Here is a 72,089-nt window from a genome sequence, read left to right on the forward strand (position 1 = left end):
AGTGGGTACATCACTTTAAGCACTAGTGTTCCTATTAATTTCAGTGGAACTATTCACATGTTTAAAGTAACACACCTATCTTGGTACCTTGCTGAGTAGGGGTCTTGGTGCCCACCAGATTGGTATACAACACAAGAGACAATTAAACAAGCCTAGCATACTGATGGATATTACGGCTGCTTTACCAAACAGTTGGCTTTGCAGAATTCGTTTGGGTTTATGGGAAGACAGTAGTCCTCCTTCCATATGTGCATGTAAGCAAGAACGGAATACAATACTCAGGTCAAGATCTACCCTGAAAAACTGAACCAGAATTTTGCTTGAGGGAAAGTTGTACTGCAATTTTATTACAAAGCCCATTTTTACTAGTTTATAATGGAGATATTCATACAGTGATAAATTAGTGGAATTTTATCTTTTAATGTACATTGCAGCTGTACTACTATGTTTAACAGAATGAATTAAGTCTTAGACTTTATCGTATGTGGTTACTTATTTAAATTAAGGCATTTGCAAATTAGACATGCATCCTCTCCACTTATTTCCACCTACAAAAAAGCACACCATCCACAAAACCAGTGTTTCCCCTAGACAAAGATTTGAACCCACTCCACCACCCTAAGGGCAGGTCTTCATTACCCACTGGATCGATCTATCGGGGATCAATTTATCGCGTCTCGTCTAGATCCCCAAATGCACTCCACATCAACTCTGGAACTCCAGTTCACGAGAGGCGGAAGCGGAGTCGACGGGGGAGCGGCAGTGGTCAACTCACCACCATCCTCACGGCCAGGTAAGTCGACCTAAGATACGCCAACTTCAGCTATGCTATTCACGTAGCTAAAGTTGTGTATCATAGGTCAACCCCCCACACACATGGTGCACAGTGAAGTAGCAAAACTCCAGATGCTCACAAATCTTTTTTCTTGTCAAGTGCCCCTTGTTAATGTGACTGGTTTTGGCATTACAGTAACATCAGAAAATCCTCACTGCTAGCATCAAGGAGTTAAGTGCGCCAGACTTCAAAAAGCCGATAGTCTGTGACTTTTTGAACCCCTTTCCCATGCCCCACAAAAGCATGTCAGGCTGTTCCATGGTAGTCAGTTCTTATTGCCCTTACCTAAAAAGATTCTCTGCTGTAAAGGAGTCCTAGGTTGCAATGGGAATGGTAGGGAACTGGAACAGACTCTTTTATAACAGGAACTTCATTTATAGTGCATGCATGCTGGAGGAACAGTCCTGGGTTTCCTATCAGCATGCCTGAAGCATAATTACACCTTCTGTAGTCTTGAATCACCAACTAAGGGCCTGCAGTAGTACGTCTTTGCCTTACTGTATTCAAAGAAATGCTGAGATGGAACCTGTGGACAACTAATGTGCTGCAAGGACAATGTGACATTAGTTCCATGGGGACTACTGAGGGATTTCTAAGGAGCTGCCACAGAGACTACATACTGTAGCAGTGCCAGATGTACTGGTTTGTGTACTGCACTTTGCTCTAACACATATAGTTGCAAAACTAAGCCATTCAAACCTAAGTAAATCACTAGGTCTCTTGGACTAATTTTCAATACTGTCAGTTTTTCATGTTTTCAGCATGGGGGTGTCCCTCCAACTCTGTCACTCTTTCATATCTCCAAGACAATAATTCTTTTTTAAATTCTGCCTTTCTGCTTAGTTTCTTATTTTTCCTTTTAATATTTCTCTCACATATTTGCTATGACTTCTCAACCACAATTTTCAACTCCAGCTAGGGTTCCAAATTCCCCCTAAGGTCAAGTGTAGACTAGGTCAAGTGTTCAAGTTTAGTCTCCTATAGTTGTGTTTATTTCTTCTGATGCTATTACATTTAGCAGAACCTCTCTCCTTATTGTTGTAAATGTCATGTCCCTCCTCTTTTTCCTTTTAATTCTTTATTCTCAGTCCATTTTCTTTATCTCCATCTATCTTTCCCCATGTTCCTCTTCACTTTTAAGTCCTTCTCCATTCCCCCAACAATCATGTTTTTTTCTCCATTTCCCCCCTCTACATCTATCCTGTCTCCAAACAATTCTCACTGCATTTGCTATCTCCTTACACAGGAATTGTGTTGCCAGATCAGACCAGTGGACCACCAATACTCTGGACCACCAATACGCTGCTGAAAGCCATCTTAACCCCTCCACCACTCCCAGTGCTGCACGAAGCCCACCTCAGCCTGATCAAAGAACCTGGCTCACTTTGTTCTAGTTTAAATAGCTGCACAGAATGGAAAGCTGTGGAGACCAAAGACCCATAGTGCAAGGCAATGACAAACCAGGCACTATATCTGTGAGTACTGTATATCTGTATATACTGTATACCTAAGTACTGTATATCTTTACCACAGCATGAACCCCTCTCCTGAGGTATGTGCTAACCTCAGATTAGCCAAGAGTGCATTGGAATGCACAGCAATGCAATGGGCTGAGTCATGCTTGCTTGATCTGTGCAAGAAGATAACAAATCTCCTTTGAGAATGGAGGTATGTATGATGGTATGTGAGATGTATTTTTGATCTGACATCATTAACTGAAACAAACATATGGAATGCAGAGTGGAACATTATCATGAACTCTATTCACATGAAACCTCTGTTTTTGAAACAGCGCTAAATGTGATCCCCAGGCTCCAGACTACCAAAGATCTTGAAGTATGGAAAAAAGGAGTCCAGGTTGTGTTTAAACATCTGCACAATGTCTTGCAGATGACAGGTACCACAAGAAAGGGTACCACAAGACATGAAGGATGCTAACAGCACAACATAGTATAAAAACAAAGGAAAATGGAGTGATTGTAATAACTCTCTCCTTAATAGCGGCAAAGAGTCCTGTGGCACCTTGTAGACTAACAGACGTATTGGAGCATAAGCTTTCGTGGGTGAATACCCACTTCAGAGGCAGGTATAAATATGCAAGCACGAATCAGGCTAGGGACAATGAGGTTAGCTCAATCAGGGGGGATGCGGCCCTCTTCTAGCAGTTGAGGTGTGAACACCAGGGGAAGAGAAACTGCTTTTGTAGTTGGCTTCCCATTCATAATCTTTGTTTAATCCTGAGCTGATGGTATCAAATTTGCAAATGAACTGAAGCTCAGCAGTTTCTCTTTGAAACTGCTCTGATACTCTCCTTAATGTTTCTTGCATTTGCATAGGTCAGTCTCAAAAGAATGCAAGTTCTTGCTGAACATGTCTATCCGGAGAGACTGTGGCTTCCATGTGGGTAGATCAGCTATCAGCATGATTTTTGTACTAAGACGACTGCAAGAAATGTGTCAAGAATAAGGAAAACCTCTCTACACCTCCTAGATCTTACAAAGGTTTTTGACTTGGTCAGCAGAAAGAAGCTTTTTGAAATGCTAGAGGGACTTGGTTGCCTTTCTAGGCTCCTCAGTTTTATTTGATTGATCGCTGTCATACTGGACTGTAGACTACATGCCATAATGGAACAATCAGACAGTTTTGACACCACTGTAAATTAAAGGGATGTATTTTTGCACTAATGCTTTTCAATATAATCGTTTCTCTGCTGCTTCATCATGTGTTCTCATCTAGCACCAAGGGTGTACATCGCTGTATAAGATTAAATGGAAAACTCTTCAACTTTTCACATTTAAGAGCAAAAAGCAAAGTTGAGCACCTACTGATAAGAAAGCTTCTTTTTGCATGACACAGTGTTTGTCTCAGACAGTGAAGAGGAACTCCAGCAGCTTTGCACTAGCTTGTGATGAAATTGGACTAACCATCAGTCAAAAGGATAATGATTATGGCACAAGACGTGTTGACTACACCAGAAGTTTTCATAGCTAGAAGTTAGGTACACATTCTGCTTAAAACTCTGTGACAAGATGGCCGATGTTTGTATCGTGGGACCTGGGCTTTTCTTGGGGGGGGGGCACCCCTTGCCCCTACTCTTGGGCACTCAGGGCCCTGCTAGTGGCCCAGGAAGGTGATAGAGGAGGGAAGCGGGAGAGGGGTCTGGGTTTGCTCCTTGTTCTGAGTCCCAGCCCCTCTCAACCCCTGCAGGTTTCTTACCCTCTTCCCCCTTAGGTGGGGTCACCCTTGGTCCTTAGACGCTGCAGGGAGGGAGTCTCCTGCCCTGCCGGGGCAGGGTCTCCCTTACTTCGGTTCTCTGGTCTTCCAAATCTCACAACACACCTCCAAGCTCCAATCCTCTCTCCTTCCTTCCTCCTCCTCCTCCTCCTCCTCCTCCTCCGACTGCCTGAAGCAGGGGGGTTTATTAGGTTCCTGACAGGTCATTATTTGACTACAACCCTCCCTATTCTACAGGGAACCACACCTTAATAAGCCTAGGGCTTATATATTTCTCCTCTAATACTCTACCACTGCCCCCTGGCCCTCCTGTATCACAACTCCCATGAGAAAGGCAGCCACTACATTCCGCCACCTGACCAAGTGCATGTGGGATACACTGAACACCACAATAGGCCTACCAGGCATGCATTTTGATCATGCTGCTGTATGGTGGTGAAACCTGGACTACCTACAGCAGGCATAAGAGAAGTCTAAACACCTTCCACACCCACTATCTTTGCCATATTCTGAATATCAAGTGGGACACTAGATTTTCTGACACCAAAATACCTGAGAAAGCAAAATTACCAAGTTTCTCAAACACAGATGTCTCTGTTGGCTTAGTCATCTGCACGGGATGGATGATAGATGCATTCCAAATCATGTCCTGTAGGGAGAACTTGCAGATGCTCCAAGGCCACTGGGTCAATCTAGGTTCAGATTCAAGGACATTTGCAATGGCGACTTGAAAATTTTCAACATCAATATGGCAAGCTGAAGATAACAAGCTACAGTGAAAAGAAAAGGAGTACTTGTGGCACCTTAGAGACTAATAAATTTATTTGAGCATAAGCTTTCGTGAGCTACAGCTCACTTCATCGGATGCATTCAGTGGAAAATACAGTGGGGAGATTTATATACATAGAGAACATGAAACAATGGGTGTTACCATACACACTGTAACCAGAGTGATCACTTAAGGTGAGCTATTACCAGCAGGAGAGCGGGGGGGGGGACCTTTTGTAGTGATAATCAAGGTGGGCCATTTCCAACAGTTGACAAGACTGTCTGAGGAACAGTGCGGAGTGGGGGACGGCGAAATAAACATATGGAAATAGTTTTACTTTGTGTAATGACCCATCCACTCCCAGTTTTTATTCAAGCATAAGTTAATTGTATCCAGTTTGCAAATTAATTCCAATTCAGCAGTCTCTCTTTGGAGTCTGTTTTTGAAGTTTTTTTGTTGAAGTATTGCCACTTTTAGGTTTGTAATCAAGCGACCTGAGAGGTTGAAGTGTTCTCCAACTGGTTTTTGAATGTTATAATTCTTGACGTCTGATTTGTGTCCATTTATTCTTTTACGTAGAGACTGTCCAGTTTGACCAATGTACATGGCAGAGGGGCAGTGCTGGCACATGATGGCATTTATCACATTGGTAGATGTGCAGGAGAATAAGTCTCTGATAGTGTGGCTGATGTGATTAGGCCCTATGATGGTGTCCCCTGAATAGATATGTGGACACAGTTGGCAACGGGCTTTGTTGCAAGGATAGGTTCCTGGGTTAGTGGTTCTTTTGTGTGGTGTGTGGTTGCTGGTGAGTATATGCTTCAGGTTGGGGGGCTGTCTGTAAGCAAGGACTTGCCTGTCTCACAAGATTTGTGAGAGTGATGGGTCATCCTTCAGGATAGGTTGTAGATCCTTGATGATGCGCTGGAGAGGTTTTAGTTGGGGGCTGAAGGTGATGGCTAGTGGCATTCTGTTATCTTTGTTGCGCCTGTCCTGTAGTAGGTGACTTCTGGGTACTCTTCTGGCTCTGTCAATTTGTTTCTTCACTTCAGCAGGTGGGTATTGTAGTTGTAAGAATGCTTGCTAGAGATCTTGTAGGTGTTTGTCTCTGTCTGAGGGGTTGGAGCAAATTCGGTTGTATCGTAGAGCTTAGCTGTAGATGATGGATCATGTGGTGTGGTCTGGGTGAAAGCTGAAGGCATGTAGGTAGGAATAGCGGTCAGTAGGTTTCTGGTATAGGGTGGTGTTTAGGTGACCTCGCTTATTAGCACTGTAGTGTCCAGGAAGTGGATCTCTTGTGTGGACTGGACCAGGCTGAGGTTGATGGTGGGATGGAAATTGTTGAAATCATGGTGGAATTCCTCAAGGGCTTCTTTTCCATGGGTCCAGATGATGAAGATGTCATCAATGTAGCGCAAGTAGAGTAGGGGCATTAAGGGACGAGAGCTGAGGAAGTGTTGCTCAAGTCAGCCATAAAAATATTGGCATACTGTGGGGCCATGCGGGTACCCATAGCAGTGCCGCTGGTTTGAAGGTATACATTGTCCCCAAATGTGAAATAGTTTGGGTAAGGACAAAGTTCAGCCACCAGGTTTGCCATGACATTATCGGGGATACTGTTCCTGACGGCTTGTAGTCCATCTTTGTGTGGAATGTTGGTGTAGAGGGCTTCTACATCCATAGTGGCCAGGATAGTATTTTCAGGAAGATCACCGATGGACTGTAGTTTCCTCAGGAAGTCAGTGGTGTCTCGAAGGTAGCTGGGAGTGCTGGTAGCATAGGGCCTGAGGAGGGAGTCTACATAGCCAGACAATCCTGCTGTCAGGATGCCAATGCCTGAGATGATGGGGCATCCAGGATTTCCAGGTTTATGGATCTTGGGTAGCAGATAGAATACCCCAGGTCAGGGTTCCAGGGGTGTGTCTGCAGATTTGTTCTTGTGCTTTTTCAGGGAGTTTCTTGAGCAACTTCTGGAGTTTATTTTGGTAACCCTCAGTGGGATCAGAGGGTAATGGCTTGTAGAAAGTGGTGTTGGAGAGCTGGCTAACAGCCTCTTGTTCATATTCCAACCTATTCATGATGACGACAGCACCTCCTTTGTCAGCCTCTTTGATTATGATGTCAGAGTTGTTTCTGAGACTGTGGATGTCATTGTGTTCTGCACGGCTGAGGTTATGGGGCAAGTGATACTGCTTTTCCACAATTTCAGCCCGTGCACATCAGCAGAAGCACTCTATGTAGAAGTCCAGTCTGTTTCGACCTTCAGGAGGAGTCCACCCAGAATCCTTCTTTTTGTAGTGTTGGTAGGAAGGTCTCTGTGGATTAGTATGTTGTTCAGAGGTGTGTTGGAAATATTCCTTGAGTCGGAGGCATCAAAAATAGGATTCTAGGTCACCACAGAACTATATCATGTTCGTGGGGGTGGAGGGACAGAAGGAGAGGCCCCGAGATAGGACAGATTCTTCTGCTGGGCTAAGAGTATACTTGGATAGACGTTCTTGTCAACTGCTGGAAATGGCCCACCTTGATTATCACTACAAAAGGTTCTCCCCTCCTCCCCCCCCGCCCCCGCTCTCCTGCTGGTAATAGCTCACCTTACCTGATCACTCTCCTTACAGTGTGTGTGGTAACACCCATTGTTTCATGTTCTCTGTGTGTATATAAATCTCCCCACTGTATTTTCCACTGAATGCATCCGATGAAGTGAGCTGTAGCTCATGAAAGCTTATGCTCAAATTTGTTAGTCTCTAAGGTGCCACAAGTCCTCCTTTTCTTTTTGCGAATACAGACTAACACAGCTGCTACTCGGAAACCTGTCATTATTCAAAGCTACAGTGAATGGCTGTGCTGCACCAGGGAGTCAAAGAGGCTGAAGAGAGGTGGTTGAGAGAGAGAAAAGTGACAAGATCGAAGAGGATACTGTAGCAGGCCTCAAGTGCCACTAATATGCCAGCTTCTCCTGGCTCTGCACTTTACACTTTCATTATCTGTGTAAAGGATTGTCACTCAAGAATTGGACTTTTTAGCCACTTGTCAGTCTGCATCATGACACATAGTAACTGAAGTAATTTGGCACTTACACCATCATCTTTAGAGATGGGTGGTTGTTACAAGGGTATTATTAATAAGGAGATATTGGACAAGACCCTTATGAGGTACCTAGAGTACTCCATCCAGGCTGAGCGGTCTTAACTGTGCAATACATAGAACAGACAACAGCTACTTCACTGATCAGATTTACAAAAGATCTGTGAATGACAATTGACAATTGTCTGAAAACAATTGACTGAAAAATGACAATTGACTGAAAAAATTAAGGCCATACAATTTGGAGTTGAAGAAACAATGACAGAAGGGGGCTGTGTGGGAGAATTTTTCATGAAAGGGATTTGAACAATGTAGGTAAAGACAAAGAATCTCTTTCAACTAAGCAGCGATAGCAGAGTGTTTTTTAAATAAAGCAAATACATAGAGGGACTTAATTTTCTGAGAGTAATCAATGTTTGGAATTATCTTCCCCAGGAGATACTAGCAGAAGTCTTGTTCTAAGAGTCAAGGAGAAAAATGAGCAATTACTTGGGTAAAAGGCATCTCAAGGTATAACTGGATTAGATGCTTAAAGGAAAACCACCCATTTTGCTCAGCCAACCAGAAGAAAAGTTCACTGGGTAAATAACACTTGTCAGTGTGCAAACTATGACGTTTAGGTTGTTTAAAGCTTAATTACAATTATCATTTCTGTGGGATATTTAAGGATATACACCTGCATACCCATCTACCTTAATTCTGTCTCCAACATGCAACAGACAGAAAGGTACAAACTAGACATCCCAAAAGAGACCAGGCTGCACCATTATTGCACATGCTCTCTACTAGTCTGTTTGTACACTGCCCAGCACAAAGGTTGGTCCTTTAGGCATTATCATAATAAACATGATTAATAATAAATGCCAACTGGACACAATTAATGCATTTTAAACCTAGGAGGCAGTATTGTTTTCATCTAGTTTGACCACCTCCATAGCACAGGACATAAAATTTCACCCAGTAATCTCTGCTTCAAGCCCATACTTTTGTTTGAGCTCTGTTATGTTCACAGCATACACACAGAGAAGTTAGATAAAAACATTAAATATTGTTGCAGGAAGGGTGCAGCATAGTACTACTTTATTTCTTAGAATTGAGAAAATTAACCCAGAAGAACCGAAAAACAGAGAAAGAGAAAGCAGGCATCTCCCTAAAAACAGAGGATATGTCTACACTGTAATGTGAGCTCAGGGTCCCAGGACCCCACAGGGGTGGAGGTTCCAAGCCTGAGTCAAGCCAGCACCCAGGGCTCAAGCCCTATTGCCTCACAGAGTAGATACAGCCCCACTGGACTTGTGCTCTGAGGCTATGTCTACACTACGAAATTAGGTCAACTTTATAGAAGTCGTTTTTTTAGAAATCAATTTTATACAGTTGATTGTGTGTGTCCCCACTTAAGACCATTAAGTCGGTGGGGTGCATCCACAGTACCAAGCCTAGCATCGACTGCCGGAGCATTGCACTGTGCGTAGCTATCCCACAGTTCCCGCAGTCTCCTCTGCCCATTGGAATTCAGGGTTGAGATCCCAGTGCCTGATGGGGCAAAAAACATTGTCACGGGTGGTTCTGGGTACATGTCATCAGGCCCCCCTCCCTCCATGAAACCAACAGCAGACAATCGTTTCGTGCCTTTTTTCCTGGGTTACCACGGCAAGCATGGAGCCCGCTCAGCTCACAGTCACCATATATCTCCTGGGTGCTGGCAGACGTGGGACTGCATTGCTACACAGCAGCAGCTCATTGCCTTGTGGCAGCAGATGGTGCATTATGACTGGTAGCTGTCCTCGTTGTCTTCTGGGTGCTCTTGGCTGGCCTCGGTGAGGTCAGTCGGGGTGCCTGGGCACACATAGGTGCTCCTGGCAGATCTCGGTGAGGTCTGTCAGGGGTGCCTGGACATAAATGGGAGTGACTCAGGTCATTTGCTTCTTTAAGTTTTGTCTAATGGAGATTCAGTCCTGCCTGGAATATTGACAGAGGGATAGCTCAGTGGTTTGAGCATTGGCCTGCTAAACCCAGGGTTGTGAATTCAATCCTTGAGGGGGATATTCTGCCTCAAACTGCTCTCCCAGTCAGCAGCACTGTGACCACCCAGGAGATGACAGCTAGCAGTCATACTGCACCATCTGCTGCCAGCCTACCCCTTGCTCCTCACCAGTGAAAGCAATGGCCGACAATCGTTTTGTGCCCTTTTCTGTGTGGGCGCCATATTGCTGTCAGCATCGTCATCCACCCGCCGCTTCCGCTGCCACTCTGCTCTCCTGCAGATGCCATACCACGGCAAGCATGGAGCCCGCTCAGATCACCAGGGCAGTTATGACCATTCTAAACACCATGCGCATTATCCAGCAGTATATGCAGAACCAGAACCAGAACCTGCAAAAGCAGGCGAGTAGGCGATGGCAGCGCGGTGAGGAGAGTAATGAGGACATGGACACAAACTTCTCTCAAAGTACGGGCCCCAATGTGAACATCATGGTGGTAATGGGGCAGGTTCATGCTGTGGAACGCCGATTCTGGGCCTGGGAAACAAGCACAGACTGGTGGGACCGCACAGTGTTGCAGGTCTGGGACGATTCCCAATGGCTGGAAAACTTTCGCATGCGTAAGGGCACTTTCATGGAACTTTGTGACTTGCTTTCCCCTGCCCTGAAGCACCAGAATACCAAGATGAGAGCAGCCCTCACAGTTCACAAGCGAGTGGTGATAGCCCTGTGGAAGCTTCCAATGCCAGACAGCTACCAGTCAGTCGGGAATCAATTTGGAGTGGGCTAATCTACTGTGGTGGCTTCTGTGATGCAATGCAATCACTGAGCTGCTGCTATCAAGGGTAGTGACTCTGGGAAATGTGCAGGTCATAGTGGATGGCTTTGCTGCAATGGGGTTCCCTAACTCTGGTGGGGTGATAGACAAAACACATATCCCTGTCTTGGCACCGGAGCACCAACGCAGCAAATACATAAACCGCAAGGGGTACTTGTCAATGCTGCTACAAGCACTGGTGGATCACAAGGGATGTTTCACCAACATCAACGTGGGATGGCTGGGAAAGGTACATGACGCTCGCATCTTCAGGAACTCTGGTCTATTTCAACAGCTGCAGCAAGAGACTCTCTTTCCAGACCAGAAAATAACCGTTGGGGATGTTGAAATGCCTATAGGTATCCTTGGGGACCCAGCCTACCCTTAATGCCACAGCTCATGAAGCCTTACACAGGCACCCTGGACAGTAGTCAAGAGCTCTTCAACTATAGGCTGAGCAAGTGCAGAATGATGGTAGAATGTGCATTTGGATGTTTAAAAGTGCGCTGGTGCCGTTTACTGACTCGGTTAGACCTCAGTGAAACCAATATTCCCATTGTTATTACTGCTTGCTGTGCGCTCCACAATATCTGTGAGAGTAAGGGGGAGACGTTTATGGTGGGGTGGGAGGTTGAGGCAAATCACCTGGCCGCTGATTACGTGCAGCCAGACACCAGGGCAGTTAGAAGAGCACAGGAGGGTGCGGTGTGCATCAGAGAAGCTTTGAAAACCAGTTTCATGACTGGCCAGGTTACGGTGTGAAAGTTCAGTTTGTTTCTCCTTGATGAAAACCCCCGCCCCTTGGTTCACTCTACTTCCCTGTAAGCTAACCACCCTCCCCTCCCGCCTTCAATCACAGCTTGCAGAGGCAATAAAGTCATTGTTGCTTCAAATTCATGCATTCTTTATTAATTCATCATGCAAATAGGGGCATAACTGCCAAGGTAGCCCAGGAGGGATGGGGGAGGAGGGAAGGACAAGGCCAAACTGCACTTTAAAACTTATTGAATGCCTGCTTTCTGTTGCTTGGGCAATCCTCTGGGGTGGAGTGTTTGGGTGCCCAGAGGCCCCCCCACCACGTTCTTGGGCATCTGGGTGAGGAGGCTATGGAACTTGGGGAGGAGGGCAGTTGGTTACATAGGGGCTGTAGCAGTGGTTTGTGCTCATGCTGCCTTTCCTGCACCTCAGCCATACTCCGGAGCCTATCAGTTTGATCCTCCAGTAGCCTAGCATTGACTCCTGCCTTCTGTCAGCAAGCTGACGCCACCTATCATCTTCAACCGACCACCTGTGCTCGCGTTCATATTGTGCTTTCCTGGACTCTAACATTGTCTGCCTCCATGCATTCTGCTGGGCTCTTTCGGTGTGGGAAGACTGCATGAGCTCAGAGAACACTTCATCGCGAGTGTGTTTTTTTCACCTTCTAATCTTCACTAGCCTCTGGGAAGGAGATGATAGCGTGAGTGTTGAAACATTTTCAGCTGTGGGAGGAAAGAAAAGGGAGAGTAGTAGTTAAAAAGACACATTTTAGAGAACAATGGGTAGACTCTTTCTGGTTGCATCTTGCTGTTAACATTACATAGCACATGTGCATTCGGTACAAAGTCACATTTTGCCTCTTATATTGAGGGTCTGCCAGTTTGGTGTGAGAGATCACACATGCAGGGCTGGTGGGCAACAGCATTCAGCTTGCAGGCAGCCATGGTAAGCCACAGTCTTTTGGCTTCTTTAACCTTCATAACATGTGGGAATGGTTTCAAACAGCAGCACCCTCATTTCCCATACCAAACAGCCGTTGGGTTGGCCATTTAAAATGGGTTGGCAATTTAAAAGGAGGGGCTGCGGTTTTCAGGTTAACGTGCAGCACAAACCCAACTAACCCCCCACACACACACACACACATCCCCAATTCTCTGGGATGATCGCTTCACCCATCCCCTCACTGTGTGGCTAACAACGGGGAAGATTTCTGTACAGCCACAGGAAACAGCCCAGCAGGAACGGCCACCTCTGAATGTCCCCTTAATAAAATTACCCTATTTCAACCAGGTGACCATGAATGATATCACTTGCCTGAGGATAACACAGAGAGATAAAGAACGGATGTTGCTTGAATGCCACCAAACACCGGGACCATACGCTGCCATGCTTTGTTATGCAATGACTCCACACTACATGCTACTGGCCTGGCCATGGTTTGCTGTTCCCAGGCAATGGGAGCTGTGGGAAGTGGCAGCCAGCACATTCCTGCGGCCCATGTTTTCCCACAGCTCCAATTGGCCGGGAACAGCAAACCACGGCCACTGGGAGCTGCGAGGGGGGCTGTGCCTGCGGACGGTCAACATCAGCAAAATGTCTTGCAGCCCACAATCAGATTACTCTGATGGGCCACATGTGGCCTGTGGGCCGCAGGTTGCCCACCACTGCAGTACATGCTCAAGCCCTAGGTTAACAAATTGGGGGTCTGCTAAATTGAGTTCTACTAACCCTGGGCTTACACTGCAGTGTACACATACCCAGTGGGACACAACTCAACCCACCCTGATCCACGCTATCTGTAGAACTGACTCTGATGCCATGCTTCCATTCAGAGCGGCTAGTCTGCAAGCAGAACTGGGAAAAGCCCTGAGAATTGAAGTGATAGATCAAAATTTTAACACAGATTTCACAATACACCACAAGCTCTATTATATCTTTTAGAAATATATGCAGTCTTGTATATAGAGGAAGGTTTACATATAGGGGATATATAGGGAAGCCTTCTAAAAAAATTTGGAACAGATCCCCTTCTTCTCTGCTCTTGTCTGCTCTTTGGACTGCAGTGTTCGTACCCAATCTTGTACCTATTTGCGGTTAGTAATCATGGTCTTTACCCTTTCAGCATTGTATTCCTCTAAAGTGCTGGTACTTTCAAAGCCGAATTTGCCATTGCCTTGCACCTTGTGTAGTCATATTACAAACTATCAGAATGATATCATTTTACAAGGTTCAAGGCAATGAAGAATTAGCCATCATGCACCACATGAGGCAGCCCCAGACATAGAATCATAGAATAATAGGACTGGAAGGGACCTCAAGAAGTCATCTAGTCCAGTCCCCTGCACTCATGGCAGGACTAAGTATTATCTAGACCTCCCCTGACAGGTGTTTCTCTAACCTGCTCTTAAAAATCTCCAATGATGGAGATTCCACAAACTCCCTAGGTAATTTATTCCAGTGATTAATCACCCTGACGGTTAGAAAGTTTTTCCTAATGTCCAACCTGAACCTCCCTTGCTGCAATTTAAGCCCATTGCTTCTTGTCCTATCCTCAGAGGTTAAGAACAACATTTTTTGTCCCTCCTCCTTGTAACAACCTTTTCTGTACTTGAAAACTGTTATCCTGTCCCCTCTCAGTCTTCTCTTTTCCAGGCTAAACAAACCCAATTTTTTCAATCTTCCCTCATCGGTCATTTTTCTAGACCTTTAATCATTTTTGTTGCTCTTCTCTGGACTTTCTCCAATTTGTCCACCACTTTCAGTGTACGTGCTTTTTGCACCTTATATTTTGTTCACCAATCGTAATTCAGATGGTTAAAAAATAGTATTCTTCAAAAATGCTAGATCAAAAAAGCTAATCTGAGGAATTTGGAGGAGAATATTTGGAGTAAAGACTGTTCCATTGCCAATAGATATGGGCTACAAAAGGATCCACAGTTCATCTACTCTGATCAGAATCAGCCATGTGTTTATGACTCAGTTTTTAATTCTGGTTTAGTGTGGCATTTTCATTCACTTAAAACACTGGGAGTTCTCCCACTAAAGGTTTTGTAAAGTAATCATATGTAATGAGGATTTCCCAGAAAAAGAATCAAGATTAGTCACAATAGACTTACCCAATAGATTTGTGAGACACTGATATTATTTGAAGAATAAATAACAGAAGAGAGAGAATATCCTGTTTCTACTTTGTTTATTGAACTACTCAATCTGCTGCCTTAATGAGTTCTTTAACTTCATATTCCTATCTATAATTGAAACGTAAAATAAAAAGAAACGTTTTAAAAAAAATCAAATAATAATTTAGCCAGCTTTTTTATTTCATCTTTGTTGAATTATACTTCATAGAGTAATAACGATGTCCTTAAATGGTACCTTAAAAACTCACTCTTCATCTCATAAGTGCTTTCAGATGCTTGTGCATTGCATTTTGGGGGATTTGTTTCTTTCAGTTCTAACATAGCCATTTTACAGATTCTTCAAAGAATAATTCAGACCAACAGTGGGCACAATAGTATATTTTGCCTTTGAAATGACTTATTCTTTGAGACACTGCCTGTCTCTGAGATGCAAAAATTATCCGTATCCCTGTGGACTCAGTTCAAAACAAAAGTTCTAAAGTAGTTTATGCCAATTTTTAAAAAATTGCTTTTTAAGAGCTGGAGAAAAACAGAGGGAAAAGTTTTTGAAGTTTCCAGCAAGTATTAATGGACTTTATTAATAGGTACTATGAAACTATGTGCATTTTTCTCCAACATTTTTTGCAGTATGTTGTGCTTATTACACATCAAAATAGCTCACAATTACTTTCCTAAATCAAGACACTGTAGTATCAATTTCTATTTACATGGAAATAAACTGGTATTCTTGGGACAAAATCAGGTAATCAAAACAGCACCATAGGGTGTCTATGAAGCTATATCAGGCACGGAGGTGTAAGGTGAATGGATGCGGGGGAAAAAATCTCACATTTTTGACTGTTGTCATTATTATCTATACCACAGAAGTACCCAAAATCCACAACCAGGACAAGGATTCCATTTTGTGATGTGGTGTACAAAAACATGATCCCTGCCTTGAAGAGCTTACAATCCAAAAACACAAAAAATAGATAAAGGGTAAGGAAAAGGGGTACAAAATATAACGTGGCCAAAAATATAATGAAGGCATAGGATGGATGAGACAGAAAACTGAAGGAAGAGAGTAAACATAAGCAGAGGAAAAGAAAGAGAGGGAAGGATAAACATTGAAGGGGAAGTACAGACAGGGAGAAGAAAAAAGGGAGTGAAGGATGAAGAGCAATGTGGACAGTAGGGAGAGTGAGATATGGTAGTGCAGGAACTGTGAGGGAAAGTAAGGTGGGAGGACATAAGTCAAACCACGGACAGAAAAGAATGTCCAGATTTCAAATTGTAAAACTCATTCTGCTGACATCATTCACATCCAGGGGCTGAGCCTGTGACACTTAATGGGGATGGGATAGGGGCACTGCACAGGCCTCTCCTGCTGCTGCTGCTATTCTTGGTTGCTATGGAGGCCTCAGATATTCCCAGGGATGGGCCCATTAAGCCTTGTAAGGCTAGTACCCGCAGTGGAGGGTGAATGACATCTGGTTCCTTTCTCTTGTGTATCTCTTCTTATTAGGGGACTAGTTCACAGGACTCAGTCAGGTTAAGAATCTTGGGTAGAATCATGATTAAGTGACCTGCTCAGGGTTACAGAGCTAGTCAGTTTCACTTTGCGGGGAACCCTACATTCCCAACTCTGTCATGTGCTGTTAGGATGGACTAATGTACACAAGGAAAGTTCATGGGGTCAGAATCTGCATGCAGTTACTCTAGTGTAAATCCAGAGTAACCACTAAAATAGAATAGAATTACTTGGCTTTACACTGGTCAATAGACTTACTTTAGATTTACAATGGTTTAAATTAGGACAGAATCTTTCCCTTAACTGTTACATTTGTCAGTGACCCAACTACTGTCCATCATTGGTTAGGTAGATGCACATTCAGCAGCTGTGAGGTGCTGACTTCTTCAGCCAGCCTTTGTCTAATACTTCAACAGTATGAAGTGCTCCCTTGTATATATTTGTATGCCAGCTCTGCTCCATTATGTATTCCTTCTTCCTGCTTCCTTCTTCTAGCTGATTTAGTGGCAGAACTGGAATGAGTTTTATGGTCTGGGCTACAAGTATGTATTTGGCTAACTGTACCTAAAACCTGACAACTGCAGCTACTGGAGGGAGGGGGGATAATGTAAAAAAAAAATATGTCTTCAAAATGTTGATGTTTATTTCCCTTTTGTAGAGTTTAGACCCTTTTAAAAATTGTACATGATAATTTAATCACAATTTTTATGTACCACATTATCAAAACAGTTAAAGATTTTTGTCTCCTATAAAGTGGTTTTTAGTAAATGAAGTTTCAATAACCATTTTGATAAAGAAGTTACAAAAAACTTTGTGAAACATGAAGTTTTGAAAAAGTCAGTTTTTATTAAAATTATGAAGTTTTTTAAAGACTATTTTAAAAATATTGTTCAAAAATTTTGGCCTGTTCTACTTATGATTGCTAATCCCTGTCACTGGTATATACTGTCATGGGGCCAGATTCTATAACTCGCCAGCTGTCCCATTGACTTCATCAGGATTACCTGCATAGTAAGGTACAACTCACTGTGAGTTATGTTAGTGGAACCTTTGGGCTTGATTGTGCTTACTCACATAAGTAGTCTCATTGACATCAGTGGGAATACTCATGTGAGCAAGTGCTCACCTGCATAAATAAGGGTTGCACAATCCAACTGTAAGCGGAGTCAGGATGAGCTCTACCCTCACATCTGGTGGTGAGTCATGGTGGGTTGTGGAAAAGAACTTCAGGGGCTGATCTCATTTGCATAGGTACACCCAGCCTGCCTAGATGCTCACTTTGGCTTCTGTAGGAGCCCCAGTTTCTCTGTTATTGGGGCAGGAATAAACAGTTATTATCCTGATTATGTGAATCAAGGACAGTGGAACTGTACTTGGCCTTTTGTTAGGATGGAGGGACTCACCATCAACTAAGCAGCACTCGCTAGGCAAGGATCGTGGGTTCCAAAACCCAGTGAATGGAGAGAGGCTGGAGATAGGTATTAATACTTGGTGGTATGGGTCCCCTGCTGAGGCTAATTGCACTTCCTCCTCTCTCCACTGTGGAATATCAGAGCTAATTTTGATTCCCTTAGGAGTCTAGTTACAGGCTGCTGAGCTGAATTCACTTTGGGCTAATGGTGTACCAGCACTGTGGCTCCCCTACTACAAGTTGAAATCACAAAAGAGCTAAACTTACTAAGAGCTGAAATCACTGAGTGTTGTGTTAAGTAGTGGGGGAGCCTGAAGATATATGGTGGAGCAGTTTGCGGGACGGTGAGCAGAGCGGCTTGTGGAGCAGAGCGGTTTGTTGGATGTCTTGAGCAGCTCATGGGGCAGCTGGCAGAGCGGAGCCCCATGGAGAGGTGGGGCCATCAGCTTTGGACCATGTAAGGTGACCCTTAAACCTCCCCCCCCCCATCTCCACCCAGGTTGGGAGGTAAAACTCTGCAGATGAACTTTCGAACTCTGGGGCTGCCCTGACCAGGGACAGAGACTTTTGGGTCGTTGGACTTTTGGGACTTTGGGTGATTTTGGGTTGCTAGACTCAAGAACCAAAGGGAAAGGACATGCCCCAATTTGCTTGGGGTGGGTTTTTCGCTCATGCTGTGTTATGAATCTTCGTGGTGGTGTCTCCCCAACATAATGCCACATTGTTTCTCTCTGTTATTAAAAGGCTTTTTGCTACACTCAGACTCTGTGCTTGCGAGAGGGGAAGTATTGCCTCTTGGAGGCACCCAGCGGGGGTGGTATATATTTGTCCCAGGTCACTGGGTGGGGGCTCGAGCCGGTTTTGCTTTGTGTTATTGGAATGGAACCCCTAGATACTGAACCCGGCCCTTGTTGCTGCCAACTCTGACGGGCAGAAGGGTTACACAACACTTAGTTTGGAAAAATCTGAAAATGTAGAACATTTGTCCAAATCTCTTTTTTCTGCCTTAGAGAACACAGGCTGAGTGAGACAAATTAAGCTGCATTCAGAAGTCCTTGCAGAACTCTCATTGAGTTCAATGACAGTTATGTGCACAAAAGGGCCGCAAGAAGAATGGAGGAAAAAACAATCAAAAGAATCTAAGGAAAACCATTTACAAAGTCGTCCACAGGCAAAAGTATTTTGATTTTGTCTGGCATTAAGATTTCCCATTGTCTGCTTTAGCTGTGATGTATACTCAACTTGCCATCCATAATAATAACAGTATTAAGCATTCAGCAATTTCCTGGTTATTAATAATAAAATCACCATTAACATCTTACAGAGCGAGATAACAGAAGAAAAACAAATGCACCTCTGAAAGGAATTAATTACTTCTGAAGATGATTAAAGGAGTAAATGTGAACCTTTTTATTAAAACCATTGAGAATAAAGATTCAGTTAATGAACTACAACTCACGGTTATTAGCTTGACTAATAAAGTCTGTAAGTGAACAAAAACTAGTGATAATGAAGACAAAGTAGCAAAGCTAGAGAACAGGTTGCCATTGGCATAAAAGGAACAAACACGACATAATTGAAATGGGAAATTTTGGGAAACAGATCATCAATGAACTCTGGAAAATAATTAGCATTTTTTTCCTCCTTCAGAATGAGAGGGTTTTTTACTGATCAAATCAGAAGAAGACCATGCAAATAGCATATAGTACCCAATGAGTGTAGAAAAAATGATAAAGGTATAACACCAGTTATGTTATTGAAATAAGTGGGTGAAATCTGTGTCCCACTGAAGTCAAAGGGCTGTCACAAGCCAACCCAGATATGTACTTGAAGGGCTAGCCTGTACTGATGCCCATGCTAACACAGCTTCACTCCAATTGCTATTTGAGCTAGCTGGCTTGGGTATTTCTGCACATGCTGCAGTCACACTTCTAACAGAAATGTAGACATACCGTCAGATGGGAAGCAGATGACGCCCAGCTGGGAGGGGTTGCAAGCACATTGAAGGACAGGAATAGAGTTCAAAATGACCTTGACAAATTGAAGAATTGGAGAATTCATCAAGATGAAATTCAACAAAGACAAGTGCAAAGTACTTCACTGAGAAGGAAAAATCAAATACATAAATACAAAATGAGGAATAACTGGGTAGGTGTTAGCTCTGCTGGAAAGGATCTGGGGTTATAGTGGATCACAAACTGAATATGAATCAACAATAGGATGCAGCTGCAAAAAAGGCTAATATCATTCTGGGGTGTATTAACAGGAGTGTCAGATGTAAGACATGGGAGGTAATTGTCCGGCTCTATTCTGCACTGGTGAGGCCTCAGCTGGAGTATTGTGTCCAGTTTTGGGTGCCACACTTTAGGAAAGATGTGGACAAATTGGAGAGAGTCCAGAGGAGGGTAACAAAAATAATTAAAAGGTTTAGAAAATCTGACCTATGAGGAAAGGTTAAAAAAAACTTGGCAATGTTTAGTCTTGAGAAAAGCAGACTGAGTGGGAACTTGATAACAGTCTTCAACTATCTTAAGACCTGTTATAAAGATGATGGTGATCAGTTGTTCTCTATGTCCACTGAAGGTAGGACAAGAAGTAATGGGTGTAGTCTACCGCAAGGGAGATTTAGGTGATATATTAGGAAATGATTTCTAGCTCTAAGGGTAGCTAATTGTCTTCCAAGGGAGGTTGTGGAATCCCCATCGCTGGAAGTTTTTAAAAACAGATAGGACAAAAACCTGTCCGAGATGGTCTAGGTCAGTGATAGGCAACCTGCACACGGCCCGTCAGGGTAATACTCTGGCAAGCTGCGAGACAGTTTGTTTACATTGACCATCTGCAGGCACGGCCGCCCGCAGCTCCCAGTGGCCGCGGTTTGTCGTTCCCGGCCAATGGGAGCTGAAGCCTTCCCATGAAGAGCTGATCTCAGCATCTGTATGTAGCTGCAGCTGGGTGTGTCCCTTCCTGTATGTGCACTAGAGAGCTCTTGAGGGCCTGTCACAGCAGTACAGTGTAAAGGGAGACCAGACTGGTGGGTCAGGCAGACTCAATGGTACCCCAGTCCCAGGTGGCATCCCGGAGGAAACCTGTCACAAGGACATTATGTGAATTTGATTACTGTATGCCATTTTTAAAAATTTCATATTCACATAAACTGAAATTCATGTCTGTACATAGGATCAGCTCAAGGCCCCTATTTTGAGGGCTAAAGTAGGAGTTAAGTGGTGCCTGGACCTTGCAATGATGCTGGTCCACCACACGAGGGGTGGGGGTAGGGATTATCACCCTGGGAGAGTTGTTAACAGGTACAGTGTATATATTATTTGCTTTTATTCTATTAATGCTCAGAGACTAGTCTCAAATCTGGCCCACACTGATTAGCCATGGATCAATTCATTCAACTGCAGTGCTGGTTGTTTTAAAACTAGCTGGATATATCTGGTAGTAGGGATATCTAAATATAATGTGTTTGAATTTATTATTTGTACTGCAATCGTGACTAGAGGTCCCAGCCCCTAGACATTATACATAACTCAAAGAGATGGTCCCCTCCTGAAAGAGCTTACAACTGAAGTATAAAATGACAGACAAGAGGTCAGTACAACAAACAGGGGATATAACAAGCAGTTCTTCTTGTCTCTGATGATGGGTGTGGTAATGGGTTGTCCTATTTCAAACATCTCAATAGTTTCTGAGTCAGATTTCTGTCCATTGGCTGAAAATGTGTATTATGATCATTAGATTGTAACCCTTCTGCCCGTCAGAGTTGACAGCAACAAGGGCTGGGTTCAGTATCTAGGGGTTCCATTCCAATAACACAAAGCAAAACCGGCTCGAGCCCCCACCCAGTGACCTGGGACAAATATATACCACCCCCTCTGGGTGCCTCCAAGAGGCAATACTTCCCCTCTCGCAAGCACAGAGTCTGAGTGTAGCAAAAAGCCTTTTAATAACAGAGAGAAACAATGTGGCATTATGTTGGGGAAACACCACCAACAGGATTCATAACACAGCATGAGCAAAAAACCCACCCCAAGCAAATTGGGGCATGTCCTTTCCCTTTGGTTCTTGAGTCCAGCAACCCAAAATCACCCAAAGTCCCAAAAGTCCAACGACCCAAAAGTCTCTGTCCCTGGTCAGGGCAGCCCCAGAGTTCGAAAGTTCATCTGCAGAGTTTTACCTCCCAACCTGGGTGGAGATGGGGGGGGGGAGGTTTAAGGGTCACCTTACATGGTCCAAAGCTGATGGCCCCACCTCTCCATGGGGCTCCGCTCTGCCAGCCGCCCCATGAGCTGCTCAAGACATCCAACAAACCGCTCTGCTCCACAAGCCGCTCTGCTCACCGTCCCGCAAACTGCTCCACCATATATCTTCAGGCTCCCCCACTACTTAACACAACACTCAGTGATTTCAGCTCTTAGTAAGTTTAGCTCTTTTGTGATTTCAGCTTGTAGTAGGGGAGCCTCAGTGCTGGTGCACCATTAGCCCAAAGTGAATTCAGCTCAGCAGCCTGTAACTAGACTCCTAATAGAATCAAAATTAGCTCTGATATTCCACAGAGGAGGAAGTGCAATTAGCATGGGGGGCCTATGCCACCAAATATTAATACCTGTCCCCAGCCTCTCTCAATTCACAGAGTTTTGGAACCCATGTCCCTTGCCTAGCAAGTGCTACTTAGTTGATGGCGAGTCCCTCCATCATAACAAAAGGCCAAGTACAGTTCCACTGTCCTTGATTCCCATAATCAGGGTAATAACAATTTATTCTTCCTGCCCCAATAACAGAGACACTGGGGATCCCACAGCAGCCAAAGTGACCATTTGGGCAGCTATGGCCTCATTCTAGGCGGGGTGGGTGTACCTATGCAAATGAGATCGGCCCCTGAAGTTCTTTTCCACAACTTGCCACACCTCACCTCCAGATATCAGGGTGGAGCTCATCCTGACTCTGCTTACAAGATCATATGAGGAAACAGTGTAATAAACAACATAAGCTGAAAAAATAAGCACACAGAAAACAAATGTAAATGTTTTTACTTTTCTTCTGTTACAACTCATGAGCAATCACAAAGATGGCCCCCCACTGATTAACCATGGACAAAACCATTCAACTATTAATGTGTAGGGTACTTGCAAGCATAACAGCAGTTATGGGAAGAAACCTGGTTTAGTATAGTTAGAAGACAGAACTCCTGTTAGAGCCTCGCTGCGTGATCTTGGCAATAATTTAATTTTTCTATAATTCACCTTTCTCATTTCTAAAATAGGGAGAATACCTACATTTATAAAGCATTTTGAGATCTGTGGGTATAAGCCACTATTATAAGCACACAGTGCTATTATCCACGTTAAGTAAATACTATCATATATTCCAGACAGTGATCAATGAGGGGAAAAGTCATATGCAACCGAAAACAATGCACTGCACAATGAATGTAGCCAATAAATCTGCTTGTAAAATAAAATATGAGTTCCAACAGACCTAGATAAAGTGTGAGAGAGAAACCAAGCCTACTTTCTGCTGGAAGCATAATATTAGCAGATACAAAATTTGAATATTGATATTCCTCCTATAAAGCCTGTGATCTTTTTAGCTTCATGTACAGTAATTTTCTTCACCATACTGATGTGCTCATCTATACAGTGATTCCAGCTGTATCATACAATTAAACATGCAAACAAATAGCCCTGCCTCAAATTCACTTTCCTCAGAGACATTATGAAAACCAGCAGGCCTAGGGAGAGGTTCTACAAATGCATTAGTCTCACTCTTGTTTTATATGGATTACAAGAATATCCAGTTACAATAGCAACATTTAAAAAAAAACACAAGAAAGTGTTCCTCAATGGATATAAACCCTCATGCTTCAGGACATGAACTAATGGGGATTAGGAAGACACTTTCCCAACCTGTAACAGCCTGCTGCAGGGTTTCTTGGGTCTTCTTCTGAAGCATCTGATATGGATCATTGTTAGTGACAGGCTACTAGACTAAATAACCCACTAGTGTGATCCAGTATCGCCCTTCCTATGTTCCCATATCCTATATTTGAGCTAAGAAAACTTATATTTTTATGGGATAGAGGAGGAAGTAATTGATCAGTTCCCTTTGACATATCAAGAAGCCAAAAGCACAACAGAAAAGCATCTATTTATCTGAAGAGTCAACATTATTCTAAATACAAAAAGCATATATCGTAAGAGTGTTTTCAATACCCGAAAAGTATCCCAAGGCAGTTCTGAGACAGCAGGGTGGAAGGGTCACATCTTTAGAGTAGGTTTCAGAGTAACAGCCGTGTTAGTCTGTATTCGCAAAAAGAAAAGGAGTACTTGTGGCACCTTAGAGACTAACCAATTTATTTGAGCATAAGCTTTCGTGAGCTACAGCTCACTTCATCGGATGCATACTGTGGAAAATACAGAAGATGTTCTTATACATACAAACCATGAAAAAATGGGTGTTTACCACTACAAAAGGTTTTCTCTCCCCCCACCCCACTCTCCTGCTGGTAATAGCTTATCTAAAGTGATCACTCTCCTTACAATGTGTATGATAATCAAGGTGGGCCATTTCCAGCACAAATCCAGGTTTTCTTCCCCACCCCCGCCCCTTTTCCACACACACAAACCCACTCTCCTGTTGGTAATAGCTTATCCAAGTGACCACTCTCCTTACAATGTGTATGATAATCAGGGTGGGCCATTTCCAGCACAAATCCAGGGTTTAACAAGAACATCTGAGGAACCGGGGGGGGGGGGGGGAGTTGTATATAGCTATAGGTGCTATGTCACTGTTTCTCTTTATCACTGAAATTAACAAAAGACCTAGTGATGTTAACTCAAATTCCTTTATTCTCTATTTATTACTTACATCCTGTATTAGTCAGCGGGCTTACCGAGCTCATAATACCTTCATTTTAGTGACATGCAGTAGTAGGAAAGTGTTTGAGGAGCACACACTTATCTTCCTACATAATGATCTATGATTAACACTGTAAAAGTAATTGAACTCTTAATTCTAGGGAAACCTTTTCATTTTGTCATGTGTCATCAAGAAGCGAGAGCAAGCGGTAACATTTAACTCAGTTATGCTGTAACTGAGAAACATTCCATTCCTGAAAAATTAATTTCCTAATAATTTTTAAGGTTCTCAAAATTAAATAAAAGAATTAATGTAGTAGACCATGTAAATGTGCATTAGAGAAATACAACATTTTTAAAACGGGAAAAAGGATTGGGGATTAAATGAAATTAACAATTTCTATCAAATATAATAAGAGACAGGTGTTCAGCTATTAAATGGATGATTGTTGTAACTGAAGCAGCTGAATATGGTAAAAGAACAGCTGTTCCTTAGCATCAGTTCTATATTAACAGAAAAAACATGTATTTCTGATTGTTTTCTCTACAATATTATATTACTGCTAACTCGTAAAAGAAATTGGTAGATGGAGATAATACTAGAATTAGCAGCTCTGTAATATAATAAAATTGCACAATAAAAATTCATTTATCAGAACATGTGTGCATTGGTTTGAAACAGTCTTTTGCTGAATGAGTGGCTATTGTATTGTATTCATTACCCTGAACGAACATTAAACAATGCTTCTCAACTATCACTTTTTAAGAAATAATCATATTGTGTAAAACAATAAAGCTTTCCTACAATTTGTACTTTCTTTCCTCAATCTTCTTGACTAAAGCAAGCTCTGAAGATGAAACCTCACACTTAAACTTATTCTCTGTTTCCTGCACACAATTTAACAACCCACTGTTATTTCACAGTATTTGTTTCCCTATAGTACAATATTTAAGAATACTAACTCTATGGTTCTAATCTTCTATAGCACTGCAATTTGGATGAGGAATAAATCCTATTAGGGTAGGAAGGGAGAGTTTTTCTAATTACCAATTCCACAGTTAGATATTGCCTACAATATAGGCCCAGATTTTCAGTGCTGGCCTCCCTCATTGTTTTACACTCACAGTTGATTGAATCAGCCTTTTTGTATTCCTAGTTTTTTGAGGACACAAGTCTTACTACTTACCTACCAAATTCTCAAAGAACTTGATTACATTCATAAAGGGAGCACTTCCAGATGTGTAAATAGTAGGGTTTGCACTTACAGTTGCATTTGGGTGCAAAAGTATGGGCACAATAATTTGCAGGTACAAATTTTCACCTCAAAAACAGGGGCTGTGTCAAGGCCCTTTTTAAAAATCAGGTAGCCCAAAGTGACAGGTGAACTACCAGAAATGTAAATACTTATTCAAAGTTTATCTGCACGTTTTCAGAATTCAGCAAGTCTTCTTTCTGAGTCGCTTTTCTTGCCTTTCATCCTCTTCCCAATGTCATTCTTCTGTCTTGTTGATCTTCCCAATTTCCAGAAGGCTTTGCTGAAATCTCAGAAATTTTTGAAAGCCTTTGGGATAAATTGGTGTGCTGGAGCAGAGAGCGCAAGGAATCATCCATCCCCCTTTGCATAATCTAGCTGCCAACACTCACGGCTGAAGGCAGGCTAAAGCTGTTGACTGCACTAGCAGCCCACAAGAAGTGTTTCTGGATAATGTTAGGATGGGGACTATTACAGAGATAGCAGTTTCACTGCCTACATCTTTTAGGCAAGTATGACAAAGGACATCGCTCCACATGCTCCCCACCAGATTTCAAAAGATAATTTACCTGGGAAAGGTACATCAGATACATCTCTCTAGCTCATCCAGACTATATCTAAACCTATCATTCTGCATAACACTCTAAAATATGACCTTTCCTATCCACCCACACAGCTAAAAATCTTGTCCAAACTCCCATCATCTCATGTCTCAATTTCTACATCATCCTTCTCTCAGGCCTAGACAAATTCTATTCAGAATGCTGCTGCAAAGATCATTTTCTAGCCATGTCACCCCACTTCATGATTCCCTCCACTGGCTCCCCTTTCTTTATTGCATCAAACATAAGTATTCACTTTCAAAGCCCTTCACAGTCAATACCCACCCTACTTGTCATCTCTCCTTCAATATTGATGCTTGCCTCCGATTGACTCATCATGCCATGCCAGCCTCCACTGCCCACTCATTAAATTTTCAAACAAACGCCTCTGTGCCTTCTCTCATGCTGCCCTGCACACTTGGGAGAAGCTCCCTATAAACATCTGCAAAGCTACCTTATTATTCACTTTCAAATTCCTCCTCCAAACTCTCCTTTGCTGTGATGCTAACAGAAAACTTGACAATAATTAGACCACTGCCTATCAGGCTGCTCAATATTGTCTCGTTGTTTCTTTGTACTCCCTCATCTATCTGTTGTCTCTTGTCTTATACTTGGATTGCAAACGGCACAAGGCAGGATCATCTTTTTGTTCTATGTTTGTACAGCACCTAGCACACTGGGGTCCTGCTCCGTGACTAGGGCTCCTCAGCGCTATGGTAATACAAATAATAAATAATAACAACAATAATATCCAGGAGCTACATCTCTTCCCCATCCCCAGCATGGCTAATCATAACACTCTGCCCTTCATGTATAGGTTGCATCACTAATCTTCCCTTTTATTGAGCTGGAGATGGAGCAGAGTCTTAATGAGAATGCTTGTCATGTCTTCTTGCCTGTTATAACATTTGGATCAGAATTATAGTGGATTTCTGAGTCTTGACCCAAGATGCCGTTCTTAATTACCAGTTTTATTCCTTTAACAGATGATCACACCGAAAATGTTCACTGTCCAGAAAATTATTCTCTGAAAAGTTTTATTATTTTACCACGATTGATCACATGACAGGTGTTACTTTGAGAAAACTAATGCTGCCCCCATTGAAAGGTAAAGCAAACAACAGAATATTCAAACTGAGTGCTCATGAAAGGGCCAAGATTTTCAAAAACAGAAGCCTAAAGTTAGGCTCCCAAACCATACAGACCTGCCTAATTTTCACACATGTTGAGAACCCAACTTCACCCATTGAGGCCAAAGTTACAACTAGTGACTCTGTCAACGAGCCTTGGTTGCAATTGAAATTTGTGAAGAAATCTGAAATTAGGTACCATGTGTATGTGTGGCTTTAGGTTTCAGAATGTAAGTCTGGAGTAGCTCTACCATACTTTCATTTCCCCCATCATACCAAACAGTCAGATGTACTGGTAACATGACTTTCAGTCACTGATGACGTGGGCTTAATTTGTCTAGTGACAGAGGAGAAAGGGATGGGAGAAATGCTAAAGATGAAGATAAAGATAAAGAGAGTGTAACAGAATTTTAGAAAGGTAAATCTGGAGACAAGTTGTAACAGGGCCGTCTGCCCCCAGAGTCTATTTCTTTTAATCCTTCTTGGGCTGATGAAACAGGGTCAGCAGCTTACAAAAGCATTTTCTAGGGAAAAGAAGTACATACTAAAAGACAAGCTCGGAATTCCAATAGGAATCAATGATCTGGAGCAGACACATCTAACAACTGAAATGAAACTGCACTGCCCTACCTAGACAAGCTGTACTCAGTATCCTAACAAAATGCATAATATAATTTAGAATTCTCTTTGCTATCAGTGGGTGATTTAGCTAATACTGCATTATTTCAAACTGGCTAATTAAAGGGAAGGAACAGTAAATTGCTCACATGATTAACAATATGAGAGTCAGAAAATGCTTCAAACATTTGAATGGACATAACTTGTTCCAATTGATTCAAGAATTATTTTAGTACAAAGGTAATTTGGCATTGAGATTAAGTAATTTTTTATGTAAGCCTTCCATTTTGATAGTGTAATATAAATAGAGAGAGTGGAATACATGTCCATTATTCTAAACAATATGTTAGTGGCACAGCAAGCCCATTTCTATGGCATGTTGTTTGCATCCTATTCACATAATTAACAATAATACTTTGGACCCTAGAGTTCTTTATGGTACTTTGTGGTTATTAATAAAATAAGCCAGATAACACCTTGTGAAACAAGAAGTACCTGGGGTGAAATCCTGGCTTCACTGCAATCAATAGGATTTTCACCATTGACTTCAGTTGAGCCAGGATTTCACTGCTGTTTAAAACAGGATTACATTAATGCCAATTATTTACTTGTTAGAGTGTGCCAGCAGGGTCTACATGGGGAAGTTAGATTGCAATACATTAGAGTGCTCTACATATCACAGCCCTCTAGAGCACTTTGCTGAACCATGTAGACAAGCCCTAATAATCAATCACTTAACAGCATGAGATATTTGGGACAAAATTTACCTCTAGGTTGCAACTCGTATTGGGGAGAACCTTAATGAAGTTCCATTGTGATATTGAAACTTAACAATGAGGTCAGTCAGCTGTAGCATTGAATCATTTAATTGGCACATTTCTGTTTCTACTATATAATCAAAGAAAGTTTATTTGAGTACAGTGGAGCCCCATGTGTTCAAAGGGTTTTTTATTTGTTTGGTTTTGTTCTTTACACTGTGGCTTAGCTTCACGTAGTTATCTAGTAGTTCATTCAAGTCAATTAAAATCTTCAGCTGTGGTTGAGTGGGGCTGCATGTGCTCAGCCTGGTTGGATAACTGGACCCAAATAAATAACTAGTATTGCCAGTCTGAGGTTGAATTGTGTGCATGTGTGTAGATAGAATAGCATTTTCTTGGTTTGGGCTTTATTTTTACAAACACACAAAGAACAGAAACATACAGTGGGTACAATGTGTATTTAAAGCTACAGTACTGGCTGAGCTCTGAAAGGTGGCATTTTCATAGAGTTTAAGACCAGCAGGGATCACCAAATCATCTATTCTGACCTCCTGTATATCACAGGTCACTAAACACTATGCAGCTATCCCCACACCAAGCCAACAACCAGAATTAGACCAAAGTATTAGCCCTCAGGAGACTAAACCATTTTGTGACACAGGCAGAGCACAGGAGGGAGGGACTAAAGAACACCAGTGTCCAAGACCCCTGAAACGGCAAGGAATTCATTAAGGCTATGTTCACACTGCAGAGTTTTGTCACCAAAGTTATGCCACTTTAATTAAAGCTCTTTAATTAAACTGCTGTTGCCTGTCCACACTATCCTCCTTGTGTTGGCAGAGTGCATCTATACTAGCAGCTCTTTCATTGACACAGAGAGAAGTGCACTGTGGGTAACTATGCCACTGTGCAACTGGTCGCAGGGTGCTTTAGGAAGGGTTTGCAATGCCTCAAGGGCAGGTACAGCGTCACATGATGCATGTTTCTCAATCCCATCGTTCCGTGGGCATCCTACTAGATTGCGAGCTGCTTTTCAACTGAAGTGGGGAAACAGGGGGAGAGCGTGTGACAAGGAGTGTGTGTGGTGGGGGCGGGGGAGAGACAGAGTGTGTGTTGGAAGAATGTACAAGAGAGTATGGGAGGGATGTATGTGAGAGAGACAGAGTGTATTGGAGGAGAGTAAGTGTGTTGGCATGCAGTCTCTAAGTTCAGACAGCTGTTGAAAGCAACCAGTCCTGAGGAAGACGGAAAGGGACACCCTTGACATCAGCCCCCACCTCCCTCCCTGGCTCTGCACAGCAAATCAGTGTCTCTCTCACACACACACGCACACACACACGCCCCTGCATGCTTGTCTGCCTCTGTGTTTGTAGTGCAGGAGCAGGAGCATTCCACATTAATAATTTGCTCTTTGTTCTGGAGCTGAGCAGCAAGCTGAGCTGTCAGAACTTCACAGAGCTTTGAAAGGGGAGGGGCACATCCCTGCAGGACAGCCGAATTCAAAACAGTGAGCAGAGTAGTCACGACAGGCATTGTGGGATACTGGGGAAGGCCAGTTCAGGCGATATAACAAACGGCAGTGTCTACACTGACACTTTGTCACTTTAACTTTGCCGCAAAAAGCCCTATGTCTCCCAACGAGGTGGTTTTATTTTGTTGCCAAAACTGCAGAGTTTTGTCGCCAAGAGTGGCATTGCAGTGTGTACACCTCCACTGTTTTCCTGCCAAAAGCTGCTTTTTGCTGTCAAAACTCTGCAGTGTAGACAAGGCCTAAGTGAGATATACCCAGATGATCCTAGCAAATGATCAGTGCCCCATGCTGCAGACAAAGGCAACCCCAACCCCAAGGTCCCTGTCAATCTGACTGGGGAAAATTCCTTACTGATCCCACTGTTGTGGGGTAGATACACCCTATCAATGGGTGTTTGTATAGTCAGCAGGGAGCTTACCAGAGCCGGCACCAGCATTCCAAGCAGGTGCTTGGGGCGGCACTGTGAAAGGGGCAGCAGTCCATGTGCCGTCAGGGCGGCGTCTCGTCTTAACGCAGTGGTGGCAATTCAGCAGCAGCCTCTTTCCTTTGGCTGCCTGGGCAGCAATTCGGTGGCAGCCCTACTCTGCAGGCTGCACCGCGGCGGCAATTTGGCAGCAGCTTCTGTCTTCAGACATCCTGCTTGGGGCTGCAAAAATGGTAGAGCGGGCCCTGGAGCTTACACCCCGACTGCTAGAGTCTCTCTGATGGCCTAAGCCAGAAAACGGGAGAGGGTGACCTAGTGGTCAGAGTCTTTGGGCTAACCTTGCTCTCAGGACAGCCTGGGGTGCTCAGGCCCTCAGGTAGGGCAGAGCAGCAAACAGTCTCAATAGTCTCTGGTGAACGGTGGACAACCGCAAGCTTCTAGGCCTAAGGTGGTGGGAAGCTAACACCCTGATGTGGGGTGGCAGCAGTGGGTAGGAGGACCTGGGCCTACCTGTTCCACCCAGTCCCAGCCCAGAACCCTAACAGTGGCTGGGGGGGTCCCATCACTGGGTCAACAGGGCTTCCACTGAAACATGCTGATGAGTCTCCTGGTCCTACAACCGGACTAGTATCTATTTCCCCTGGACCACTTCCTACCCAGTCTCCCAGTACAGAGGTCCATGGATCCTCTGTGTCTCTGAGGTCATCTGCTGGCAAGGTCTGCACTGACCATCTGGTGTCCACCTGGGTTTCAGTGAGCCTGGCCTTTGTGAAGTGGGGCTCCCAGAGCTCTGTGGAGGGAGCTTGCAATAACCGTCCATTCTCCTCAGTGGTCCAGCCAAACTGAGCTGGGCTGCTTCCCCCTTTATACTCTGTCTCCAGGCTGAGCATGCCCAGCAGGAACGGAGGGGCATGGCTTCCTCAGGCTGCAATGCACAGTTAACCCCTGCAGGGCCAGTTCGGGGTAGATATACCCCATCACACCCACATATGCCAATTAGTGAGACCTTGAGCATGTGAGTAAGACCCACCAACCAGCCTAGTACCTGAGAAACAGTATTCTTGGCATCATCTATGCGCACCCACCCACTTTAAAAGCACTTAATCAGGTGATGTGCCTACATCCCTCTTATTTCAATAGGAGGTAGGCACCTAACCTGCTTAAATGCCTTTGAAAATCACACTAAGCACCTATCTGCATCTTAAGTGCCTAAATACCTTTGAAAATCTAGACCTAAATGATTGACATGCCTAAATGCCTCTTTAGGCACCTAAGTCCAACATGTAAGTGCCACTGACATTTTAAGACTACCTATCAGCTGCTACATAACCCAAGTCTGCATGGCGTCTAAATTTCCCTTGAAAGTGTGTATAAAAATACCTAAGTTCTGACACCACCCCACAAATAAGAAGCTGCTAGAAGCCCTAATGCAAACCCCAGTGGCCCTGAAGAGGGACTCTCAAAAATAGATATTTACGCACCTATACCCCTGATGGCAAACTGTGAGCTCACCTACAGGCTTTCGGTCCACACAAAAGACAAGTGGGGAGGGAGTTGGTAATAGCCATCCATGTATCCAGAAAACCAAATAGCTCAGTGGGTTTAGGCACTCACCTACGATGTGGGATACCCACATTTGAATCCCCCAAATCTACCTGATTTGGAGCAGGAACTTGAGCCTGTATCTTCCACATTCCAGGTGAGTACACTAACCTGCAGAGTCTCTCTCTCTCTCTGGCCACTGAATAATTACAGGTAGTTATTTTTATACAGTGGAACAGCTCCAAATTGGCAAGAATGAATACCTAAGTCTCCTTTGAAAATGGAATTTATGAGCCTAAATCCTTAAGGCTCTATTGAAATTTTTTCCTGTCGACACAATTATGGTGAATTTAGATTGAGTTATAGGATGATGCAGAAATGGTATTTTACTCTACAATAGTTCCATTTAATGAATGGGAGTACTTGTCAAGTAATATGCTGTTAAGCAGATTAAGGATATCACAGTCTTAGTTAGCAAGTTTGGGGGATTTGTCTAGTCCTCTAGTAGTATCCATTCCCAAAGTCCTGGCACAGAGCTGCCAGCAATAGTGGTGTGCTGATTTAAAATTAAATTGCCAAAGAGGAAGAATCTATGACACATGAATAATTTTATTTATTTATTTATTTTAATTTGTATTGCTATCATACTCAGATGTCCCACTCAGAATTTGAGGCACATTGTTCTAGATGGTGCACAAACATATAAGACAACATTGCCTACCCCGCGGAGTTTACAATTTATGGAAGACAATCAACATATGGAGGGTGGAGCAGAAAGATGCAGGCAAATAGATTAAAGCATTATCTAATCTTTTCAAATAATGGATATGTTACACTTCAGCTGCACCCACTTGGCCTCTCAAAGTATCCTGAAGACATCATAGAGGCTGTGTGTTTTGAGGAGAAGATAGTAGCCTAAAGGATCAGCTGGCTAAGGCATTCCATATGAAGCGGGGTAGCATGGAAGAAGGCATGAAGACAGTTGTGTGAAAGAAGAACAAACAAGCAGTTAAGGATGGAACAATTGCCCAAATGGTGGAGGCTGTGGTGACACTAAAAGAACTGAAAGAAAATGAGCACAGAGGGAGGAGCTGTGAAGGGCTGTCACGATGAGAAGAAACTGGAACTTGGAGTAGGTGAAAAGGGGAGCCAGAGAAGGAATCCAAAGGGTGCGGGAGTAATATGGTGACAGCAACTGGAAAGAAAGATGATGGCAGCTTGCATTTTGATTGGCCTGGAGGGGAAAAATTGGTTGAAGGGGAGGCCACGGCAGGGGCAAAAATTGCAGTAGTTAAGATGGAAGATGAGGATCTAGACTCAGGAAAGAGGAGAGGAGGAAGGGGAAAGATTCTTAGTACTATGAATCCTAAATTTCCATAAAATATTTTTTGTAAGAACTGTAGGTATAACTGGTAAGCAACAGAGGTGCTGATTACTAAAGTTCTCCTGGTTTAGCAGTTATTTAATAAGATGCTGAAGCTTTCTGCTCCATTTGATTTGAGATCTCAAAGAACTCTAATAGAATACCCATATTATGTAAGATTATAGCCTAGTAATGTATGATCTCAGGAAAAGATACTGTTCTTACATTAAGAATGTGCAAAGAATTGAAAAACTACATTTTGAAGATCTTTTCTGTGATCTTGAAGAGAGGATAAAGGGCCTTTCTTCAGAAGCACAGACTTGTACAGAATTACTCCAGATTTATACAGATATAACGGAGAGCATAATTTTGCACACACTTTCTGGATGATACTTTTATTCTCCTTGAGATGGAGTTTCTTTTTTAAATCAGTTGTAAGCAGTCCCGCTGGACTTTCTACATTAGGATGATGGCTCTGTGTATACCTTTTGTATTTATGTTAATATGTTAAAATTAATTAAATTCTGTAGGTGTACTAAAAAGGATGACAATGCTTACACACAGCTTGGTAACAAAATGAACAGAAAATAGTATTCTGCCTCTATTACATCAGGACAGAGAATGCTTCAATAGGACCCAGAAAACTGCAAATCCTACCCAAACTAGTTTCAGCAGCAAACATAATTCTTGGCATATCGCCTATTGTGGAGAGGCCTCATTAGATGCCACACAAGTAACGCAGCTTCATGATTAATTTCACACTTGAGTAGCATCAGATGTTTAAGTATTCACTGTAAACAATTGTGGGAGCACAACTCGAGGCATGCACAACTTCTTGGTTTCAGAGATAACCAAATGGAAAGAAAGTGGGAAATAGAAAACAAAGGATCTCAATAGAAATGGAATAGAAATTTTCACCATAAAAAGCATGACCTCTAACAGTAGATTTGTCATTCAGTAGTGCAACAGAATAAAATACAGTTTTAATAACCTGTCCAATTTCCTACAATTATGTTGACTGGGAGAGTAGAAATCAAGATAATCAAGTTTATCATGCAGGCCAATAGCTGATAAATGACCTGCACTATTAGTACAGAAACAAAAGATTAAAATCTTAATTAAGCAGACACGATTAAAAGGCAGCTCGTGTATGTCCCAATGTTCCACCACTTTAAAAGGGTTTATCAAATGTGTGCAGTGAAGTAGGGATTTGTTTTGAGAAGAAATTATTAGTTCTCAGCTTGAGTGATACTTTCTGCAATTAAGTGAGTTTCAAATGTGTAAGGTAAAACCAACTTTAGTAGATTAAGGATTTAGTGAATGTCTGTCTAACCAGCAATTGGCTGTCTATTTTCATTTACCTTTTCCCCACATGATTTAACAGTTTGGCTTAATCTTTTCTTGCACACTTTAGGCCTTATAGTGAAATGACTCATAGCCTAAATAACCTTGACTTTTCATATTTTTGAGGCACTACACTTGTTCCAGCTCTTACACTGTAGCACAAGTCATCAACACATGTTACTGCACAAGAGGACAATTGCACTGGCACATACTGTGAGGCTGAGTATATACCAGGGATTGGCAACCTTTGACACATGGCCCATCAGGGAAATCCATTGGCAGTCCGGGACAGTTTGTTTACCTGCAGCATCCACAGGTTCGGCTGAACGCAGCTCCCACTGGCCGCAGTTCGTCGTTCCCAGCCATTGGGGGCTGCAGGAAGTGGCAGCCAGCACATCCCTCGGCCCACACCACTTCCCACAGCCCCCATTGGCCAGGAACAATGAACCATGGCCAGTGGGAACTGCGATCGGTCGAACCTGTGGACGCTGCAGGTAAACAAACCGTTCCGGCCCACCAGCGGATTTCCCTGATGGGCTGCATGCCAAAGGTTGCCGATCCCTGGTATATACTATCCAAAGGGGGAGGACTAGAAGAGCAATTTGTACTGATTTATGAAGTCAGAGTCAAGAAAATATTTGAGAATGCCAGTTCACATCTATGTGGCTGGCATTTTCATGGCAACAAGAATGTGAGTTTACTACGATTCGTGTTGTGCCAAAATGTACCTAAATCCCTCTCCATTAGCTTGTGAGTTCCCCTTTTTACTTCCATTCCTGCCATTAGTTTAAGGTGCTAACTACAGGATGAAAATACAAAAAAGAGTCACAAGTACGTCAGAAGATGTAATCTCTCACACAGGAGTTCACCACTAAGATCTTTTATGGGCTCAGTGAAGGAATCACTGGGTGAAATTTTATGTCCTTGTGTTATGCAGGAGGTCAGATTGGATTACCTTAAAATCTGTTCTAGACTGTGGCTTTAAAATCTGTTATTAAGATTAATCTTCAGATCAGGATAGAACTTGGACTTCATTCACAGTGCTGGAGTTGGAATTTTTTTTTAATCAAAGCTACTCTTCCTGGAGTAAGACCTCAACTGTCATGACATGGAATCCGAGATGAGTCAGGTACTGCCTGAGAACAATAGAGGTTTGGACTCATTCACCCCAAGGCCAAGATGGTAAAATATTCTAGCATCTATTGAACTAGAGCAGTGGTGGGCAAAGAGAGCAGAGAGTGATAGAACAATAGCATCAAAATATCATAAAGTCGTAATGTGCAATGTGATTGGTTATTGATGCATTCTCTACTTCATACCATTTCCGCTGGCTTCTGGGGAGTGCTCTTGTGATTAACAGTTGGTAAGTGAAATACCAGTCAGATGTCTGGAAACCACCAATAGCACATAAAGGATACTAAAGATGTAGCCCAAGAGCTAGGATTGGAGGCTCACGGAATTAGACCAGAACCAATAAGAGGTAAGAATGGTTTAAGGGATTAAAGGGGGTATAGCTAAGAATAATGGGATTAAATTAAGCAAGGAAACATTTAGGATGGTGTGATGGGGTGTTTACTCTACACAGGTAGTGAAAGGGTTAATGTGGGTCTCAAAGGTCAGTTAACATATCTGGTTGTGCTTGGAGTATAAGCCAGGACCAGTTAAAGATGAGTCCTAGTTTGGGGGAGGAGCTGCATGGGTTCTATAAAGAGAGGAAGCCCAGAGTAAAAGAGGGCTAGTTGGCTGGAGTAGCTGTTGGGGCTGGAGAAGAAGAGTCTATTAGAGAAGGAAATGGATACAAAGTAGGGGGAAAAAGAAAAGAGTAGAAGCAGAAGCAGATGATGATGATACCATCAAAAAAGCATCACTGGGGAAGGAAATAAACCAAAATGTTATAACTGTAAGATCCCTAGCCAAAGAAGTAGGATTAGGTGACATTAACCCAATGAAAGCAGCTGACTGGATTAAAAATGCATAGGGCACATAGTGAAAGCTAGGAGGTTGTGAGATGGGGAGCTTTTAGTTAAATGTAAAAACAAAAAACAAGCTGATAAACTGCTAAAAACTAAAACACTAGGACAAGTTAAAAATCATCTACCATCTTCCAAAGTATTTGACTAACAAAGGGGGCAATATATGGAATGTCACTAGAACTGACCAATAACTAGATAATCAAAAGCCTAGGAGACAACAAAGCATTAGTAAGTAAGCAGCTAATTAGCAAATGAGGAGGAGAACGCAAGCCATCAGTAGCAGCGCTGGTTACATTTAAAGGAGGGACTCTACCTGAGAAAGCAACACTAGGTTTCAGATATTCAGAAAGAAGCCACCTATCTCTCCTCCCCTAAAGTGTTAAGTGTCAACAGAAAGGGGATGTAGCATCTGTTTGTAAAGGGAAAATGAGATGCAGTAAATGTTGGGGAGACCATTCCTATGAAAATTGTATAGATGGGACAGGGGTGGTGGCAATCACAGTCCAGCACATGGAGGGTGCATAGCGGGAAGACAAGCTAAGGAGAAACAAAAGACAAAAACTGTTAAGAACATATCTTATGCAGAAGCTGTAGATGGAGCATCAGGTGGACAATCAGCACAGGAAAAGGGGAACTGCAGACAGAGCCTCATTCTATAAAGAATGTGATAACACTGTGGAAGGAATAGGCAATGGTATACTAATTGAAAAAAAAGGTTATTTATAATAGAAGTGATAAATTGTACATCACAAATTGGGAAAAATCAGGAAAAAATGAAAATTATAGCAAGAGCAACAGAAAAATGCTTGTATGTTAGCAATTTGTCAATGGGCCATATTCATGTAATTTTTAATGAGGTTAGTGGTGAAATAAGACTCGTATGGGCAGAGCCATCTCTTGGGTATGGCAAATCGGGGCAACCAAGCTTTTGGGGGCCCCTAGGGCCGCCAGTGTGATTGGCTGGCGCCGGGCACAGTCGGTCCTGGAAGTGACACATTCGTCACTTCCACCTTGGGCCCTGCACCCATCTAGGAACGGCCCTGAGTATGGTGATCACAATCTTTTGCTTGAACGCATAGAGCTTGATAGCACATGGTCAAGAATTAAAATAAAATATCCTGGAAATGAAAACTAAAACAGACATTGTCAGTATCCAAGAAACATGACTGGTTTTAAAAGCTATCTTTTAAAATTCCAGGGTATATTGCCTTTAGGCAAGACTAAAAACTAGAAAGAGGAGTAGGCATTTGTAATTTCATACAGGAAAGATTAAATTACATAGCAGTAAAGAATGAAGAAGTAAGCACAGAATATAATGCTGTTGAGATCCCAATGCAGAAGAGAAATATTTCTTTAAGGACTTATAATATCTATAACCTGTGTGGGAAATTAGAAAGCTCAGAGCTATAAGAAATAGTGAAGAATGCTAAAAAACCATATATTACATGTGGTGACCTAGTCATAATAAATGTGGGGAAGTAAGACAACTAATAAATATGGTGCAGCTTAGGAAAGTTCATTGATGAAAATAATCAATGAGTTTTAAATAACGGCACACCAACTAGATTTAATGCAGCAGATGGTAGTTTTTCCTGCTTAAACCTGGAAATTATAACAGCAGATATTGCAAGTAAATGCAACTGGGAAATATTTAAGGAAGAAAGAATGATGAGTGATCATTTCCCTATATTTATTACTTTTCAAGGGCAATATAAGGTTGAAGGTAATATAAAATTAACTCTGTGCAATTTTAAGAAAGCTAACTGGGAGCTATTTACACGTAAATATACTGAATTTGTGAATAATCATTGTAAGAGTGTTAACACAGAGAATTTCAATGACACTGAAATAAAGGGATTAATAGAAACAGCTACTGTAGCCAGACCTAGGATATTGAAGTACCCCAAAACTAAAAACTCCATTGCATGGTTGAATGGGGAGTGCCAAATGGCAGTTAAAGAAAGGAATAAAGCCTATTAAAAAGCAAAATTATACAGTGAATAGTGAAGATGTAATGAAGTATGAAAGAAGTAAGACAATAGCATAAGGATTATACAAAAATCAAAGAAAGAGAATTGGAGAAAATACTGCAAGTGGATAAATAAAGATACCAAGATATCAAGAAATATAAAGGCCAATTAGAAGAATGAATGGAAATCAGATAAGGAGTCACCTCCCAGGTCTTATTGGGACTGACAACATAGCTAGAAGTTCTGATAATGAGAAAGCAGAAGTTATAGCAGAATCAAAGTGTGGATGTAGGAGCTGAAAGACAAGGAAAAGCTGAATGAAGTCAAAACTTTTACTCATGGGAAAATTTGTTATGGATGGAAAGTCTCATATGAAATTGGCTATTTTTAAATGCTTATGAATGTGAAATTGACCAAAATGGGCCATGAATTTGGTAGGGCCCTGGACATTAGAAAAGAGACCACCACAGGCAAAGCAGTAGTTGGAGATGAATGAGCTGCTATGCCACACCCAGCCATAAGGGGGCATTTCTGCAGTGAGTAGACTTTTGACAGATGACTATAAAAAGTATTCCTAACAGTGAAAACTAGTTGACTGTAGTTGTACAAAGGAAGTGGTGAAGTAGCATCACTTGAGTTATTTAAAACTGAACTGGACAAAGTACTCAAGTGCACTGTAGGGAACATGGTTAGAGAGAGAGAAAATATAACCTACCAGAAGTAGGTCTGTTCCAGCTCTAGTTTCTATGTTTCTGCAAGTGGAAAAATAAGTGAGAAGAAAGCCCAAACATATCAGCGAAATGGAGAAAACAGAAACAAAACTCATAAGGCTATGAAACCTACTGAAAAGCAGTCACTTTGACATTCAAAAGAGATTTAGTTCAACAGGAAATTGATACTCAACATGCTGTAACTAAGAGTTGTGCATACAGGGGAGAATCTATTGAGTGTGCAGTTTTTGCAATGTATAGGTATGCCATTTTGCACTACATTAAATGTCACTAATTATGGCAATAAGTTCTGCCAAATGCTCTTTTACAATAGTACTGATTACCAAGAAGTCTCAAGAATTATAAATTATGTAAAAGTTTGTTTTACAACTGGTGATGATTAGCAGGCCCAGCCAGAAAAAGACCAGCCTTTTTCAAGCACAGCAAAATACAGGGCTTACCGTGCTTCCTCATGGTCAATAATCTTCAACATTTGAATTCTATAACTGCACAAATGTATCTATGGATTAATCTGTTAAATGATTGGAAAAGACTAGCGAATGCAGTAAGGGTGACAATATTCCATGCTGTCAGCAAGGCAGAGGAAAGGACCAGACAGTGGCCAACAGCTTCCAATTGTAAGTAAAAAGATGAAAGAAGGCTTGGATCTAGTCTAGAAAAGGTTTGTATAAGAGGACTAAGGTGATGTCTAGGTAGGTCAAGAAGCTTGTTGCTTTCTCCTAACATTTCCCAGACTCTGCCCCTTTTCTACTTCCTCAGCACAGCTCTCTGATTTATCTGACAAAGGAAGTGGTGAAGTAGCATCACTATGATTTGTCCACTTTTCTTTTAAATGAAATTTGAGAACTGGTAATTCTGCTGTAACATTTCAAGGACCAAATTGGTACACTCTGGCTGCTTCTTTCTACTCTAGCAATGCTTAGCAGCTGGAACTTCCCAGTGAATCTGGCCTTCAAAATGACAAATTCTTAGTTTTTAAGTGATTCACTATTCAAATAACAAACTATTTCCATGGTCATGTTACCCAGGGTTTTCAGAATCCAAAGCAGTAATAAGTTAACTGTTTCACTCCAGGTGGTGTCAGAAGTAAATCAAAAGAAACACAGCAATTCCATCTGATGAAAGATTAATACAAGTAAAGTATTTATTAAATTTAAGCACACAGAGACATAAGGAATAGATTTAGATCATCCCAAATAATAACCCAGAATCTGAGATGGTATTGAGTAATTTGCAGCAAGTCAGCAATGTACGGTTGCTTCCCCGCTGGGAAGTCTGATGTCAGGAAAAAATCTTTCAGGATAGCTTCAGAGATCTGCTCCAAAGTACACACTATTATCTAGTCTTTTTATTACTTTTACAAAACATACAGCTCATAGTGACCCCTACTGGGCCATCACCTCTCCTAACTTCAACAAATTTATCAACAAACCTTAATAACAATATTAGTCATAATAAGCTTCTATATCAAAGGCACCCAAATTCAAGGTTTTCATCTACCTATTTTCTTTCAGTCTTAGTTGGTTGATTGTTTTCTCCCCTCCACTCGTGCTGATTAGCAGAAACTGCAAGTGTGCAGCTAACATTTGACCTTGCTTCCAGAAGCCCGGCTTATTCCAATTAACCCTTAACTATATGGTGTTCTATTTCATGAATTCATGGTGGCTGAATATACACAATATGGTTGCAATTAGCTTGATCAAATTCTGGGGTACCCCACCACCACCACAAATCTGGGGCAACAGCCCTCCTAGCAAGGACTGTCCTTCCAATCCTAGTCTGCCAGACTCCCATCCTTGTTCAAATTCCTTCTAATATTTCACTTCTGCAATGCTAGCAACCACTCACCTAAGTCAATTACTTTCCCTACCCAAACATTACATTAAGGAGTAAGACAGTGAGTTGGGCTGGGGGCGGGACAGCTAAGGGTAGATTGTGCAACACTCATTCATACAGCGTAGTAGCTTTATTACACAAGTTTCTTCTGAACCCTTTACTCACTTTCAGTAGTTCCATTGATTTGAACGGGACTTATTGCATATTAGGGTACTACTCAGGATGAGTAAAATGTTCACAATCTTTTCCAGAGGGGCTTTGCCTAGCAAGGTACGACTCAAAATGAATAAGAATAGCACAGTCTGGCCCTACATTAAGATGATCCTTTGGCTCTTCCAGTGTATCTTGTCTTCTCTGTGTGTGTATTTCCTGTTGTATGCTTCTCAACAGAGGGACCATGCAATGCTAAGCATATTGATGGAGTTTATCAAACAATAAACCAGACGATGGCCCAAGATTTGTAACAAAACTCAGAACCAGCTTCATATAGTTTTGAGTTTTATTGCAAAAGTCTCCTACAACTCTACTAATATCCTCATGTTTTAAATTGAAGTTATATATATATATATATATATATATGAGTGTATATGAGTGTATATATATATATATATAAAGCTCCAAAAAATCTCAATTTAAAAATATTTTTATAATATATAAAATCTTTAATTGGCACTAGATTCCTCTGCTAGATCTTGTGACTGGTTTCTTAAACCAGGCCGCAGCTCAGGGATAATCCCACCAGAAAACACAGGTATTAAAGTCAGCTTCCAAATTGTTTCAATAAGACTAAAATAAATTTTGCTTGAAAGGCACTACTCTGAAATGGCTGGATTTTCTAAGCTGTGGACACAGAAATGAGACAAGACAGGCAAGTAAGGACAATAAAAGTATTTTACAAAAGGAGCAGAAAACAATCTTGAAAATGTTTGGCTTGGAATTTTCACTCCCTCTGAGTGTATTTCTCAGTAGAAATTTCTTGTGGTTACCATTTGAGTTCAGAGTAGCAGCCGTGTTAGTCTGTATCCGCAAAAAGAAAAGGAGTATTTGTGCCACCTTAGAGACTAACAAATTTATTTGAGCATAAGCTTTCATGAGCTACAGCTCACTTCATCAGATGCATGCAGTGGAAAATACAGTGGGGAGATTTTATATACACAGAGAACATGAAACAATCGGTGTTACCATACACAATGTAACAAGAGTGATCAGGTAAGGTGAGCTATTACCCGCAGGAGAGAAAAAAAATCTTTTGTAGTGATTATCAAGGTGGGCCATTTCCAGCAGTTGACAAGAACGTGTGAGGAACAGTAGGTGGGGGGAAATAAACATGGGGAAATAGTTTTACTTTGTGTAATGACACATCCACTCCCAGTCTTTATTCAAGCCTAATGTAATGGTGTCCAGTTTGCAAATTAACTCCAATTCAGCAGTCTCTCGTCGGAGTCTGTTTTTGAAGTTTTTTTGTTGAAGAATTGCAACTTTTAGGTCTGTGATCGAGTGACCAGAGAGATTGAAGTGTTCTCCGACTGTTTTTTGAATGTTATAATTCTTGACGTCTGATTTGTGTCCATTTATTCCTTTACTTAGAGACTGTCCAGTTTGTCCAATGTACATGGCAGAGGGGCATTGCTGGCATATGATGGCATATATCACATTGGTAGATGTGCAGGAGAATAAGCATCTGATAGTGTGGCTGATGTGATTAGGCCCTATGATGGTGTCCCCGGAATAGCTATGTGGACACAGTTGGCAACGGGCTTTGTTGCAAGGATAGATTCCTGGGTTAGTGGTTCTGGTGTGTGGTGTGTGGTTGCTGGTGAGTATTTGCTTCAGGTTGGGGGGCTGTCTGTAAGCAAGGACTAGCCTGTCTCCCAAGATCTGTGAGAGTGATGGGTCGTCCTTCAGGATAGGTTGTAGATCCTTGATGATGCGCTGGAGAGGTTTTAGTTGGGGGCTGAAGGTGATGGCTAGTGGTGTTCTGTTATTTTCTTTGTTGGGCCTGTCCTGTAGTAGGTAACTTCTGGGTACTCTTCTGGCTCTGTCAATCTGTTTCTTCACTTCAGCAGGTGGGTATTGTACTTGTAAGAATGCTTGATAGAGATCTTGTCGGTGTTTGTCTCTGTCTGAGGGGTTGGAGCAAATGCGGTTGTATCGTAGAGCTTGGCTGTAGACAGTGGATCGTATGGTGTGGTCTGGATGAAAGCTGGAGGCATGTAGGTAAGTATAGCGGTCAGTAGGTTTCCGGTATAGGGTGGTGTTTATGTGACAATCGCTTATTAGCACTGTAGTGTCCAGAAAGTGGATCTCTTGTGTGGACTGGTCCAGGCTGAGGTTGATGGTGGCTGTGATTTCTTTCTGGAGCTCTAGGAGAAAACAGAGTTAATAAGACACATGCATCTCTAAACATACTACTAACTGACTAACAATAGTTTCCACATCTTAAGGACGATTTGGACCAGTTGATTCTGGGAAACTTTCATGGGAGAGTGCATCAGCCACTTTGTTAGAAGCTCCTGAAATGTGTTGTATTTCGAAATCAAAATCTTGCAGAGCTAAACTCCACCAAATAAGTTTTTTGTTATTTCCCGTGGCAGTATGAAGCCACTGTAGCGCAGCATGGTCGGTTTGCAGGTGGAAACACCATCCTCAAACGTATGGGCGTAGCTTTTCCAGAGCATAGACAATGGCGTAACATTCCTTTTCACTGATTGACCAGTGGCTTTCCCTCTCAGACAGCTTCTTGCTGAGAAACACGACAGGATGGAACTTTTGATTCGGTCCTTCCTGCATTAAAACTGCTCCCACACCACGCTCGGATGCATCTGTGGTTACTTGGAACGGTTTGTCAAAGTCTGGGGCCCTTAGCACAGGGTCAGACACGAGTGTCGCTTTAAGATAGCTAAAGGCCTTCTGACACTCTTCGGTCCACTGAACGGCATTTGGCTGTTTCTGTTTGGTTAGGTCTGTCAGTGGGCTGGCAATTTGGCTGTATTGCAGTTCAAATTGCCTGTAATATCCAGCCAAGCCTAAAAAGGATTGGACCTGTTTCTTTGACTTTGGGACAGGCCACTTTTGGATAGCATCTGCTTTGGCCTGTAGAGGGTTCATAGTTCCTTGACCCACTTGGTGTCCAAGGTAAGTCACTCTGTTTAGGCCTATTTGACACTTCTTAGCCTTAACAGTTAGCCCTGTCTCCCTTATACACTCAAAGACTTTTTGTAGATGTTCCAGGTGTTCTGCCCAGGAATCCGAAAATATGGCCACATCGTCAAGGTAGGCGACTGCATATCTCCCAGTCCCGCTAGGAGACCATCTACAAGTTTTTGGAAGGTGGCGGGTGCATTCCGCAGCCTGAAAGGGAGTACATTAAATTCATACAGCCCGACACGTGTGGCGAAGGCTGACCTTTCCTTGGCAGATTTATCTAGCGGTACCCGCCAGTACCCCTTGGTTAAGTCCAAGGTAGAGATGAACTGGGCCCGTCCCAGTTTCTCCAATAGTTCATTTGGGCATGGGCATTGGATAGTTGTCTGGGCAAGTTATAGCATTTAGCTTATGGTAGTCCATGCAAAAACATATCTCCCCATCTGGTTTGGGAACTAGAACCACTGGAGATGCCCTTGCACTGCGGGAGGGGCTGATTACACCCATCTGTAGCATATCCTGGATCTCCCATTCTATAGCAGTTTTAGCTTGAGGAGACACCCGGTAAGGTTGGGCTCTAATTGGGTGAGCATTACCTGTGTCAATGGAGTGGTATGCCCGTTCAGTCAGTCCTGGGGTGGCTGAGAACTTCGGCGCGTAGCTAGTGCACAGCTCCTTGATCTGCTGTCGCTGCATACGCCCAAGGGTCACGGAAAGTTTCACCGCTTCCACGCCACAATCACTTTCCCCTTTGTAGTAGACATCTTCAGGCCACTCAGCATCATCTCCTCCCGGGGCTGTAAACTGACAAACCTTTAATTCTCTGGAATAAAAGGGCTTTAGAGAATGAATATGGTACACCTTAGGTTTTCAGTTTGAGGTGGGGAATGCCATGAGATAATTAACAGCTCCCAGGTGCTCTTGGACCGTGAATGGCCCTTCCCATGATGTTTCCATCTTATGGGCCTGGAGCGCCTTCAAGACCATGACCTGGTCCCCTACTTTGAAGGAATGCTGTCTGGCATGTTTATCATACCAGGCTTTATGCTCTTCCTGAGCCTCTTTTAAGTTTTCTCTAGCAAGGGCTAAAGAGGTTCGGAGGGTGGTTTGTAGGTTGGTTACAAAGTCCAGAATGTTAGTTCCTGGAGAAGGTGTAAACCCCTCCCATTGCTACTTCACCAACTGTAATGGCCCCTTAACCTTGCAGCCATACACAAGTTCAAATGGTGAAAACCCTAAACTGGGGTGTGGTACAGCTCTGTAGGCAACGAACAACTACTGCAACACTAGGTCCCAATCATTGGAGTGCTCATTTACGAATTTATGTATCATGGCCCCCAGAGTTCCATTAAATTTCTCCACCAGGCCATTTGTTTGATGGTGGTAAGAGGTGGCAACCAAGTGACTTACCCCATGAGCTTCCCAAAGGCTTTTCATAGTTCCTGCCAGGAAATTAGTTCCTACATCTGTAAGGATGTCGGAGGGCCAACCTACCCTGGCAAAAATGTCTGTTGGTGCCTGGCACACACTTTTAGCCCTTGTGTATGTACTGCTTTCCTCTGGGTGTCTTTTTCAGAAAAGGACACAGAATATCCACAGCTACTCTCTGAAATGGAACCTCAATGATGGGGAGTGGCTGGAGAGGGGCTTTGACCTGGTCTTGGGGTTTTCCCACTCTTTAGCATACCTCACAAGATCGGACATAGGCAGAAACATCCTTGACCATTCCTCCCAGTGGAATGACCTCCTCAAATGGTCTTTGGTCCTGTTCACCCCAGCATGGCCACTAGGATGACCGTGGGCTAAGTTCAAGAGCTTTTCCCGGTACTTAGTTGGAACTACCAACTGTCTCTGAGGATGCCAGTTTTCCTGGTGCCCACCAGAAAGAGTTTCCTTGTATAAAAGTCCTCTTTCTACAACAAACCGGGATCGATTAGAAGAGTTGAGAGGCAGTGGGTTGCTCCGTGCCTCAGTCCAAGCTCTCTGGATGCTTTCATCTGCTTCCTGTTCAGCCTGGAACTGTTCCCTTGATGCTGGAGACATCAGTTCCTCACTGGATTGTGGACCTGGGCTTGGTCCTTCTGGAAGTGATGCAGGTGATGGGCCTGTTTCCGTTGATAGTGAACCTCTCTCCACTGGTGCACTATGGGGTATTTCAGGCTCTGGCTGAGTCTCTTGTGTACAGTCATCTGCTGCTGCTGCCAGTGCAGGCTCGGTGGTGCCCTCTGGTGTTGGAGCTGTAGACAGGGTTGCAAGCACTGGATTCAGTGCTGGCAATGGTTCTGGTGCTGGTTGCTTCACCAGTTTCAGTTCAGGGACTGGCTTTGGCTGGATCTCTGGGACTGGATCCACTACAGCCATTGCAGTCATTGGCAGGGGATCCAGTTCCACCACCTCCATCTGGGTCTCTGGTAACACAGATGGGGCCCTGGTGGAAGGCTCAGGAACAGGGATAGGTGTGGAAGCTTGCTTCGTCTGGCTGTCAGTGACCATTCCCACCCTCTTGGAAAGCTTTACCTGGTTGGCCAAGTCTTCCCCCAGCAGCATGGGAATGGGATAATCATCATAGACTGCAAAAGTCCACATTGCTGACCAGCCCTTGTACTGGACAGGCAACTTGACTGTAGGTAAATAGAAAGAGTTGGACTTGAAGGGTTGAATCGTCACTTGGGCCTCTGGGTTGATTAAGTTGCGGTCCACTAAGGATTGATGGATAGCTGACACCTGCGCTCCAGTGTCCCTCCACGCTGTAATCTTCTTCCCGCCCACACTCACAGTTTCCCTTCACTCTAAGGGTATCTGGGAGACATCTGGGCCTGAGGACCTTTGGTGTGACCCCAGTGCAATGAAATGTAATCTGTTGGGGTTCTTGGGGCAGTTGGCCTTCACATGCCCCAGCTCATTACATTTAAAACATCGCTCAGTTGACTGGTCACTGGGGCGAGGTGGGTTGCTGGAGAACGGTGTGGTGGGACAATAAGGTGTCTGGGGTTTTCCTTGGGATGTAGGTGGGGCCTTGGGTTGCCCCCAGTGATAGGGTTTTGTGTTGGGTTGCCCCTTCTGATATTCGCTCCAACTGCTACTAGTTTTTTTCTTCTCTGCCACCCCCACCCATTTGGCTCCAATCTCCCCTGCCTCGATCACAGTTGTGGGCTTCCCATCTAGGATGTACCTTTCCATTTCCTCAGGAACACCCTCTAAGAACTGCTCCATTTGCATTAGGAAGGGCAAATCTTATAGAGATTTAACACTTGCTCCTGATATCCAGGCATCCCAATTTTTCACAATGTGGTAGGCATGTCGGGTAAATGACACATCTGGTTTCCACCTTCGGGCTCTGAACCGCTGATGGGAATACTCGGGTGTTAGCCCCATTCTGACTCTCAACTGGGTTTTTAAAAGTTCATAACTGTTCATGTGTTCCTTAGGCATTTCAGCCGCCACCTCTGCTAAGGGTCCACTGAGCTGCGGCCTCAGCTCTACCATGTACTGGTCTGTAGAGATGCTGTACCCAAGGCAGGCCCTTTCGAAGTTTTCTAAGAAAGCCTCGGTATCATCGCCTGCCTTGTAGGTGGGGAACTTTCTGGGATGGGAAGTGGAACCTGGAGAAGGATTGTTAGGGTTGGTTGGTATATTCCACTGAGCCCTTGCCTTCTCCATCTCCAATGCATGCTTCCTCTCTTTTTCTTTCTCCTCCATAGCTCTCTTGTGGGCAGCTTCCTCTGCCTCCACCCCGGCTTTTTCTGCCTCCATCTCCAAGCGCCTTAAGGCCATCTGTCTGTCATGCTCTTTTTGTTTCTCTTCAGCTTCGAATATGGCCAGCTCTAGTTTATTAGCTAGCTGCTTCACTGGTAGTCATTTTCCTGCTTTCTTGTGCTTAACTCTAGCTATACCTGAGAGTTAGGGAAAAAAAAAACCAAAAACTTGTGAATTTCCCTGCAGGAGGTTAACTACCCTGCCTTTAGGTAGAGAAAACTCCAGCTCAAAAAAGAAAAATCCCTTCATAAAAAAACTAACACCTCTGTCTCCAGGCACATAGACAGAAAACCCTCTGGCTGCTCTCAGCTTAAAAAAAAACCTCTTCAGGTCTGTTCTTTTGGTTCAAAATGATCTCTGGTTCAAAATGTTCCCACCGCTCTGCCACCATGTCAGGGTTCCTTCCCCACTCTGAACTCTAGGGTATAGATGTGAGGACCCGCATGAAAGACCCCCAAAGCTTATTCTTACCATCTTAGGTTAAAAACTTCCCCAAGGTACAAACTTTGCCTTGTCCTTCAACAGTATGCTGTCACCACCAAGCGTTTTAAGCAAAGAACAGGGAAAGAGACCACTTGGAGGCATCTTCCCCCAAAATATCCCCCCACCAATCCCTACACACCCCCTTTCCTGGGGAGGCTTGAGAATAATATCCTAACCAATTTGTTACAAAATCATCAAAGACCCAAATCCCTGGATCTTGGAACAATGGAAAAATCAGTCAGGTTCTTAAAAGAAAGGTTTTATTAAAAAAAAAAGAAAGGTAAAAATCATCTTTGTAAAATCAGGATGGAAAATACTTTACAGGGTATTCAGATTCAAAACACAAAGGATCCCCCTCTGGGCAAAACCTTAAAGTTACAGAAAACAGGAATAAACCTCCCTCTTAACACAGGTAAAATTCACATAAAACAAAAGATAAACTAATCCGCCTTGCCTGGCTTACCTATACTGGTTGCAATATTGGAGACTTGGATTAAGATGGGTTGGAGAAGATGGATTTCTGTCTGGCCTCTCTCAGTCCCAAGAGAGATCAATCACCTGAACAAAGAGCACAAACAAAACCCTTCCCACCCCCCAAGATTTGAAAGTATCTTGTCTCCTTATTGGTCCTTTGGGTCAGGTGCCCACCAGGTTAGCTGAGCTTCTTAACCCTTTTCAGGTAACAGGATGTTGCCTCTGGCCAGGAGGGATTTTATAGCACTTTATACAGGAAGATGGTTACCCTTCCTTTTATATTTATGACAGGCCTAATCACATCAGCCACACTATCAGAGGCTCGTTCACCTGCACATCTACCAATGTGATATATGCCATCATGTGCCAGCACTGCCCCTCTGCCATGTACATTGGACAAACCAGACAGTCTCTACGTAAAAGAATAAATGGACACAAATCAGACGTCAGGAATTATAACATTCAAAAACCAGTCGGAGAATACTTCAATCTCTCTGGTCACTCAATTACAGACCTAAAAGTTGCAATTCTTCAACAAAAAAACTTCAAAAACAGACTCCAACTGCTTCAGACTTCAGAGACTGCTGAATTGGAATTAATTTGCAAACTGGACACCATTACATTAGGCTTGAATAAAGACTGGGAGTGGATGTGTCATTACACAAAGTAAAACTATTTCCCCATGTTTATTTCCCCTCCCCACCTACTGTTCCTCAGATGTTCTTGTCAACTGCTGGAAATGGCCCACCTTGATTATCACTACAAAAGGTTTCCCTCTCCCCCGCCCCGGCTCTCCTACGGCTAATAGTTCACTTTAAGTGATCACTCTTGTTACAGTGTGTATGGTAACACCCATTGTTTCATGTTCTCTGTGTATATAAAATCTCCCCACTGTATTTTCCACAGCATGCATCCGATGAAGTGAGCTGTAGCTGACGAAAGCTTATGCTCAAATAAATTTGTTAGTCTCTAATGTGCCAAAAGTACTCCTTTTCCATTTGAGTTCAGCAATTAATACATTTCACTTTCCAATGCAAGTATATTAACTCTGTAGTAATATTGCAGTTGTTTAGCACTTCCTACTTATTATTATTACAGTGTTCAATCCTTTGCACCCAGTCTCCATTTTGCACAGTATTGGTGGGGCAGCTGCAAAGGAACTGATTGCAGTTTCCTCATCCCGGGGAGAGTTAGGTCCCCTTTTATGGTTCAGAGCAGCCTTGGGAATGCTCTATACTATACTCTAGCTGCAACAGCATCCAAGGAGTCATCCATTAGCTGAGAATGGCCAAACTGCAGAGCCCCATACTCCATGAATGGGTCATATCCCTTTCCCATATCCCAGCAGGCCCATATTTAAGGGCCCAGAAAGGGGCTGAGCTAGAGCTGACTACACTTGATTTATTTCACCCAGAGTTTTCCTTACATGCAGGTAAATCCTCCTTGGCTGTGTGTGATACCTTTACACCATCATCACAGCACAAAGGGACAACAAGGACTCAGGATTGAGCCCACAGTGTATAGTAAACATATTTAGCATGCATTTCTATAACTTGAAGGTTACCTGAACTATGACCATATTTATGTCAATGGTATATGTGTGCTCAGAAAAGGCACATAATCCGTAGATACAGTTTATTTAGCTTATTTTAAATTTTGTAAATATTCAATGACAAAGTGAAAAATTATGAACTATTTTGCATACTACCATGAAGAGAAAAGTTTTTTCACTCCTTCAAATATGAAAAATGTGCCTAAATACCATGAAAATAATAAAACATAATTACTTTTATTTAGCTTGTCAATAACCCAGTGCATTAAGTGTCCCCAACAGTATGCTTGCCTGTTATCTCTGCAGTTATTTACAGATTAAGGACTCTCTAAAGTTACTCATTATGATAAAATTGCAATAATTCCTCAAAAATGTATGGTTTGGAGATGTCCCAGTGATCTGTGGATAATGATTTATAATCTTTTGATGCTAGATGCAATTTAATTGGACTTCAGAACATTCTGGAAGTAACAATCAGCACAACATATGGTCATTATAACATATCAGAATGTCCTAATGATTTCCACAACTGTGTTTCTCAGACTTATGTGACATTTTATGTAAAAGTTGCAGAGATATGGCCAAATTCCAATCTCATTTATTCCTGTGTGGCCTCCTGGAGTTCAATTGAGATACATGGGTATATATGAGGACAATATACAATACCTAGTAGAAGAAAAGGCTGTGTTAAAGTTAAACTGATAATTTTTACTCTGTGGGCTTTATTCTGATTTCTCACTGGTTTCACACCAGTATAACTCCATTGACTTTAGTAGAATTACTCCTGATTTTCACCAGTGTAAATATGATCGGAATCAGGCCCACATTTCTTGAGTTTAGTAGAAGTAAGGTTAGGAAAAGTTAAACCAATCTGAAGAAAGCAAGAGCTGGTTCAAAACTTTCTTCGTCTGTGATTTCACAATTTAAATTTAGAGATTAACTAAACCTGTTATCCCCTGGCAGGATAACTCGCTCTCTCCCAGTGCCAGGTCTTAGGGCCTCCCTTTCTATTAAGATCTAGTCAGCTGTCTGCTGCTCTTTTTATATGTGGTACTGCCTGGAGATTCTCCCATAAACTGAACCTCCAAATTGCATTCTAATCATCCTTTGCGCCCCCCCACCCCAATATTAGCATTTCTCATAGTGAGAACTTGTGTCTGTCTTGGATCACTATCACTGTGGTATTCAAGCTCTAGAATGTTCTTGGATATCTCAGAGGCATTTAATTCACTTGTGTACAATTTAAAGAGAAGCCTCATGGTAGCTCTTAATTTGCAATGCAGTAATTGTGAAGCCGCACAAAGATGCTGTTCACGCCAACCCTTTGGTCAAGTGCTTCCAAAAACCTCACTTCTACAACACAGATACATGTCACAGAGGAGGGCCATGTACACTGGACAAACCAGACAGTCTCTATGCAAAAGAATAAATGGACACAAATCTGACATCAAGAATTATAATATTCAAAAACCAGTGGGAGAACACTTCAATCTCCCTGGACACTCAATACCAGACTTAAAAGTGGCAATTCTTCAACAAAAAAACTTAAAAAACAGACTCCAATGAGGCACTGCAGAACTGGAATTAATTTGCAAACTGGACACCATCAAATTAGGCCTGAATAAAGACCGGGAGTGGATGGGTCACTACAAAAACTAATTTTCCTCCTGCTGATACGCACACCTTCTTGTCAACTGTTTGAAATGGACCACCTTGATTACACTGAACTCATTAGCACTACAGAAGTTATTTTTCCTCCCTTCTTGTCAATTGTTGAGAATAGCCCACTTCCACCTTAATTGAATTGGCTCGTTAGCACTGACCCCCCCCCTTGGTAAGGCAACTCCCAACTTTTCATATGCTGTGTATTTATATCTCTCTACTGTATTTCCACTCCGTGCCTCTGATGAAGTGGGTTTTAGCCCACGAAAGCTTATGCCCAAATAAATTTGTTAGTCTCTAAGGTGCCACAAGGACTCCTTGTTTTTGCTGAAAATCTTGGTATCAGAGAAGAAGGGAGTAGTACACAAAGAATATTTGACAGTCATAGAAAAATGCCGCAAAACAAAAGCACTAGGCTTTTAGAGGACTATCCAGACTGAAACTCTAAATCTTGGGCCTGATTCTCGATTGCCTTGTGCATTGTAATGTAATTAAAGCAGTGTAAAGCTGTGCAAAATGCTGTCAAATCAGCCATGGTCACTCTGCACTCACTTTTCCCTGGGATAACTATACTATATAAGAAGCAGTCAAATGGGGATCCTGAATTTAGCACATCACATGTTTATGTAATGATGGTCGTTATGCTATCTGAACATCAAGAAAAACATTAGGGGATTGTTTTAGTAAACCCCTATAATTAAATACACACACATCTCCAGCAAATTCCAGAGGCAAATTTAGCATTATTGTACAGGATACAGTTCCAGTTGCCCCATACAGTTCAGCAAACATTTCTCTTCACATGTCTTAGAGAAGGAGTCTATGCAACCAATACACCTACAAAAATATACTTTTCAAAGGATAATTAACAACAAATATTCTGGAGTAATTAGTTAGCAGAAGTTTAGCTATTAATTCAGTGTGAGATTTAGCATAATATGCAAGCCAACCCACATCGCCACAGTTAATTATATCCTTATTGACTTGTATTTTTTCTCTCCCAAAAAAGCTCCAGTGATTTGAAAATGCTCCTGTTTAATCTATTTTCATAAATCAAAAGGCTTTGAGAAAATCTTATATTGGCCTTCCTTTAGGCATCAGGGAGAATTGCAGTCTAGTCCTTGGCTAGTGAATGGCTTATGCTTTGTATCTGCTTATATACAAGGGGAGAGAGTGTGTGTTTTGTCATGAGTTCTCAGCTACTTTTTACATATTGTTTTTTTATTTTTATTACTGATGAACTACCACTACAACCATAAAGGGACATAATTAAAAAATATTTGGTAAAAAACAGGTGCACTGCAAGGGGGGGAAAAGGATATTTCAGAGCAAATGGTGCTTTCCTGTAATATTAAGTTATACTATTTATGGCTGTTTTCTTCCTTGTGCTGTTTTTTGATACATTTTTATTGCAAGCCCTAAATTATATTTTCACAGGAAAAGTCTCTCTTTCAACTTTTGAGTCAGAATCATCCAGATCTTTTCACACTGAATTAGTCAGTTCTAAAGCTGGCAAAATCCTTGGCAGGCTTGTAAATCTTTCAAAAAATGTTATCCAATTACCCTTCATGGTCCACAGGATTCTACAGTGTGACTATTTCCTTCTATGTGAGGAATTAAGAGCTCATGAAAGGTTAGGAACCAATGGAGTTGAAAAGTAAGTTCAGATACTGCGGCTATAACTATAGGTATCTAGATATAGGCTAGTGATCAACCAAACATATTCATTCCCGATCAAGAACACTGATCCTCTTTTGAGATTAGAGGAGCATTAAGCCTCACAGCTTTCTGGTTTATGTCATTATTTAAGACAATCAGTTTTACCAAATTGGTAACTATAGTACATACCCATCCCTGGTTTTGGATCTGGATTAGGATCTCAGAATGAATTTCACTGCCTCCTACATCTGTGGCTTTGTTATATATACTTCTTCTGTAAAGGTGACCAGGGTCACAACGGTCCTAGTTTTTTTTAATATAAAAAGAAACAGAGTGAAGAACAGTCTCTGAAGAGGAATTTACTTTTCTTTTCATTTTCCATTCCCTTTATGTAAGCATTTAACACTGTTATTTACTAACACATTGATATAACAGATCAGCATTTACTAAGATGTTGTTAATGACAGAGAGTATTAAAGAGCCCAGTAATTTTCAAACTACATTCTTTAGCCCAGTGGCATGTATACTACAGTTATAAGACTACAGCAGCAACAGAATAAAATTACTGAATTAATTTCACATGTAGTATTTATTTCATATCCATCTGTTGGTCAGGAGTACCAGAAAAATGTCAGTTCAAAAGCATTCCACAGGTACTAAAATTGTAGCTTAGGACAAATGAGAAAATGTATGCTTCTTCTTTTACAACAAATCCTTTTCATTGTAATGAAAAAAAAGAAGGCTGTAGTTACGGAAATCCACCTGCATCTGTGAGCTGTGGTACTCACCTGTAATTAACTTTGACATATGGCAACCCCTGTTATATAAGTGTTCATTCAATTTCCATTTCATACCGGGAAAGGGTTTTTGACTCAGTATTGCAAGGGTAAAGAGTTGCAACCAGCACCTTCTGGGGCAGATTCTCCACTGCATGCTGTGTAATCATTTACACTTGTGTAACGTGTTTCTAATATACAACCAAGTCAGAATGGTAGAACACTTTGCACTTCCTCCACATTGTTATGAATGAAAATGGAGACAATGAGACTGACCTCCTTTGTACAGCACTTTGAGAACTAAGAATGAAGCGTGCTAGATAAGAGCTAGGCATTTTTATTAATATTTATTGAACAATGTTCAGGGCAGTGGAAAATCAGGCTTGCACTTGCCTGGTTGGGTTTTTAATAGCCCAATGTATATGGGAAATTTGGCTAACAAAGTTGTAATTTCCACACAGAAAATGAAGTTTCTGGAAAGTGGTACATTTCACAGATTGGTTGTTTCACTGTATACTTTATCTAGACAAAGCATGTAATCATTTAACAGCAATTGAAATAGGATGGATGCAATAAAATACAATTTTAACTATGACACCCCTCCACCCCCAAATCTATGATTACCTGGGTTAACTGTGTATGGAAAAAATGCTAGAGGCTTTAAAAAGGTGAATGACATGGCAGGTAATGTAGTGTGGGCTTCTGCAGAGCTCAGCTTTTCAGTTACTTTCATATATTTATAATCCTGTTTACTGGAGTTCTGTCCACTGCAAATTCCACAGAGATTGTCAGTTTCATATCTCTCCTGACTACGCTGCATTTATAAACTCATCCATCATACAAATAAAAGGTCAGTGCTTAGTTATCAAGCAAGGGATTGCTCATTATTTAAAACACATTTCCAGGTTTGTTGAGACAATAATGCCACATTTGGAGAAGTACAGCCTGCTCTGTTAATATTGTTCTTTTATATGTATTTCACATAATTACAAATTATATCATAGAACAACCATAAAGTGTGTGTGTGTGGGGGGGGGTATTTGTTTACAACCTTTGCAGTTCTTTGCATTTTGACTAGCCACTGTAAATTGCTGACATGTACGGCTCTGTGCTTTCTCCAAGTAATCATTAACCTCTGTACTTTTCATCTCCAGACCAATGCCGCTAAACAAGAGCAAAATCACAAATGAATTCTGCATGGTAAGATAAAGCATATACTGCATTTTTGAGGTCTGATTCTCAATAGATAAGTGCCCAAAACTCTCAGAGTAATATCCTTGCTTTATTGAAGTTAGTGGGGGCCGGATTTCATCTTCATTTTCTTCAATGAGAGTTGCAAGTGTGCAGCATTCTTCAGATACTTTGGATTTATCAATGTGCATAGCAGCAGTAATTTTAGAAGGAATTTCAAAAAATTTTACATAGCTTTCATTCCATGGGTTTCAAAAGGGAATGAATTTTACAGTTTACTGACTTAGTTTTACTGTTACTCCACCTTCTCCCCATCCCCTGGCACAAATTAGATTAGCTGCTCTAAATTATGCTGGGAACTGACGCTGAGGTCATGAGGGGAGGGTGAAATGAAGAAACCTTTGTCCATGCTCTTTCCCTGAGTTGTTCAGACTGCTCCTTCGACACAGCCCAGAAGCAGGGGCCTCTGTCAGCTCTTATCTGGTGGGGAGAATAGTTCTATGTCGTCATGATACATTAAAAAGAAACAAATATTTCAAAAGTAAAATTAATAAATGTTGAAGTCAAAAGAAAGCTCAATAATATGTTAAATTAACATTTTAGGGTCCTCATGCTTCTCATTACAATGTTGTAAATGTCAGTAATGCTTTTGAAAGCATATTTATTGCTTTCCACACATACTGCTTGACACACCTGGAGACTGAAGTTCTCTCTTTGGGCCCCATCCTGAGCACCCACAATTCCTGTTAACTTCAGTGGGAGTTGAGAATACGAAGTACGTAGCAGGAAATGCTTAGTTTCTTGCTGGATTAGGATTCATCCAAACAAACGTGCACAGATGAAGCAATGGCAATGCAATCACCCTCACAGTCTCACCAACGTGCCTCAACCCTGACCTGAAGAAACCAGGACATTATTTGTCCTGGTTGATTTTGTGGTGGGGACATGGACCCTAAAACTGAATGGAGACAATCAGATCAGTTCCTATAGGCTACTGAGCAGAAGCCATAGTACAACAGCTTTTGGTCACACCCTGCTATTTCCATCATTTACAATTTTTGAATGCCAACTCTGAATTTATCTATGTGTAAAAACAAAATAAGTACTATTTCTTGATTTTTCTAGTTTATCTCAAAAAGGTGAAATTATGCTTGATTACAGTCATACTCTTTTGGACTCTATTGTTTAATTTCACTTGTTTGTTTTTTGTTTAAACTGTGACTAGTAAGAAATGAACTTTAGAGAATGTCAAACTTTTTTTAAGTAAAATCATTTAGTTGAAGTTCAAACTCACTAATGTGTTTAGATCTCAATACTTCAGATAACTTTGGCTAATTTATTTTTAACTGAGTATTGGATTATTCTTATTTCATATTCATCAAGAAGCATTAAGAATGAATCTCAGGATTTCACCATAAACCATCACATATAATGCACAGGGATTTGGTGTGTGTTTCTGAGTTATGGAGCCTGATCATAAATTTAGTTTCAATGTAACCTTTCAAGTAGATGCAGCATTGAAACAAACGGAGAAGGGAGAGATTCCAATTTCAACGAGAAGGGCCTGAATCCAGACTATTGATTTAATGGAACTTCTCCATTATATCAGAATTCAGCCCATGAACTGTTTCAGGAAACAAATTGAATGTTTTCTTTAGTCCTGTGCTCTTAATTCCTTTCAGTGTTTGTTTTCTTAGGCAGCACATTCCATGGGAATTCACTACCATGAGGTTTTATTCATGTTAATTCACTGAACGAGATGCTTAAAGTTAAACTGGCCTCTCCTAAAGATTTTTTCTTTTTTAAATACAAAAAAATTCATGGGAATGAGAAAAATGGCAACATTCATTCTCCATCAGTATTGGATGAATTCCCCTTTAGTTTGGAGGTGGTCATCATAGAATTTGTCAGAACATATCAAGAATTAAGAGGCAGCAACTGCCATATGGGGTGAACTCAAGAATCTCAGTCATAAATACACACAAATTGAAGGAACTGAAAATGCAATAGTTAAAGAAAGTGAAGAGCTATTACAATATGAAAAGACAGAAAATGAACAAGTATTCTGAATTTATGTATTGTTGGTGCCCAACACCATTACAATCTGGAGATTTATTGACCTATTTCTTTCCCCAAATAAGTATGCAGATCTTCATTTAATAAGATCTGCCCCGTTCATACCCCCACAAGGTAAAACCCATGGGGAAGGGGCTAGAAATCTCCTGTGAAGTCTCCTCCTGGGGATCTTCCCAGACCATCTGGTGGAACCAGATTTTGCACCACTCCTTGCAGAAAAGACACACAGGCCACCCCAAAGCTAGATAAATGTCCAGAAATCCACAAGGATCTCAGGGCCTTTTACCTCTACACCAGCTCTAGCTAGTCCCCAATAGCCTTATCTCACCCCAACTCCTGAGCATTATGGTTTCTTTGGAGCTGCACTAACATGGACTTCCCTGGCATGCAGCTGTCTCTGGGACACCCAAGAGGGGCTCCGTGGAAAAAATAATATACTTGTCTGACTTGTTCTTAAAAAAACCCAGTGATGGGGATTCCACAGCCTCCCTTGGAAGCCTGTTCCAGAACTGAACTATCCTTATAGTTAAAAAGTTTTTCTAATATGTCACTTGCTGAAGATTAATCCCATTACTTCTTGTCCTACCTTCAGTGGACATGGAGAATAATTGATCACTATCCTCTTTATAACAGCCCTTAAGATATTTGTAGAGTGTTATCAGGTCCCCCTCAGTCTTCTTTTCTCAAGAATAAAAATACCCAGTGTCTTTCTGGGTATTACTGTTAGGCTGACTGGCCTGTAACTCCCTGGGTCCTCTTTATTCTCTTTTTTAACAATAGAGACCATTTGCTCTTCTGTAGTCCTGTGGGACTTACCCATCCTCCATGAATTCTCAAAGTTAATCACTAGCTGTTCCAAGGTTGCTTCAGCTAGTTTCTTAAGTACCCTAAGATGAATTTCATCAGGCCCTGCCAAGCTAAATACATCTAACTTATCTAAAAATTCTTTAACCTGATATTTTCCTACTCTGGGTTGTGTTCCTTCCCCCTTCTTTTAATATTAACTGGGTTAAGTACCTGGTTACCATTTCGGTGAAGACTGAAGCAAAGTAAGCATTAAATACCTCAGCCTTTTGTTGTTAACTGTTATTGGCTCTCCTTCCCTGCTAAGTAATGGGTCTATACTTCCTTTCATCTTTATTTTGCTCCTCATATATTTATAAAACCTCTTCTTATTGTCCTTTATGTCCCTTACTAGGTGTAACCATTTTTGTACCTTTGCCTTTCTGATGTTATCCCTGCATGCTTGTGCTATTGTTTTGTACTCCTCCTTAGCAATTCGTCCATGTTTCCACTTTTTGTAGGATTCCATTCCGATTTTCAGGTCATTTAAGACCTCCTAAGGCCTCTTACTATTCACTCTATCATTCCGTCACACTGGGATAGTTTGCTGTTGTGTCTTTAACATTCTCTCTTTGAGAATCTGCCAGCTCTCCTGAACTCCTTTATCCCTTAGATTTTTTCCCCATAGTACCTTACCTCCAGTTCTCTGCATTTGTTAGTCTGCTTTTTCTAAGCCCAATGTCCTTATTCTGCTGCTCTCCTTCCTTTCTTTAGAATCCCAAAATCTATCATTTTATTACCACTTTCACCCAAATTGCCTAATATATCTGTTTGGAAGGAACTGTTCTCCATCACCTTTAATCAGTCGCTGTCACAGGCATCTGCTTATGAGTGTCTTCTAGGGACCAGTTGCAATTGGGCCTGTCATGTTAACACAGTTGGAAAAAGGGGAGTACCCGCTCCCCCAGGACTCTAAGAGTGGTAGAAACACAGGGTTCCACCCAGAGAGGAATGAAGATAGGGAAACCTATCACCTGAAGGATGAACAAGTGAGGGACTGTGTCACGGGGTCACCCACCACACTTGCACCTCCTGCTGGGTGTTTTGGGAATTAGCTCAGTCCTAGTGGATGCACCCTTGGGTGGTGCTGGCTCTCCCATCCTCACCACCATCTGCAGACCCATTACAGCTCCTTTCTCTCAGCGTCTGCTTCGTGGCACAGCCCTCCGGCTGTGTCACCATCTGGTTGCCCCCTCCCCCCTTCTGGGGGGCTCCTCCAATAAGAGTCCAGCCACTTCTCACAGTGGGTTGGCAGTCCACAGCCGGGCCGCTCCTTCAGCAGCTAGTCGGGGGAGGCCATGCCCGCCCACTACTCTGGGCCCGGCCCAGGGACCCTGCAAACTGCAGCTTCCTGCTGCCTCTTCCTTCCTGCTCACTGTCTCTATTCCCTGGGCCACTTTCCTCACAGCCTCAGTTCTTTCTGCTCCTGCCTCTGCGTCTGTTTTCCAACCTACTTAGATGGCCCAACCAGCGCAGTCGTCTTTGCTTGAGCAGGGCTGTCACACTTGGTAAATTTGCCTTTTGAAGAAACTCTACATTGGTGACTTTATCTTGCCATTTGGTGTTGAGTATGTGGCATTTGTCACAAATGCACAAACTTCTTATTTGTCTGTAAATCTAAATGGGGGCTAGCATTTTAAAAAGCAGTATTTCGATCTGCTGGTAAAATGTTTGCCTCTGTGTTGTATTTCTAGATACATCTTCCTGCTCAGGTTTTTTTTTTTTTTTTTTTTTTTTTAAGATTCACTAAGGCCTTGATCATGCAGCAAACTCCATGTAGGCAGACTCTGTAGGCTTTGACCACAAGGGAAATTGCAGGACTGAGACTGAATTATTTTTGTAACTGTTCTCCTAAATTCCTGAATATACCTTTATCTACAGATGCTATTTGATTAAAATTAATATGCAAAGAAATATTTTTCTTTTATTTCCAGGATTTGGAGGGAAACAAGCTCACAACTTCATTGTTAGTTTTTCAATTACACTTGAAATGCTACATGGATTGTTTATTTTGAGACACTTCCTTGTACCTTTCTTTCCTGTCAGACTTTATGGCTGATAGAAAGGGAGGTTGGACTTGGTATGCATGGCATTTGTCTAACCAGATACAAAGTACATATATTCACTGAACAACAAAAGATTTTAATCTTTTAAGAATGTATTTAGGTTTTTTATGTACTCACTTTTATTCCTTTGCATACCACCATTGAAAACAACAAGCAGGAGTGCAGTATTAAAAAATGTAAACCTATTACACTAAAAAATTCAATTAAATAAGTTACATCTTGCTGGAGAGGAACCTCCATATAGTGGGGTTAAAAAGCTCTGCAGCACTTAATAGTCGAGTAATAAATGGGATAAAGGACAGGTGCTTGGGTAATTGTTACTACACTGCCTCACTGAACACGGGGCTCATAGAACCTATTACTTCAAAGGCAAAATGGCAGGAGTTTGTTAGGATCCTTTCCAGCTGGCCAATGGCTTCTTTATGTCTAACAGGTAAATCTGAGAGAAATGCAAAAAAGTTGACCACACTGCTTCAGAGTTGGCCTCAAGTGACACAGGAGTGACTCCAAAAGACAGCACAGGCACACGTTCATAACACGAATGACTTAGAGCCTGGTTTTAAGGCATATTGAGCACCAAAAACTCCAGATGCACATGCTCAACACCTCTGAAAATCAGGCACCTATTTTGCTGGGATGGAGCAAACACTGGGGTATATTCTGCTTTCTGTTACTCTTCTGCAGCCCTGTTGATGTCAAGGGACTGCATAGATGTAAATGAGGATTTGACCTGGAGTGTTTTGAAGCAATTCAGCATTAAGGAATTGACAGGTAACTGGATCAAAGAAGATTTGATATAGTCCTGTGAATTGTGTGTTAGAAGTATATCTGACTATATTATTATTAATTTTTTGTGTTACCATGGTGCCTAGTCATGGTAAGGATCCCATTGTGCTAGGGTCTGTACAAACACAGAACAAAAAGATGGTCCCTTCCCCCAAAGAGTTTATAATCTAAATAGGTTAGACATAACTTTGATTTGCTTCTGTTATCTAACAACTCTATTCAAAACATATGAACAGGAACTGTGTACGTACAGTACTGGAACTAAATAGGCTAAGCTAAAGTATTCTGTAATATGTCAATCATGTTTGTCTTAACAAAGAAACAACCACAACTGGAGTGTCACCTCCAAGTCATGACACTACTGTAAAAAGTTGCAGCACTCAACATAATACATCACAAAGGGTAGAAGAAGTCATCCACAAAGAGTAACTGAGATAATGCAGGTGAACATCACCAAAGATCATCACCTTCACCTGTTCTGATGCATTTTTCTCTTCTATCCTTTTTTAACATTGGATAACGTGTTTTATTCCCTACTGGAGTTAAGACTACAAGCTGGAGTTAAAAGAGAGATTTAGATTGTTCAGCCACTTGAAAATTCAGAAGCAACAATAGTTTCATTGGGTGACAAGAAGACTGAAGACTTCTTTCACTGACTACTGCACCAGCACAAAATTTTCCCTTAAGACTTTTTAAATTCACCAGATATCAAAAAGAGACTTGTTACTTGAAAGTCATCTTTGTACATTATCTTTTCCAAACCATATAAGAGCTTCTTCTTATCAAATGTATTTGACCAACATAGGAAAATGAGAACTAACATACTGGCTCAGACCAGGGCAGTGTCCTGTCTCCAGCAATGGTGAGCACCAGCTGCTTTAGAGGAAGGTTTGAGAAACCCTGCAATCAGCAGTTATATAGTCCAAAAAAGTTATTTGGTCCAGAAGCCAAATCACAATTAGACCTCAGATTATTTGGCAATAATTATTTCTATTAGTGACTTGTCTGTACTGAAGATAATGGCATGGCATGGTACCTTGCTCGCTTATTCTGATTTTTCATTTAGCTGTTTGTAAGAGAGTGGTAGTCTGTGGAACTCTGTTTAGGGAGGCAAGGTTCCTCTGAGTTGTCATCTTACTAGTTGTTTGAACCCTGTATGAAAATTAAGAGGGATTACAACTGATTCATACCAACAGGTAGATTCAATCAGATTCAACTAGGCTATAAGGGTCTGATCCAACTCTCACTGAAGTTGATGGGGGAGTCTTTCCAGTGACTTTAATGGAAGCAGGGTCACTCTCAAAGATAATGGTGACATTGGGGATATGTGAATTCCATGTCCTTGTGCAACCTAATTTAGGAGCTTTCATCCTGCCAAAGGCCTAGTTCAAGAAGTCTTCCAATCAAGAATTTGCTAGAGAGGTTAACGACTTTGTTCCAAGTGTCAAACTTTGAAATGGAAATTGTTGGAGAATCTGCAGGAAGTTGAGTTTTTCTGTGGTGATGGAGATCAGATGGCATTTACTCTTCATCATTTGATTGCTGTTTCTTTAGTTCCTGTGTTATTAGGCCTGGTTCTGAACATCTTAATTAGGCAAAACTCATACTGAATCAACAGACGTTTGACCTGAGTAAAGCACACAGGTTTGGGCCTGGAATTTGTCAATGGTGTGAATAAATTGATCTTGCTTTGTTACCCAGATGAATGTTGTTTGTATATAAAGGGTATAGCAAGAAGGGGTCGCAGCTTGATTTGATTTATCTCTATGGAATACTAGAAGACAGACAATGAAGGGATTAAAATGCATAAATAAATCCTCCAAAATTTGTATCGGGGCGGCAAATTCAGTACTTTCAGAAGGTATTTATAATATGCTTAAAATAAAATAGATCTAAAAATAACAAGTATATGTTAAATGAAGCACTGGCTTAACTTAATGACACAAAAAGCATCTATATGGTTTATAGTTCTTGAACATATTTTCCTCCATTATTTGTAGCATTCGTGCAAGGTTCATGCACTTGGCAACATTCAGGGCACACCCGAAGTGTTGTGTAGGAGCAGTGCACACACGGCTCCTCTCAAGGGCATGAACCTTGGAATCTCGCCCGGATGACATGAACTGTGGGAAGCCTCCCAGGACTGGGCTCAAGGCCCGAGAGCAAGGAATGCGGTAGATAGAAATTGGTAAATAAGAATATTATACAAAGCCAGTGTATTCCTTTTATCTGTTGGAGTATGTAATGCGTGGGGGGAGAGAGAGAAATAAAGGAGAGGGTGGAAAAGCTGACAGGCGGACCAGGCCGTCGGCAGACCAGCCTGCTTGCTTGCTTAAAGCTTGTCCTGTCTTGTATTTGAACCGCAACAATTATTTACTTGAGTTTAGATTTCAGTTACCATACAACAACTGACATCAAATACTCATGAGGTGACAATCTATTATACCAGCTCTAACCCACCATCTTTAAGGTAGGTCACATCCCGGAGTTGAACTAGCATGAAGCAGTCACTTAAAAATGGGTGATAATTAGATCTGGGTGAAAACTACCAATTGTTTTGCTGGAAATATTTAACGGTTTGTTCTTTTTAAAAAAAAATCTAAAATTTCCCATAAATGTGCATTTTTTATGGAGAAACTGGAAAATTTTCCATTTTTGAAAAGTATTTTTGGTAAAATAATTGTATTTTGAAAATCAGAACCTGAACATTCTCACAAAAAATCAAAGATTTTACAGAAAATATTTCCATTTGTTTTTTTTTTCATTGAAAAACTACAATACTTTGACCAAAATGAAAATTTTCTGCAAAAATTTCATTTGGTTGAAAAGACACTTTTCTGTACTTTTGAAAAAAAAAAAAATTAGCAGCTGTAGTGGTAAAACTTTCCTAACTCACTAGAGTGGTGCTAGACTTAACATTTGTAAAACACCTGCAGAGCCTCAGACAAAAGGTGCCAAAGCAATCCAAAGCAACAATAACAACTAGCTTTGTCAATTTCAGCTTACTCTTTGACCCTATGATCCTGATATTTCTGCCTCTTTCCACTGTTCCAAGCACAAGGATCTTGAAATCATTTCCCCATGATGTCCAATTGTTTCCAAACTTCAAGCATCACTACAGGTAGCAATGAAGCAGGAAGTCTGCAACAATACAACATAGGATAAACTATCTTAAGAGGGAAGAAGTGTTGAATATAAGTAAAGAGGGTGCTTCAATAATGTGTCTGCTCAACCCATATGAGGCGACTAAAACTCTAGGAACCATTCAAAGTTGGTATTCTGTGGTATAATATTCCTGGCTTGTCTTTGAAAGACCAGCGGTTTCACTTTACACCAGGGTCTATATTTCAAGCTGTTCTCTCCTGTCTGCCTCACAAGTGGAGACAGACAGAGCCATCTGTAATACACAGATTCTCTTTAGAGTATCATGTTCCCTAGAATCACTTCTAGAGAGGATAAGCTCTATATCAATTCAGGAAAAATACTTGGGCATCATTGTTTACAGCTCAATGAAGATTGCTGTTCAATATGCAGCAGTGGTCAAAAAATTCAACAAGAAATTAGACGTATAAGGAATGGGATAGAGAATAATATGTAAAATATTTGTCATTACATAAATCAATTGTTTGCTCTCACCTGTAATACTGTTTTCAGTTCTAGTCATCTCATCTCAAAAAGAATATAACAGAAATAGAGGTGTTTGAAAAAGGGTAACAAGATTGATTGTGGGAATGGAAAGACTCATAAGAAGATAGATTTAATAAATTGGGACTGGTTACCTTACAGAGGAAATGGACAAGATAAAAGTATGCAAAACAATGAAAAGTATAGAGAAAGTAGATCAGGAACTTCTAGTCAGTTTCCTAATACAAGAATGGGGCATCCAATGAAACTGAAAGGTTGCATACTCAGTATTTACTTATAAATACCTTTTCCAAATAAGAAGTGTTAGCCTGTGAAACTCATTGCCACAAGATAGTTATGGTGCAGGAGTTTAACGGTGTTTTTAGAAGATCAGACCTTTACATGGATAAAAAGAATATCCAATTACAATAGCAAACATTAAAAATAAGAGTTTTAAGAATGGATAGAAATGTTCATTCTTCAGGGCAGAAGCAACCTCTAACTGTTTGGAGTTAGGAAGAAACTTCCCTGTGGGCAGATTACCTCAGAACTGCCTACTGCCATTTTTCTTACACCTTTCTTGGATGTATCTGATACTGGCTGTGGTCTGGGACAAGTTACTGGATCCAGTAGGGCAGTTCTTACATTGCTAAATATAATTAAATGAAACAGCATTATAGCATTATTACTGTTATATAGATCAGGAAACATGAACTAAAATGGGAATATACAGCAAACACTTTACTAAAACTGTCTAATATCTTCTTGCTTTTGAAAGTCTGTTTTAGAAAACATAAAGAATACAATTAATCTTATATGTGAGCTGAGCTCAATGCAGGGATCAAATGGTGGCAGAAATTTGGCTTTATGCCTCCCATATTTGAGGGCTGCCACAGACTGAAGATAAGGCAGACCTCTGGACTGGTCTATCGTGCACTCCAGATACACAACCACTAGGAGCTGTTCCAGCTGTTGGAAATAGATGGGGCAAGCCAGCATCTGTCTAATCTGTTTGGGTGTGGGATGCTGTAAGGACAAATGTCCTATGTGTACCTCTTTCCCAACAGGGACAAAAAAGCAGAGGGACTCCTGTCTTAAAGGTAATGTGTCCCTCTTCAGCGCCTGACCCTGACCATAAAAGGATGGAGAGTTCTTTGACAAGGAGTACACCTCCAGCTGCTCCAGCTCAAAATCAAAGCCTGGAAAAAAGATATGCTCCTCTTCTTTTCTTGCAGCCTCCTCAAAGCAGGGTAAGATATCTTCATCTCTGAGACTAGCAAACTATTTAGTTCTCATACTTCATCCCAAAAAAGGGACAAATCATCTAAAAAGTCCTCTGGTACCATGTTGAAGTCTGGTTATAGACACCGACATACACTAGTAGTGTACATGTCGGCACCACCAGCTCCAGCTCCAGAGGGGCTGTGAAGACCAGTGCCTTCATCTTCTCTAGCAAATGCTACCCCGGCACTGCTAAGCCCTGTACCACTTGCACTATCTGAGGAGCACTTATCTCCCATACTGGTATAGTTCATGCCACAGACATTCTTTGCAGCAAGAGACCTATTATGCTTGATTCTCCATTACTGCACCATCCAGTACCAAGAGAAACAGCTACATCTGCAACAGCACCATTGAGACTGACTACCTCCCTCTGTTCTGTTGCCTCCACCTATTTTATCGGCATGCCCTGTAATATATGTACCATCAGCACAAGCTGAACACCCGTCAGCTTTTTGCCCTCCACAGCTGCCTCCTTCAGGGCCAATAGAGCCAGATTTGACGTTGGTACTACCCATGCAACAGCATGCATCACCAGTGTTGAGGTCTTCACTGACACCCATTGAGGAAGCTCCTCCATTCCTGAAGAGAGCTCCATCTCCTCCTCTTCAGATTCAGAGCATGACAGACCTATTTCTCCCGTGAGAGCTTTCAGGTCTCCTATAGGTCACGCTTTAGGGACAAACTCACACTTGTGGTACAGAAAAAGAACACTACTCCTATAAGGATGTTCGTTTGGTGTGTACCACCACAGGCAGTACAGAGAATGTAATGTCCACCCTGGCCATACTGGGCACCCTGGGCTGCTCCCAGAGTCCAGATTCCAATCTGCAATGCTGTCTAGAGAACATCAACATCTCTAGCCTCTGTTCCTGTCAGGAAAGAACCCCTTCCAGTTCAATGACCTTCCCCAGCTTTGGAACCAACTGAAGAAGAGGAATTCAGGGAGGAACCAACATATCTCCCCCCACTACCTATCTTCATCTTTCCCTAATGATGCCCTTACACCACAGTCTTCTTTATCTCCTCATTAAGACTTTCAGGTCTTTCAAGATCTTATGATGAAAGTGGGTATGCAGGCAGAGGCTGTGAAGCCCAATCTGCACAAACTTTTAGACATTCTGTAGGCTCCAACCTCTAGAAGGGTTTCCCTTCCCATTAATGAGGTGCCTTTAGATCCAGGTAAAATCCTTTCACAGATCCTAGTTTCTATACTACCCACTGCCAAATCTGTGCACAGGAGATAGTCAAATTCCTGCTGGAGAACTTGATTTTTGTCACCCACTCTGATGGTAGTTATGGCAGCTAACAAATGCCGAAGGCAGTCTGATCCTAAGGCTACCCCGAAAAGATTAAAAAAACACAAGAGACTGAACCTACACGGAAGGAAGGGCTATACCATAGTGTTCAAATGATGATATCAAATTATGAGGTATTGCTTTCCAAGTATGTTAATTAATTGGTCAGCAATTGCAAAATTTGTGGACAAATTGCCTTAAGAATACAAAGACCAGTTTATGGCAATAGTCTCCAAAGGACACCTCATAGCCCACATATCTCTTTAAGTGGCCATTGATGTGTAAGACATTGCTTCACATTCCATTGCTATGGCCATTTCAATTAGATAACTTTTCTTGGACGCAGGCCTGAAACATACCTGAAGAGCTTCAAAATACAACCAAAGACCTTCCATTTGAACTGTTTTCACTGTTTTCACACACAAAAAATGATTAGGCCATGTGCACATTAAAGGACTCTTGTGTGACTCTCTGCTGTCTGGGAATTTACACCCCTATGGCAAAAAGGAAACAGTTTAAAACCTCAAACTCACTACAGGACTTCCTTTTACCAAAGATCCCAGGATGTCTCTAAAAAATAGGTCTAAGAGTCCTAGACATCAGCTGTCAGATTTGTCTACTGCAGGCTCATCTCACCAAACTTCTACTACATCAAAACAATCATGTACTGTTTTCATAGAGGACAGCACACCAACCAGAACACATCTCTTATTTGAAACCCTCTTTTGAAAATGCCTCTCTCTCTCTTTTACAGTGCATGAATGGAGATTACATCATATAAGTGTGTGCTCAGCACTGTGAAGGAGGGATACATCATCCAGTTCCTTCCCTTTCCCCCACCCACCTACCCCATCTCTTGAGGCTGTTTTACATCAGAAAGTGCAGCCTTTTTGAAACTGGGCACAACAAAGGAAGTTCCCTACCAACACAAGGCTTTTATTCCCATTAACTGATTCTTCCCCCCAAAAATGGTCTAAGGCCCATTTTGGATTTGAGAAAACAGGAAAGTTTCCTCAAGAAAATCAAATTCAAGATGGTTACCCTTGCACCTATTATCATTTCCCTGGAGAATGGAGGTTGGTATGCGTCCCTCAATTTGGAAGACACTTTCACATGACAATGCATCCTGGCCACAGAAAGTATCTCTGATTCATAGTGGGGAACATTCACTACCAGCATATAGTGATCTCCTTTGGTCTTTTTTCAGCCTGCAGGTGTTCACTAAGTGTATGATAGTAATAGCGGCCATTTGTCATTCCAGCTTTCAAATATTTTCTTATCTGGACATTTGGCTAGTCTGAGGAACATCAAAGGATCACATCTCAAAGAGCATCTTCATCATCGGAGATCTGCTCTCTCCTCTGGGGTTAAAGTTAAATGCAGATAAATCAATATTACTACCAACACAACAAATAAAATCCATATGGGCAGATCTCCAGGCCATGTCAGCAATGGCTTATCTCCCAACAGATAGGTTTCAATCCATACCCATCCTTTTCAAAAACCTCAAGTCTGATCTAGGACAACTGTGTGTTCTTGCCTCCAGCTCTTGGGGCATATGGCCTTATGCATGTATGTGACTCAGCATTCCAGACTTTACTTGAGGTGTCTGAAGACCTGGCTTCTCTCAATTTACCATCCAAGCAGACACTCTCTGAACTCGTTTGTGTACCTGCTTAAGTGCTTCAGTCCATGAATTGGTGGATGGATCCCCAGAATGTCTTCAGAATGGCACCTTTCTTGCCACCAGAACCAACCTTGACTCTTGTAAGAGATTCTTCCACCAAGGGCTAAGGTGCTCATCTGGAATGTATTCAAGCTCAGGTGTTACCGACAAAGCAGGAGGCAATCCTGCATATACATTGGGGCTTCAAGCCTGCAAGACATTTACCACCATCAGAAACCAGGGGTTCAAGTTCTTACCAACAACACCATTGCTATGTTTCATCAGAAAAAAAGCAGAGAAGTATGAAGTTCAGCTTTGCCAAGAAGCAATTCCTTTGTGGAACTTCTGCAGAAGAAACAATATTTTGCTAAAGGCTTTTCATCTGCTGGGGTGAAAAATATTTACTGCAGAGTCTCTCAGCAGACACTTTGTATACCATCATGAAGGAGATTCTACAAGGGATTTTCCAGCAGTAGGAATAACTAATAATAGAACTCTTGTGACAAACCTGAAGAGCAAATGCAGGAAATTCTTCTCCATGGCAGGTCTCAGCCTGGGCTCCATATTGGATGTTTTTCTTCTTTCTTTGTCAAGACATCTACTGTATACACTCCCTCCAATTCCTCTAATTCTCAGGGTAATCAGGAATCTGAAAAAGACAACCATATGCCGCCCAAGGCAGAACTGGCATTCAAACCTGCATCAACTCTCAATTTGGCCAAGCTCTACCTCTGGTCAAGGATCTCTTGTCTCAGAACCAGGGCAAAGCACTGCATCCCAACCTGCAATCTCTATTCCTCAGGTCTTGGATGATCTCTGACAGAATAATACAGAAAAATCTGTTTTCAGGATGTCCAAGCCATTTTGATCAACAGCTGAAAGGACTCCACCAGAGCCAGTTATGCGGTGAAATGGGGAAAAAAAATTGGTCTGGGCTGAACTGCACAGAGCGCAGACCGATATTGGACTACCTATTACATTTGAAATCATCTGATCTTTCAATTAGTTCAGTGAAAGTCTAGTTAGCAGCCATTTCTGCACTATACCTGCCTGTGGATAGATTTGCAATCTTTTCACATCCCTTAGTAAATAGATTTCTAACAGGACTTAAACGTGCTTACCCTCCTATTTCTGATCCAATACCTCTATGGATCAGAATTTAGTATTGTCACAGTTAATGGGCCCCCTGCTTTGTATCTTTCACAACAGCATCCTTATCACTGCTATCAATTAAAACAGCATTTCAGCAGTGCAGGATACAGGTCCCCCTGTGGATAGCCCTAGCCTTCTGGAAATCCACTTTGGGTAAGCTCCACAGCTTTGTCTGTGAGAGGGCAAAACCTGCCTCATTGGGTGGTGTAGGAGGATCTCCACCAGGGGATCCTCACATAGGTTGTCTTCTCCTGAGCCACCAGTTTTTGCCTCAGGAGGGGATGATCTGGCCCTTTGTTTGAAACTCACTGTCTGAGCCAAAGACAAAACCCAAATGAGTAGGATGTAAAATATAGTCTTCCCTAGTTGCATTTAACTTCCAACTCTCCTTTCAGTTTAACCTACCATCTGACCACTTCCCCATTATACAACTCCCCTATTTACATAGAAAGTAAGCGGAGAGTCACATGAACTCCTGAAGCCACCTCTAAAACATCTTTGGATTTTATAGACAAGCTAACATAGACACAAAGGCATCCATTATCTAGCAACCCAGTATAGAACCTTGTATTTTTAATATGACATAAAAACAATTAATTGACAATATTAATGAGCTAGAAAAAAATAGAATCAAAGAACCCCAGAGAAGGAGGGAAATTAGGTTGTTTAATATTTCAAATTAAATGTTTAAAATTGTAAAATAATTCATTTACAAATAATTCCTAAGGAATTTTTCTGTGTTACATCAAATGTTATATTTAATCAATAAAATACCACATTTTTATTTTTTGAAATGCATATTTTATTTTCACTAAGACAATTCAGATGGTGTGGTAATGTGCCTTTGCCCATTATACAGTTGAGGTGTGCATTAATCAACACTATCTCATGGTCTACCTGGCCTTGGCCTTATTGCTTAAATGCAGGTTTACTAGAGGATCTATAACAATAAGGAATCAAGCTGTGTCTCTGAAGCTGCCCTGCAATGGATAACGTTATAGGCAGGGGACATCTTTGTGTGTGTGCAGTTGCTTTTAGTGTTGTAAAAAAAACATCAAAAAAATCAGTAGTGTATAAAATCTAAAATAAATGAATGTATAGAATTATGCAATGCCATAAAG

At 41.9% G+C, this 72,089-nt stretch overlaps 1 protein-coding gene and 1 long non-coding RNA gene across 2 annotated transcripts; both read right to left on the reverse strand.

Annotated features, from left to right (window-relative positions):
• Positions 1–11,695: 11,695 nt before the first annotated feature.
• On the reverse strand, positions 11,696–55,134 carry LOC141982449 (uncharacterized). Its single transcript, XR_012638085.1, has 3 exons — positions 54,998–55,134; positions 54,399–54,512; positions 11,696–12,205 (listed from the first exon to the last, which is right to left on the reverse strand). It is a non-coding gene; the product is annotated as an uncharacterized LOC141982449 (long non-coding RNA).
• LOC141987846 (uncharacterized) lies at positions 37,439–46,537 on the reverse strand. The gene is made up of 4 exons (XM_074953657.1): positions 46,311–46,537; positions 45,220–45,446; positions 42,982–43,842; positions 37,439–37,479 (listed from the first exon to the last, which is right to left on the reverse strand). The coding sequence occupies exons 1-4, from the start codon at positions 46,337–46,339 to the stop codon at positions 37,439–37,441; spliced, it is 1,158 nt and encodes a 385-aa protein (XP_074809758.1). The 5' UTR covers positions 46,340–46,537.
• Positions 55,135–72,089: the final 16,955 nt, after the last annotated feature.

The sequence above is a fragment of the Natator depressus genome, chromosome 1, assembly GCF_965152275.1.
Source record: "Natator depressus isolate rNatDep1 chromosome 1, rNatDep2.hap1, whole genome shotgun sequence".
Classification (NCBI taxonomy): domain Eukaryota; kingdom Metazoa; phylum Chordata; order Testudines; family Cheloniidae; genus Natator; species Natator depressus.

Coding starts and splice junctions, on each gene's coding strand:
- LOC141987846 (XM_074953657.1), bottom strand. CDS start 46,339: ATGTTTCTGCCTATGTCCGATCTTGTGAG. Junction 45,447..46,310: donor CCTATGTCCGATCTTGTGAG/GTATGCTAAAGA, acceptor CTTTTATTCCAG/AGAATTAAAGGTTTGTCAGT. Junction 37,480..42,981: donor AGAACACTTCAATCTCTCTG/GTCACTCGATCA, acceptor GTTTCTCCTTAG/CTTGTCTTCCCGCTATGCAC.